We start from the raw sequence: 72089 nt of genomic DNA on the forward strand, positions 1-72089 counted from the left end.
TGGCAAAGACTCTCTGCTACATTCCTGAACCTTGCTTTGAACCAACTCTGTCTGAACAACCTGATCATGGCATCCCGCCCTAGGTGGGAATCTCCGTGGAAAATCCTAGCCATAGGAGCAAGCATACAGTCTGGTAACACAGGCCTTCCATCAAGGTAAACAATGACACCATCTTCAACCATTTTCTGACAATATATTTTTCACTACTCTTCCCTTTCTTTCGGTTCTGCTTCATTTTGCAAATCTCTCACTACCTCCCATGTTCTCACACCTTCAAGCAACATAAGTTGGCAGCTGTTTCCACATGCATCAATGTTCTTATTTACAGCCATTTTATATTTGGCACAATGTTGGGCCAATTGGTCAGCATATCTGTTACCAGCTGTCACTTTGTCTTTTCTGGATTGGTGAGCAGCACACTTGACCACAGCCACTTCTTTTGACAATTGAATTGCTTCCAGCAAATATTTTACATAATGACCATTTTTAATAGGAGTACCTGAAGAAGTCAGACACGCCCTTTGCATCCAGAGTTGGCCAAAGTCGTGCACAACCCTGTAACCATACTGGCTATCAGTGTAAATGGTTACTTTCCAATTTTTACCAAATTTGCAGGCTTTTGTTAATGCAACCAATTCGGCTACTTGTGCAGACTTGACTCCAGGTAAATAGGATCCTTCAACTGGACCCCCCCAATGTGCACACTGTGAAGGCAGCACTCAAAACTCCTTCCTCATGTCTCATGCATGAGCCATCTACAAATAGCGCATATTCAGAATTTATTAATGGCTCTTCTCTTATGTCTGGACGTGGTTTTGTACTGTATTTAGTCAGGTCGATACATTCATGTTCGACTTCTCCCTTTACTTCTGCAAAGTGTGCATCAGGTAGCAGTGTTGCTGGGTTCAGAATATTACACCTGGCAATGGTCATATTTCCTGCACTCACAATGATTCGCTCATACTTAGTCAGCCGAGTAGGAGTTAGGTACTGAGTCTTGGTCCTTGTTAACAAAATCACAACTGCGTGTGGAACATACACTGTCATGGATGTCCCATAATAATAGACTCACTTTGCTCAAGGTTCATGTAGGTTGCAGCTAAGGCTTTCAGGCATCCTGGCAATGCAGATGCCACTAGGTCTAATGTGGAAGAAAAATATGCCACAGGACGTCTCATTAGACCGTGAGTTTGGGTCAGAACTGAAAGTGCACAATTATCTTGTGTATCTCAGAATAGTGCAAAGTCTTTTGAATAGTCAGGCATCCCTAATGCTGGAGCTGTACACAGACATTTTCGTAATTTCAAGAAAGCAGTCATGCTTTCGTCATCCCATTCTACCAGGTCTTTTGCTCTTTTCTTTGTCATTTGTATCAATGGTTTTGCTAGGACTGCAAATCTCACAATCCATTGCCTGCAGTAACCTACAACTCCAAGAAACATTTTGATCTCTTTCTGAGTTTGAGGTAGATTCATGTTTCTGATTATTCTGATTATTTCTGAGGTAACCCTTCTGACACCTCTTTCTATCTGGTGCCCCAGATATTTGACTGATGTGGTGCAAAATTGCAACTTTTCTGATGACACTTTATGTACTCCTTCTCCTAAATGATTCAGTAAAGCAATGGTATCAACAACACAGTCATTTCGAGTTTTCAGACACCACCAATAGGTCTCTATATACTGAACCAGGACTGACTGTCCGGGCAGTACCCGAGATTCAAGGCACTTTTTTAATATCTGATTAACCTCTTCGATGCTGATGACGAGCTCAGCTCGTCATCAGCCACGGTTGTCGTGTGCTGATGACGAGCTGAGCTCGTCATGTAACATTGGTGTTTACATTTTTCAGCACAGCGGAAAAATAACCACAGCAGCCAAGGTGTTAAAGATCGATGGACTCTCTGTATACTCATGAGGAACACGGTTCCAGACGTACACATGACTGTCAAATTCAAAAGAAAAAGAAATTTGCTGTCTAGGTGTAATGGAATTGAGAAAAATGCGTAATATAAATCTATTACGGTGAACCATCCAGCTTCCCACGGTATCTGATACAGAATCATTGGAGGATTTGGCACAACTGGACAGCATGGGACAACAATCTTATTGATTTTTCGGAGGTCCTGCACGACCCTGTACTTTCCGCTCGTTTTTTTATGCCAATTGTGGGCGAATTACATGGACTGCTCCTGATTTCTTGAAAATGCCTGTTTCAACCGAACACTTTATTTCTGCTGCAACACCTGCTTTTATTTCTGGGCTCATTTTGTACTGTCTCTTCCTTCACTTATTTGGGCGTGATTTTTTATGACAGAGAAACTTGGGGCATCCAACACAAGTCAAAAACGAATGCAGTTGTAAGATCTGCTGCAGCCCTCCTGAGTTTTGTTAAAAGAATGGGGTCACGACCAATGGAGGCTATCCTTAAAGTGTACAAAGCCAAATGTTTGGCTATGGCCACCTATGGGTCTTCAATCTGGCGATACACAAAACCTGATACTATCCAGCAGGCGGAAAACAAATTTCTTAGATCGCTGCTTTCAGTTCCCCAACCCACTCCCACCTTTACCACACACTCATCAGAGTTAGGCATTGGGGTTGTCACAGATCAAATTAAATCTGCCCCTGTTATCTGTTGGCTAAAAACCTGGCTTAACCAGGAAATCTCTTTAAACCATCTGATCCTCAAAGACTGCTTAGCCCTGGATAGAGCTCATAGAATCCCTTGGCTGGCTTATTTAAAATCTATGCTATCATATGTGGGGCGCATAGAGCTTTTCTACTCTCCTGATCGTATCAAAAAAGAGGATGTTACGGTGATAAAATCTACATTGATAAACTTATTTATGGCAAAGCGGGAGGAGATAGAGATGAAAAAAACGCTTGTTAGAAGAAATTATGCCCTTATCACCGCTTCAGGCCCTGAACCCTACCTAGTTTTTGTAACCAGACCATTTCACCGTTTTCTTTTAACTATATTTCGTTTAAATTTGATACACTTTTTGTTGGGCTCCTATGCTACGTGGGACACTCCTGTTAATGCAAGTCCGTGTGATTGCGATCATTTCTCACCACAGGACACATTACATTTCACCATGTTTTGCGAACACTATGCACTAATCAGAAAAAAATACTTGTTACCAATTCTCCAGGAGCCTGGCTTCTTACAGGTCAGGCCAGCGCTCCTGTTTTTACAACTTTTGTCCAGTGCACACGTAACTTTCCATGTAGCAAGCTTTTTAGTGGCAGGAGTTCGTATAAACAAGAAGCGCAACAATGCACGGCACGGACAGACTATAACTGAACTATCTCAGTAAGTGCCGGTGCTTCATTTTTAAAGATCTTGTAATAAATCGTCACTGTGAAATTTTTAACGATGAAAGAAATAATCACAAATATTGTTTTACTGAACTTATGAAATATGCTCATTTTAAACATGAAATTTGTATCCACATTCTTTGTTTATTATAACTGTATGTATTTTATCGCTGTATTTTATTGCCTTTTTGATGATCTGTATCTTGTGTCTTTTTGTGATTTTTATTAATCGAATAAAAGTGATTGACTGACTGACTGACTTGTACTGTCGAATAGTTGGGTAAACTGCACCTTATTTTACTGTCACTTTTATCGGATTGACATTTGCCATTAATCCTACATCTTTTCTGGTAAAATCCCACACATTAGGATTTACAGTATGCTGTAATTCTTCTGGTAGGTCTTCTACAGTTAACTTTTTATCCTCTGTTTCTTGTTTCGCTAGCATTCATTTATAGATTCCGTCTTTATCTGGAGTTTAAATTTCAACACCATTGGGGTGCAAAAGATGGTGCAATTCATTTTGCACAGTAAATCTCTGCCTAACAAATTCACTGGGCTAGAATCGCAAACGACAAATTTGAGCATTACTTTAAAATTACCTATTCTATCTTCCATTGGTTTTGTGACTGGGGTACTAATTTGTTTATTAGAAACGCCCACTACTTGAATCGCTTCTCCCGAGAGGGGTAGGTTTGGAACGTCTGCTGTTCTCACAGTAGAACTGGTAGCACCAGTGTCCAATAGAAAGGTAACATCATTTCCTTCAACCTTTCCTTCAATGTATGGACCTGACTGATCTACCGGCAAGGAGGCTCTAAGTACGCACTCCTCGTCCTCCCCTCTCAGGCACCCTCAGTATGTCTCCTCCTCAAAAAATGTTTCGCTCAACAAAAACTGATGTCACTGCATCTCTTTTACCACTTCTCTCCCAATTTGTGGTATCCACACTTTGGTGTGCTTTGCTCCTAAAATTTGCCATAGGTACAAGGGGTAACTGGTTTTGTATTACCTGCGGCTGTTGCGTCACCTCATTCTGCGTCTGTGGATTCAAATCCCTAGTTTTTACAGTGTTATTTTGCACAGCCTTAAACTTGTTCTTCCAGTGCCCTCACCTGTGACAAGGGAACTTCTTTTTGGCTTCCTCTCTATTGAATTTAACCCTCGGCTTACCCCCATTACCATCTCCTTGTGTCTGGTTATTAATTATTTGACTTAACTGAAGTTCTTGTTGCCCCGCTAATTTTACTTGTGCTCACATTACTTTTTTTTTAAATTCTTTTAGTTTATTGTCAAGTTCATCTACACAATATTTTGCATATTTAAGTATTTCATCAATCGGCTTGGCCTGCCAATAAATTTTATGATCTTTAATCCATTGAATGAATGAATGAAAAGATTTTTATTGTTTCAGTTAATTAAAACCACAACAATACATTTTAAAGAAATCGACTAATGTGTTTAAAATTTCTTAATATATATGTACAATCTCTGTTAGTATATTCTATAACACTCTCCGTCTAAAACCGAGTTTGTTATTTAAAATCGAATGAAGTGTAATTAAAATGCAGTCTAGCTTAGTTCTGAAGTTCTTGACTTTTTCCTCTTTTATGTTCCGGAGAGCTCTCTCCCTGAGCTACCACAGTTGTGTTATCCTTTTGTTGACAGGGTGCCATGGTGTGTTTTAGCGCTTGGGAGTGGGCTGCAAGGAACTTTAGTAATAGGCAGTTCAATCGCGTGTCTGCTGGGTTCAAGGTTGCCATGATTGCAGATCTGCACGTTCTTATACCCCGCTCGTTCATAGACTTTTTCAAAAGAGATCTTCGAGCTTGAGCTAGGTTCGGGCAGATGCAGGCAAGATGAATAAAGTCCTCGTTGCTCCTCCCGCATAGTCTGCAGGTTTTTGGTCCATTGTGCACCCAGATTGGTTGGTCCATAATCGATGGAAGTTTCCCCAAACGGAGTCCCATTAATTTCTGTTTTCTGTGAGCTGGAAATGTGATTGTTAGGTGTGGGGCTGCCACAAGTGTTGTAATTTGATATGACCATCCATGCATGTTTTCTGGTACTAAACGTGGCTTTATCAAGTAAGAGAGAGTGGAATTTTGTCGACTTGTTTATAGCCTGTTTGAACGCCGGGTAAGGCAGGTTAAGTTCCCAAAGTTTTCTTGTTCCAGTCTCAGTTATGGAATTTTTAAGATACTGATTGTATGGGGATTTAGTGTCAGATCTAATTTCTTCCCAAAGTGCTTGGTGCAATTCCGAGGCTGACGTGTTCTGTTTCAGTGTGTACCAGTACTTAATACTTGCATACTTTCTTCCCACTGTTTCATTTACTATTCCAAATTCTAACCTCGTCTGAGCTGGTGAGGCTCCCTGTTGTATTTGAAAGGTAGATTTGAAGATGGCTGTCTGCATTTTGTTAAGCAGGTCCGCATCTTTCCCATGCATTCATACACTGCCGTATGACAGGGTTGGTAGAACTTTTGCTTTTATTGTTGCCAGTAGAGGTTTATATTTTGGCCCGTGAGCTTTTTGGCCAAAGATCTAAAAGCAAATGAGAGTGAATTTGATCTCTGAGTGATGTACGACATTTGCTGCTGATGGCTTTGTCGATTATCGAAGTAGAAGCCCAAGTACTTGAAGTTGGACAAGGCCTCTAGCTTTGTTCCCTCCAGGTAGGTGTATGTACTGGCTGACCGCCGCCTGGTGATAAGCATTGTTTTTGTTTAATCCATTGTGAAATTTCTGGTCTTAATCCTGACGCAAACCGATAGATGAAATTTGTCATGTCTTTCATATCAATATTATCTAAACCACTGTACTGTTTAAATACTTGTAACAGACGTTCATAATATGCATGCACATATTCATCTTTTTTCTGGGTGGCTCTATCTATTCTAGTCCAATCAGTTTCTTTTGCAGGTACTTTCCCTTTGAGAAACAGTACTACTTGATTATATTTCATCATTACATCTTCTGAGGGGGCTCCTGTCTTTGAGTCTCTAGGGTACTCATCACTTGGCCAACCAACAGCAACTTTACATTCTGTCCACAAATCTACAGGAACGACAATGTCAAACAACCTGTCTAAATCCTTTAATAAACATTTTGAAACCTTCACAATCTTTTGACTTGTCCGTACCATTCTACAGGTTTTTCTTGAAGTTTTGGGAAATCATTTGTAAATGACAAAATATCCTGTCGGGACCATGGGACATGTACATAACCTCCACCTGGCACTTCTCTCATGGGACACAGCCTTTCCACCTTTTCCGATTCTTTTAATACATATTCGGAAGCAATTTGTTTTGTTTGAGCCCCTTCTTTTTTCTTTGCCCATCTAGTTTTCCATTTTTCTATGTCACCCCATTTTTGCAATAATGTTATAAGCTCCCTAATTTGTACCTTTCTACCTGACACATTCATATTTGCAGCTCAATATGGTTTCTGTAACACTTTAGATTTTGCCAATGTCTATTCCAATATTAGAGGCCATATCCATTAATTTTTCAGGAAATACTCTTGTATTTCTAGTTATGCTCTCGCATATGAACAACAACTCGTCCTCACTCAGTGTATTTAATCTGTCCAATCCCACATTTCCAGCCATAATTTATTCTAATTCAACTCTTAATTTGAATATGTCCAATACCTTTGGCTGTGACTTTGGTTTCTCTATTTCTCGTGTCCATCTCTCTATTTCTTCTGGGGTTTCTACTGTGGAACTTCTTGTACCTGAGGATGTCTCCATATGTACTTCTCTAGAACTTATAGTAGTGGTTTTCCTGACCGAGTCACTCACTGGTACTCTTATTGGTAAATCCATCAGGGAAATCACTGACTCACATTCACTTGCTTGATCATCAATTATTAAGGGTTCTTTTCTAGGCTGTACTACAGGTGTGGTTAGTACGGTATTTTTAGGACTAGGTTGTTTATCTCCATACAGAGGAACAACTGGGCCGGAATTGTCAGGGCTTCAGGACTCGTATTCAATTGAGAATTTTTCTGAAATAACTAACTTGTTTGTTTATTTAATGCTTCTCGTTCTCTTTCCTGAAGTTCCTTTTCTATTAAAGTTTCATGTACCACTTGCGGAATCAGAGGTGGTTTCAGGAAAGGAGCATTTAGATTAACTGTGCTTGGCTTCTCATTATAAGGTGGTGGATTTTTCATTAATAAATCCTCCAAATAATCATCATCTGATTCATCACTAGTCATTAAATGTTTTATTTTCTCAGTCTTTTTACTTCCTGTAGGGCGGCATTTGACCTCGTACCCCGTAAAAAACTTTGGTCTGTCCTGTCCAACATGGGGGTACCACAACATCTCCTAAATATGATCATTCGCCTGCACACAAATAACTATGCACAGGTTAGATGTGGCCGAGATGGTGCTCTATCTCATAGATACCCCTTTGACAGGGGGTAAGACAGGGTTGTGTGTTAGCACCAACCCTGTTCTGTCTCTATGTCAACGGGGCAATCTCTCACCTAAACGGGGTAGTGGATGGTGATGTCCCCAGACTTGCCGGAAGCAGGGTGCCTGCGATTATGTTTGCTGACGACACCCTGCTTCTGTCTAAGACACCCATGGGGATTCAACGAATCCTTAAGGGTTTTGAGGAATTTTGGGGAATCCATGGCCTTGAGATTAATGCTCTCATGACCAAATATATGATTTTTAATCCCCCACATAAAACACGCCCTAATCATGCATTGGCGGAAATAGGTTGGAGAGGGTCCGAACCTTTGAATATCTAAGGGTGACTCTAAATGAGCATATGTCTTGGCGTCATCACCAAACAAAATCACATCTCAAACTGGCCCAAATGGTGGGAGGAGTTATCGCCCTAATACACAAAAACAGATCTTCCATCAAGGCAATTGGTCCCCTGCTAGAGATATACAGAGTGCAGGCTAGGGGAGCGGTCATGTATGGCAGTGAACTCTGTGCCATACGTGTAATCGCAAGCTAGTGGTAACGGAGAACAAATTTATTAGGCAGCTTTTATCAATCCCCCCTAGTACCCCCCTTTTGCCAATGAGGCTAGATTTGGGATTAAGGCCACTTGACGAAGATCTGGGAGTAAGGCCTCTAATCTTCTGGCGCAGAGTTTGGACTACTCCAGAGTTGGTAAGCTATAGGTCTGAGCTTCGGGAAATTGTGAACTATCCGATTGCAGGGAATATCCCCTGGTTCCGGCACATAAAAAGTGAGTTTATGCGTATGGGACTACTTGATCTGTGGCTTGACCCTGCGACCGCCTGCTCGACGGTCTCAAGGAAACAGTTACTCTCACTTTACCGAGAAAGTAAAATTGTGGCACAGAGACAGGGCATACAGTCAGGTACCCTGACCGACTCCTTCCTAAAGATCAAGGATACTTATAAGCTGGAGGGAATCCTAGATGTTATATTTCTATCTAATACTAGGAAACTGTACTTACAGTGGAGGTATGGAAGTTTACCAATCCGAGCCTTCACTAGTAAATGGTCTGACCCCCCCCTGAGTCACTGCCCCGGGTGCAACTATGATCAGGAAACCGAGTTGCACATATTGTTTTTCTGTCGAACCTACGGGCAGGCGAGAAGGAAGTGGATGGTTCCGCCCTGCAAAAACTTAGGCTTTACTCATTTCCTGCAGGCATACAGGGTTTTCAGATCGGACCTTTCTAGCATGATAGTGTTTGCGGTAGCCAAATACTTGGAAACATTCCGGCAGAAGAGAAGACGTTTGCTACCCAGGGCTGTAGATTAACTCTATAATTTTAACTATCTTTAAATGTAATTACCGTTTAACAATTTTACTGTTCCAATGGATTTATTACAGCTTCTTGCACCCAGGGCTGTAGACTATCTGTATATTTTAAACATCATCAACATGTATTTATCTTTTATTAATTTTATCGCCTCAACGGACTCATTATAGCCTCTTGCATGACGACATGTATTAAGGATTCAGGCTATTGTTTATATAACAAAACTTTCTTTAATTATTTGTCTGGGAAGCAATTGTTTGTTTTTATTTGTATTGCTGTTGTGTTTTATCTTTTATGGCAATCTAGCCGAAATAAAGATTTTTGATGATGATGATGACTTCCTGTAGGATCTTCTAAAGTAAGTACAGGATATAATCCTTCCCCTAACATGGACTGTCTCCATTGTTTCATTGGTTTGTCTCTTGTCTCTTTTGGAAATCGGGGATAAAACTTACTCTGGGTCTGTCTCGCTCAAAAGCCTCAGTTTCCCATTCCTCTAATGCCTCATATTGTGTTAAACTAGGTCTGGGATCTAATTCATTCATATGAGTTCTCAAATTGTACAGAACTCTGCCATTTATACGTACCATTTTCTGGAAATGCTAAAACACTATCATCTTTTGTGTACTCGATCCAATTTTCTAACCACACATAAGTGTGATAGCCCCTTTCAACTATCATGTGTGATGCGGGCGTATTTGGTGGTGGAATAATAATCCCTTATCTTTTTTTAATTGCTTTATCTTTCTTGAAAAAATTCTTAATTCTTTTAATGAATGACATTTTCCTTTTCTCTCCTTACATGATATAAGGTCTTCCTCTTATATACTGTTCTTGTGCAAACCCTAGATATTTTCTATTGGGTCTACCTCCTACAATCAGACTTATATGCCACATATAATTTGAACCAAAAAATCTTCAGGATGACTCTCAATTTGTTTGCAAAATTACTTCCAATACCAGCGCGTCTTTTATTTTTCAGTGGCCAATCAAAATTTTGAATTCAAAATAAATCCAACCAATAGTTTTGTGGCTTTTCTCATGAGACTAGTTCTCACGCTCCTGTACTCACCCCTCCTTTACAATTACTACTTCAGCTACACACCCGCTGTTTCAGCTAATACCAGCACGGCTCTGAGTGACGTCAGCGCAGCTCCGCAACTGACTCCCTCCTTTGCAAGGTAATACGAAACTTACTTCTTTTCATTTAAAAAAGCGAATTTTCATTAATCGACAACGTAGAAACATTCGCCACTGTGCCTGAGTGACTAATTCAAAGGAAAGATAATTTTCACAAACTGCGAGTAAATCCCTTCCGCTTACTCTTCATGCACTGCGAGTAGATCCCTTCTGTCTACCCTTCACTTAACACCTTGGCTGCTAGAGGTTTCCCCCCCCCCCCCCAGTGCTGAGCTATGAGTAATCCCATTTTACATGACAAGCTCAGCTCGTCATCAGCACAGCTCAACCGTGCCTCATGACGAGCTGAGCTCGTCATAAGCTGCCAAGGGGTTAAGCATTAAAGAACCTGTTACTCCCTCTGAATTACCCTTTCTAGGTGTATTTAAGGCCAAAGTTCCACCAGTGATCCCCTTTGCTGTCAATCAAGCTCAGAAGAACCTGCTACTCCTCCAGTGTGACCCTTTCTAGGTGATATCACACCAATGTTTTGCCAGCAAACTCCTTGCTATCAATTATGTATACAGAAAAGTCCCTAAAAAGTGCTTCCGGTTCTACCTAACCATACACTTACTTCCTACAGGCAAGTGACCTCACTGGAGTGTGGCTTCCATTTACCACCCGCTATTCTGCCCCCGGGGATTACAGACAAGACATAAAACAGGTACGAACAGTTCTGGTTGATACATACAATCAAAACAATCAATAAGCAATATGTTTCAAATGCGCAAATTGAAATTCAATAAACCAGCTCACTACAACTAACTACCTATCTTAACTAAACCCTAACCATCATGCTGTTACCAAAAGAAATACTGATAGAGTGTGCAGGTCACCTAACTCGGTTTTACCATACTCACCTGGGCCCATAAAACAACATATGATGAGTTTTAATCAGGTAACCTGTACACTTTTCTCTAATCAGTGATTTATATAAATACGTATGTAGGACCTATACCATTGATTTACCAATCCTTGTCACCTGTACCTAAAAAAGTCCTAAAGGATCAGGGAGTTAGCAAGAAAATAGGCAGAAAAAAATAACATTTGCACTCATATAATAACCACAAACTCTGGAATAGTTTAAACTCTTTATCTAAAATTCTTTAAATGTCATAACGCAAACATTTGACACCAGAAATCTTTCAATCAGGAAAATAACGATTAGAATGAAAATATGCAAAGATTTTATAAAGCAGTCTTTACGCATTTGACATTAGGGTGGGAAGAGAGAAGGAAACAGTACAATAGCATACCCACATAGAATATTTACCTAGAATGTATGAAGAACTAACCCTGGCCAGGGGTCAGTTAGAAGAAAGAACCCCAAAAAAGCATGTGCCAGCGAGACAACAGGTGCCGACCAGAAATCAGGACAGGTGCAGCCAAATTGGATCAGGACAGGACCACCACAGGCTAAGAGCAGCACCCACAGTTAAAGTTGCTACGCCAGCGCAACAACCCTCTCTGCAGCTAACAGCCTAGCCCCGATTGGGTTATCGAATCTTCCGTCAGAGTGCTCCACCAGCACCCTTGCTCGCGAACCCCGATTGGGTTATCGAATCTTCTGACAGAGTGCTCCGCCAGCACCTCTGCTCTTGGTCATCTATTGAGTGCGTTGGGTCAGTGACCGGTCCATTATTTGGACGAGTCGGACAAATTTGCTAACTAAACCCACTCTAGTTATACTATTTTCCAGGGGATTGAACCACCCCCCATTATTGCAAGTGTAAGGATCCCCAATTTCGATTGGACAAAAGACGGGGAGAGATCACCACACCATACTAAAATGAAACTTTTACTTCTGAATATTCTATTAACGTTCCCGCCCATCAAATTAAATTTTCCCTTGCATCTTTATTCTACCCAACAATGGATGTTCTTTATAGAAATACAATGGTAACAATATTTTCTTACGCTTGGGGTCAGCAAGTTGGATTCCCAGGCGCATCTTCCAGTGTGCTGTAAGCTTGGCATTGCTTCAATGTCAAATGACTTCAGCTCCTTCTGGAGTTTGACATGCGCAGTGTGGATTTTCAAGATGGAGTAATAACACCTCCCAGGCCCAAGATTATCGTTACATGAAAAAATAGAAAAGAAACAGTTTTAGAACATAGAATAAATGAATGTACTGTATACCACGTATCTCTACTCTATTCCCATTACTTTATTTTAACTATTGCATTAGAAATTAGGCAAAACGAACAGCTTAGCAAAAGCAGAAATGCAAGCTTCTTGCACGTTATTGACACAGAGCAGCCATCTTAATTCTAATGCTCAAAAGCGAAAGTTTCCCACCAAAGCTTAGAGTACCTCATGTCACGTGAGTGTGAAATACGCATGCGCAGAAGAAAATCCCACGTAGCAGCGGACATTTTAGTGCAAGCAAATTATTTTTAGTTGAAACACATAAGCAAGCTTCTTCTAGATACCTAACATGTCGTGAAATGCAATATTATTAAGACAAACATGTTAGTTAGTAAATTTTGAGTTCTTAGAGAGGGTTGAGTACAAGCAAGTCGTTTTATGTGCGCAACTTTGCTCCATCATTACCAAATCCGTAATGTAGGGAGCACTCAAGTTAGTGCTTTTCTGAGTTAAGGATTTGGTGGTTGGTGGTAAATATTGAAAACCTTAGAAAAAGCAAATTTTTTGCTTTTACAACAGTGCGATGTGGCAGACATACATGCCCTTAGGGCATGTATGTGTGCCACATGTGCACACATGCACGATTCAGGGGTGCAACAGGGTGTCAATGTGACACCCTGCCACCCTTGAATATGTGCCCCTTATTACCCATTCGATATTTACCGAATCAGTAATAGTGAATGGCTTCTCATTCATTCCTTTAGGCCTCATGGCCCATAGGAATGAATGGGAATTACCGAATCGGTAAATACCGATTCTTAATTACCGAATCCTACCGATTCGCTAAAATTTACTGAATAATTATCTACATCCCATTTACCTATTCTTAGATACCGAATCGGTAAAATTCAGTATTTAAGAATAGGTAAATAGAGCTTACCTACATATGGCCCATATAGACTGCATCATGCATAACATTTGTTGTAAATTGCAGGGGCAAGATGGATTTGCATACACTTTAAATGTAAAGCGCCAGCCTTAATGGGAATATTCTGGGTATAGAGGATGCGTTGCCAAACTTCTCATCCTGTAATGCTAAAAATGTAAGCTATAAAATGTATTAGCTACGTTTAAAAACAATATGCTGCTGAGCGAGTAAGGATTGCCTAGTGAAAACAGTCAATGTCCCGGAAAGTATTAAGCTCCTTGATGTAACACACCCACCGGTATATGACCTCTGACCTCAGCTGTGAGATCAGAGTAACTTCTGCTGTAATAATGATAGCACAGTCTCAAAGGCAATAAATCAAAAGTCATTGGGACAGAAACGTAGCTACTGAGTCCTGGTGTTAAATTGTATGTACAATGTGAACTTTCGACATGAATGTCAGTCCCCAAACACATGATTCAGACCTCATGGGACTACCAATCCCATAATGCTGCTCGATGGTAAAGTGCATTGACTGAAGTGCTCACTTGAAACAACCGATGAAAAATGGAAAACAAAAAGCATGTAAAACGGTCAAAGACAAGTGTCACAATTTCAAAATTGGTAGGCAGCATAAAAAAAGTTCAAATAAGCACAAAACTCGGGATTGAAGGGGACCGATGGTCAAACAGATTACGCCAGACAAATCTCACCGCATCGGCGTAGGTTTCCGCGGTGCCCAGTCACCTCATGGCACCAGTCTTCTGGGCAAGGCATTTCTTGCTTGAAAAACAGAGGCCCCGTGCTGGCAGTCGCGAAAACGACCCCAATGCGGGCACTCAGGCTCACTCCGTAGTCATCCTCGTTCCTCTTCCTGGTTACCAAACTGGGGGCTCCCCTCTAGCACTCCCGTACTCCACCTAAAAAATTGCAGTCAAAAGGGGAGAGCCAACAAAACGACTGGTGTTCCGTGTACAGTGAGATGAAAGCTTGTGCGGAATTGAAATGGACACAACATCCAGGTCCCCACAGACACATCCATGGAAGGAGGCATGGATGCGAGGCAGTCAGGATACAGCATCATTTTAATTGTTCAAGTCACCCTCAATCCCTGAGGTAACAGAGAGACTCATTTCGGCTTTCTGGATGCCTTTATCAATCAATGTTGGCGTGACTATACACACAGTATATATAGCCCTTCCCACCAAGTCTATTAGTGGACATAGAAAACATACTAACAGGTATGCATTTACCATGTACATTTAAAACCACATGTATATATATATATATAATGCTAAATAAATATTATTAATTATATTGCACGATATATATATATATATATATATATATATATATATATATATATATATATATATATATATATATATATATATATATATATATATATATATATATATATATATATATATATATATATATATATATCACGCTCCAAAGGTGCCCACAGGTAAGAAGCACTCAAACAGCAGTGCTGCGCTGAAGCCATTTATTAGGTATGGACAACACCAGCAAAGCAGTCCTTTTAACAGCTGTCCCGCCGTCAATGCCTGACGCGTTTCGAAGTGCTTGACTTCTTCCTCAGAGGCTCCGGCGGTAAAGAAGGGCGCAGTCTGGTCACGGCTCCTCCCTAATTATCCTCGTGTGCACGCCCTGATTGGGCTGCTTCATTAAGACTGTGCATGGGGTTGTGGGATTCGTAGTGCCAGAGTCTTTGATAGCGCTATAAACTGTTGGTTTGTTCCAGACCCTGGATGGGGCTGCTGCTTGTAGGCGTGTCCTAAATCCTGCATTGCTGTTCCATGTTCGAGAATCGGTTTGATCCAACCCCCGAGGCCCCACGTTCCTGGGGTGGAGCCGTCTCAGCGGCTGGGCTGCCGCTTAAATATCACGCTCCAAAGGTGCCCACAGGTAAGAAGCACTCAAACAGCAGTGCTGCGCTGAAGCCTTTTATTAGGTATGGACAACACCAGCAAAGCAGTCCTTTTAACAGCTGTCCCGCCGTCAATGCCTGACGCGTTTCGAAGTGCTTGACTTCTTCCTCAGAGGCTCCGGCGGTAAAGAAGGGCGCAGTCTGGTCACGGCTCCTCCCTAATTATCCTCGTGTGCACGCCCTGATTGGGCTGCTTCATTAAGACTGTGCATGGGGTTGTGGGATTCGTAGTGCCAGAGTCTTTGATAGCGCTATAAACTGTTGGTTTGTTCCAGTCCCTGGATGGGGCTGCTGCTTGTAGGCGTGTCCTCAATCCTGCATTGCTGTTCCATGTTCGAGAATCGGTTTGATCCAACCCCCGAGGCCCCACGTTCCTGGGGTGGTGCCGTCTCAGCGGCGGGGCTGCCGCTTAAATATCACGCTCCAAAGGTGCCCACAGGTAAGAAGCACTCAAACAGCAGTGCTGCACTGAAGCCTTTTATTAGGTATGGACAACACCAGCAAAGCAGTCCTTTTAACAGCTGTCCCGCCGTCAATGCCTGACGCGTTTCGAAGTGCTTGACTTCTTCCTCAGAGGCTCCGGCGGTAAAGAAGGGCGCAGGTTGGTCACGGCTCCTCCCTAATTATCCTCGTGTGCACGCCCTGATTGGGCTGCTTCATTAAGACTGTGCATGGGGTTGTGGGATTCGTAGTGCCAGAGTCTTTGATAGCGCTATAAACAGTTGGTTTGTTCCAGTCCCTGGATGGGGCTGCTGCTTGTAGGCGTGTCCTCAATCCTGCATTGCTGTTCCATGTTCGAGAATCGGTTTGATCCAACCCCCAAGGCCCCACGTTCCGGGGGTTGTGCCGTCTCAGCGGCTGGGCTGCCGCTTAAATATCACGCTCCAAAGGTGCCCACAGGTAAGAAGCACTCAAACAGCAGTGCTGCGCTGAAGCCTTTTATTAGGTATGGACAACACCAGCAAAGCAGTCCTTTTAACAGCTGTCCCGCCGTCAATGCCTGACGCGTTTCGAAGTGCTTGACTTCTTCCTCAGAGGCTCCGGCGGTAAAGAAGGGCGCAGTCTGGTCACGGCTCCTCCCTAATTATCCTGGTGTGCACGCCCTGATTGGGCTGCTTCATTAAGACTGTGCATGGGGTTGTGGGATTCGTAGTGCCAGAGTCTTTGATAGCGCTATAAACTGTTGGTTTGTTCCAGTCCCTGGATGGGGCTGCTGCTTGTAGGCGTGTCCTCAATCCTGCATTGCTGTTCCATGTTCGAGAATCGGTTTGATCCAACCCCCGAGGCCCCACGTTCCTGGGGTGGTGCCGTCTCAGCGGCTGGGCTGCCGCTTAAATATCACGCTCCAAAGGTGCCCACAGGTAAGAAGCACTCAAACAGCAGTGCTGCGCTGAAGCCTTTTATTAGGTATGGACAACACCAGCAAAGCAGTCCTTTTAACAGCTGTCGCGCCGTCAATGCCTGACGCGTTTCGAAGTGCTTGACTTCATCCTCAGAGGCTCCTGCGGTAAAGAAGGGCGCAGTCTGGTCACGGCTCCTCCCTAATTATCCTCGTGTGCACGCCCTGATTGGGCTGCTTCATTAAGACTGTGCATGGGGTTGTGGGATTCGTAGTGCCAGAGTCTTTGATAGCGCTATAAACTGTTGGTTTGTTCCAGCGCAGCACTGCTGTTTGAGTGCTTCTTACCTGTGGGCACCTTTGGAGCGTGATATTTAAGCGGCAGCCCAGCCGCTGAGACGGTACCACCCCAGGAACGTGGGGCCTCGGGGGTTGGATCAAACCGATTCTCTAACATGGAACAGCAATGCAGGATTGAGGACACGCCTACAAGCAGCAGCCCCATCCAGGGACTGGAACAAACCAACAGTTTATAGCGCTATCAAAGACTCTGGCACTACGAATCCCACAACCCCATGCACAGTCTTAATGAAGCAGCCCAATCAGGGCGTGCACACGAGGATAATTAGGGAGGAGCCGTGACCAGACTGCGCCCTTCTTTACCGCCGGAGCCTCTGAGGAAGAAGTCAAGCACTTCGAAACGCGTCAGGCATTGACGGCGGGACAGCTGTTAAAAGGACTGCTTTGCTGGTGTTGTCCATACCTAATAAAAGGCTTCAGCGCAGCACTGCTGTTTGAGTGCTTCTTACCTGTGGACACCTTTGGAGCGTGATATTTAAGCGGCAGCCCAGCCGCTGAGACGGCACCACCCCAGGAACGTGGGGCCTCGGGGGTTGGATCAAACCGATTCTCGAACATGGAACAGCAATGCAGGATTGAGGACACGCCTACAAGCAGCAGCCCTATCCAGGGACTGGAACAAACCAACAGTTTATAGCGCTATCAAAGACTCTGGCACTACGAATCCCACAACCCCATGCGCAGTCTTAATGAAGCAGCCCAATCAGGGCGTGCACACGAGGATAATTAGGGAGGAGCCGTGACCAGACTGCGCCCTTCTTTACCGCCGGAGCCTCTGAGGAAGAAGTCAAGCACTTCGAAACGCGTCAGGCATTGACGGCGGGACAGCTGTTAAAAGGACTGCTTTGCTGGTGTTGTCCATACCTAATAAAAGGCTTCAGCGCAGCACTGCTGTTTGAGTGCTTCTTACCTGTGGGCACCTTTGGAGCGTGATATATATATATATATATATATATATATATATATATATATATATATATATATATATATATATATATATATATATATAAATAAATGTGTGTCTATATAATGTTATAATCTTATACAGTATTAACTATTAATGAAGTTCATTTAATTTACATTATATTACATTTATATATTAAAACATCTGTACTACTTTAAACTCTGTATAATAACAAATTGATATTTTGGCCAATCTCAGTTCACTGGTGCAGCTCGCAGGCTGGGACAGTGTGAATACTTATCTCCTTGCCATTTCACGGACTACTGGAGCAGCAGAGGGATTGCCGAGGGCTGAGGGGCTGAGTCAGCTTCAGTGAACTGCAGGGTCGAGACTGCGAGGTCCAGTGGGCCTTGCGGTGACCTAATTGGCCGTAGCTGGGGACTCTTCCCGTATCCCTCCCACAATCTATTTTAGTTACGCCCATCGACGCGCTAGCGGGACGCGCGCGGGACCCAGAGCGGGGCGAAGACCGGGCAAAGGGCGGGCCGTCTGAGGCCATCCGAGGCCGGACGAGGCTGGGCTGGGGCACCCCTCTTTGGTTTGTGTCCCTGGAACTGCAATATTGACTTCCAAGGTCCATTTCTGTGGCGTGCTTGGCTTTGAGTATAGTTTTCTTTAGGTATTATGACCTCACAGTTTGTTAAAGGGGGAAAGGCTGGCCTGAAATCCATCACAGGTAGCCTTCAGGGGACACTGGACAATTATATTACGAGGGTTTCGGTAGCTCTGGATAACCAGATAGTTGAAAAGAGGTTATCATCCGAAATATTTACTAAACGGTCCTCCCTGGGCCCTATCCAGCATTGTTTAACGCCCGAGAACCGTATTACCCAACGCTTAAGTGACCTTGGTTCACCAGAGTCTAGTAATGAATTAGTTTCCCTTGTGAATATCTTAGAGGTAACCAACTCATCAGTTATTCATTTGGGTAGTACTGAACGGATGTATGACGTTACAACGCGTTATTTTATAACGCATACCGTAACATCGCAATTTTTACAACGCAGGAACCATTACAATGCATGCCATTACAACGCATGTCATTACATAGCAGATACTATTACAACGCATACCATTACAACGTAAGTATAGGTAAGTATATCTTTTTAAAAAAAATGTAATTAAGTAAATTAAATTAATTTAAGTTAATAAATATAATTTTAATATTTTTAAAAAAATAATTAATTTAATTTAATTTATTTATTGTAATTTAATTAATGTAATTTAATTAATTTATAAATAGTAAATATTATAATGTAATTTATTACATTAAATATCATTTAAATACTTTAAAAATAATAATTAATATAATGTAATGTAATATAATTCAAATTATTTATAAATTGTAAATAATATTTAATTGTATTAATTTAATTAATTTCAAAAAAGTAATTAATTTATATAAATTTAAGTAATGTAATTTAATTAATTTTTTTATTGTTAATATTGTAATTTATTTAATTTAATTTAATTATTTAATTTATTTAAAGTTGTAATACCCCTGTACCCCAAAATCCAAACACAGCCCTAAAACCTAAAAATACCCCTGTACCCCAAAAACCAAACCCAGCCCTAAAACCTAAAAATACCCCTGTACCCCAAAAACCAAACCTAGCCCTAAAACCTAAAAATACCCCTGTACCCCAAAAAACCGAACCCAGCCCTAAAACCTAAAAATACCCCTGTACCCCAAAAACCAAACCTAGCCCTAAAACCTAAAAATACCCCTGTACCCCAAAAACCAAACCTAGCCCTAAAACCTAAAAATACCCCTGTACCCCAAAAACCAAACCCAGCCCTAAAACCTAAAAATACCCCTGTACCCCAAAAACCAAACCCAGCCCTAAAACCTAAAAATACCCCTGTACCCCAAAAACCAAACCTAGCCCTAAAACCTAAAAATACCCCTGTACCCCAAAAACCAAACCCAGCCCTAAAACCTAAAAATACCCCTGAACCCCAAAAACCAAACCCAGCCCTAAAACCTAAAAATACCCCTGTACCCCATAACCCAAACCTAGCCCTGAACCCTAAAAATACCCAAAAACCCAAAACATATACCTCAGTACCCCAAAACATATACTCCTATACTCATACTTATTTTTTTTTAATTACTTAAATTAATATATTTAATTAATATTATAAAAATACATACATTAATATTTTTATTTATTTTTAATAATAATTAAATTAATTAAATAATGTAAAATAAAATAAAAATATATATATATACTTACCTATACTTACGATGTAATGGCATGCGTTGTAATAGTATCTGCTATTTAATGACATGCGTTGTAAAGGCATGCATTGTAATGGATCCTGCGTTGTAAAAGTTGCGATGTAATGGTAGTGCGTTGTAAAAGTTGCGTTGTAACAGGTGTTTCCCATACTGAACAGGTAGAGAATCATGTTAGTACATCATCCCCTATAGGTTCACCTGCTTGCCCCTTAAGTGACTCATCGATGCAAACAACTAGAGCTGTAGGTAAAAAGGAAAAGAAGAGGCGGTGGGTTGAAAGGAAAAAAAGCTAAAATTCCGAAACTAGCTATAAAGGGGGTTCAGTATCAGGGTTCGGGGAACCTAACAGACCTTAATATAATAGCCCAGACTGATCCCATGGCAAAACCCCCACCTGTCTTGCAGAGTAATGGGGTTCAGTTGGATCAAGTTGAACAGCTGATTCGCTCTCTAATACTCCCCTTGATTCAGAGACTTAAGTTAGTCTCAGCAAGTTTAGGTGAATTGGAAACAGTCACTAAGGCTAATTTCGACATGTTAAACTCCCTAGTCGAGACACAGAGTAAGCCCTTAGAGCATAATGTCACTTCCAAACTGATAGATATCAGGGCTGCCCAAGCAACCTCTCTTACACAGAAGGCAAAAAAGTTGGGTACCGACAATGTTGTGAGTCTGCAGGATGTAGGAGGTATAAATACGGGTATGACCAACAAGGGAAACCAAGGGGCTCGGAAACTATATCAGGAGGCCCGGACTGATTTACAAGGGGCCCCGATATTACATCAGGAGGCCCGAATTGAATCACACAGAGACGGGTTCCGGGCACTTATTGTCTGGAAAAATGGATCTAGGCACATGTAATCAAGTGACTCTAGATCTACCCTCACAAAGCGCTCCCCTTGTTTTGGTTATGGCCAATATACCATCCCTCCGTGCCGGCTTAACTGAGGATTATTGCCACTTAAAGAACAAGGTTACCCATTGGCTCTCAAATAATCTGGAATCTGGCCAGGAGATGGGACACAATATTCTTATAGCCCGCAGGGTAGCATGGCTGGGGAGATCAAGGAAGAACAGAGAAGGTGACTGTGTAGTTCTAAATTTTAATAATACAGTATCAGTGGCTAGGGTCCTCTGGGAGTATGAACAGAATTTCCATTCAAGGGGAAATGGTATTGAAATCTTGCCCCTCGGGTTCTTCTATAAACCTACAAGGGGGCACCTTGCACCTACATATAGAAATCCTGCAAGAAGGAATGCCACTAACCAAACCGCACTATAATGGGTCCTGGGGGGTGGCAAATATCCCATCAGAAGTCAACAGGTCCATGGGGTAGACTGTCCCAAAGGGGTCCAGGTGAAGTGGAGGTTACGAACAGATTTAATGTATTGTCCGGGATTAACGAATGTTATTGACTCAGATCTAACCAAGATGGCTGCACTTGTTCACATGACTCTAGGTCTCCTGACAACCCCTCTACTTATGTAGTTAGAAATGAGGGGAATAATATTAACACCCTGGAAGTAGTGGGTCGCATTATTGATCCGGTGACTCCAACGATAGGATCCTGTAAAGGATCATTATATCCTGACAGGATCAGTGTTGGGAGTCTATTGTCATGGAATATAGCGGGATTGAGCCATAAGCAGGATTCCCAAAATTGGATAGATTTTATTAATAGCTTTGATATATGTTTATTTCAAGAGACATGGGTGTGCAATCCTTTATTTCTACAAGGATATTTGAATTACTCTGTACCGGCAACTGAAGGTTCAAAGGGGCGCCCCATGAGTGGATTAACTATTTGGGTACGGCAAAATCTACCCAATAAGGTCAAAGTGGTAGAATTGGGCAGCAAGGACATCCAATTGATAAAACTAGATATGGGTCCGCAAGGGCATCTCCACATATATAATGTGTATGCTAGGGGTAGTAAGCGTGGGAAGTCCGAAGTCTTAGTGGCTTTTGCTTCACATTTGGAAATCCACTCTCTGGATAACAATATTGTTATTGATGGTGACCTAAATCACACATTTGAACCCCTGGCTTTCTCTGATGATTTTGTAGGGAGAGTAGAGAATATGCAATGGGGCGTCCCTAAAATCGATCTGGTCCCTGTGAAACGCTGGACTGAGGATACCATCTGTTTAGAAAAGGGCCTTAGGGCATTAAATGGGAGAACCAAGAGCGACGGGGGGGCCTGTACCTTTGATAATGGACGCAGTAGAAGCAGGATAGATTATGTCCTGTGTAGTCTGAAACTTTGGCAATCAGTATGTGATATGGAAGTAAAGGTGAGGATTGAAAGTGATCACAACCCATTGTGCGTAGAGCACAAATGGTGGTCACCTTTAATAGTGAGATTAAATGATGAATTGAATGTCCCTCTGTGTGTTCCAACAAATGACATGCGCAGGTTAAAATGGACCAGCGTACTAGCCAATCACTAGTCTATGGCCAGTATAAATATTGAGGTTGACAAGGCGATAGCCGCCCTGGAACACGTGAATTTAGTAATTCCAGGGTCAAAGGAAGTAACGGTTATTCACGATAATCTTTTTCTCACAATCAAGTCACATTTTCAGGAGACATGCAAGAAAAATAAAAAGGTAGTCCAGCAAAATGGTATAACCTTCAATGTAGGAAAGCCCGGCTATCCCTGGGTTTAGCCATCAAGAGAAGGGACCTGGTAGCAATCAGAAGCGCCAGAAAGTTCTATAAGGATATTATATCTTCAGCAAAGAAATTATGGGATGAGCTGCACTGCTCGGAGCTGAAAGAAGCTTGTAGGGCAACAGACTCCAGGCTTTTCTGGAACATTGTTTAATGGGGTAGAGGTGGCGCACCAGACTGCCCCAGTAACAATGTCCCGGAGGAGGCTTTGGTCAACCATTTAAAACCCCAATACGCTGAAACACTACCGGGCAGTGAGATGGTTGGGAGTACGGCTGTGTACTCTAATGGAAACTTTGCTAGCCTCAAAGAGGTAGAAGTGGCATTATGTGCCGTGGCCAGGAGCAGAGCGCCGGGCTTAGATGGGGTCCCCGCTGATCTTTTTATAATGACAAGGATCACTGGGAAAAATATATCTTCCTCCTAGTTAATGCTATTGCCCAAGGGGCTACGGTACCAACATCCTGGAAGGGTGCAATCATCATACCCATATATAAGAAAGGCGACCGGTCGTTGCCCGGGAACTACAGACCGATAAGCTTCATTGTTACCATCCAAAAGGTGGTGGGGAGGATGATCGTAAGCAGGCTTATGGATTGGGTTGATGAGAACAATGCCCTATCCCCATACCAAGCTGGATTCTGGAAGGCCACCAGTACAGTGGACCAGGTGTTCCGCTTTACCCTGCTGCGGTGGGGAACAGTGGTGCTAGGAGAGGGCAGCCTGTATGTTGCTTTTGTTGACTTGCGGGCTGCCTTCGACCTGGTCCCAAGGAGAACGCTATGGGTGGTCTTGAGGAACCTGGGTCTACCGGTAGACTTATTAACCATGATTATGAGGTTACATGAGGCTAATTTTGCCAAAATCCAGTGGGGCAGGAATGGAGAAGTTACTGCTGACTTCCCGGTAGAGCGGGGAGTCCGTCAAGGGTGTGCGATGGCTCCATTGCTTTTTTCACTATTTATTAATGGGATAGTTGCACGTATGCTGTCCGTTAGTTTAGATGCGCCCTCTTTGACGGGCATCAAAATCCAATTTTGATGTTCGCCGACGACACCCTAATTTTGTCAAAGACCCCAAGTGGCTTGCAACGTGCTCTTCATATCTTTGATGAATTTTGCGGGGAGCACGGTTTGGAAGTCAACGTGGCTAAGACTAAGTTAATGACTTTCAACTGTCATCGTAGTTTCAGACCTAAAATATCTATTAACAACTGTTTCTTAGAGGTTGTCAAAGCTTTTACCTACCTTGGCATTTACATAACCGATGATTTGAGATGGTCACAGCACATCGATATGGCGGCCCTAAGGCATAGACAAATATCTGGAGCTTTGGGGGTGGAGCATAGAAAATCGAGGTCCAAGCCAATGAAGCCAGTTTTGGAGGTTTATGAGGCCAAAGCCCTAGGGTATGCTTTGTATGGCGCAGAGTTGTGGGGCTTTGGGAAGTTCCACTCAATGCAAAAATCGGAAAACAAGTTCCTTAGGGCAGTTACTGGCCTCCCCAAAAGTACCCCATTGCTCCCTCTTAGACTTGACTTGGGGAGGAAGGCAGTAGGGGATTTGGCGAGGTTATGCCCTGTTCTATATTGGAGGTGGCTTTGGACGACTCCAGAGATCCATCATTATGTGGAGGGGTTTCTGGCAGTAATAAAAGCAGATGTCTTCCATAGAATAGGATGGTTAAAAGAACTTAGAATTACGCTTTGTGAGCTTGGTCTCCAAACCCTATGGGACAAGCCTCAAGGAGAAGTCTTTTCGAGTCAAAAAGCATTAAAAGGGCTATATTGGGATTATGTGGCCCTGCGAGATTGGAGAAAAACTGCTGCTGACTCTATGATGGGTCGTTTCTTGGAAGCCAAATTGTATCCTTCTGCTGCAAGACTACTGGGATAGCATAACAACCCCAGGGGATAGGAAACTCCTATTCCAAATTAGATCAGGTGCTCTCCCTCTTATTTCACTTACAGGGAGGTGGAGGAGTTCTTCCAACATAGATTGCCCTGTATGTGGAGCTTCAAAAGAAAGCATAGGTAATTTTTTATTTTCTTGTAGTGCTTATGTCATCCCAAGACGAGTTTGGTTAGCCCCAGCTTGTAAAAATCTAGGTACTACCAGTAAACTAGTGGCTCTGAAAATCATTTGCACCAGCACTTTCATGCCCTTAGTTATAGCAATTGCTAAATACCTGGGATGGGCATGGTCTATTAGACAGAGAATTGTTGCCAAGAGTTTGCCCCTACAAGCACCTTTTTTAGCAATCAGAGTTACAAAGTAATTTTTTGTATTTACATTGTATTAATTATGCCTTTTATCTTTGTTAATGAATGCCAACCAAAAGAGGTATCTATTTAATGTGGTTTTTAACATATAAATGTATGTATGTGCTTTTATGAGAAATTTACTCGAATAAAGTCTCTTGACTTGACTTGACCACTGACACTATTTTTGTCGACAATATTTTTTCCACGTTATTGTGTCAGTGAACTGAGATTGCCCATTCCCATATGTGCCAACATATGTCAGTCTAGAAAGTGGCCCAAGCAAACCAAAGTGGCTGATATTATTTTAAATATTTCTTCCTTCACTTTGTTGTTTATTGCAGTGGAGACCATGGGTGCAATGGTTATGAACAGAGGGGGTTCCCTTGCTCTCTGCGCCTTAGGACGCAAGATACCCCTCACTCAGGGCATAGGAGAACAAAACCAGTTTGTGGTTGCTTCTCGGCCCATTCGGATGGGACTGGGCAATTCGAGTGCACCTATTCCTATAGGCACAGAACCAAGACGCTTTTGCGTGTTGCTGATTTCTGCTGAGAGTGGCACAGTGGACGAAAAATGATGAATTAAAAGACGGCCTCAGATGTCGCCTGTGGCTGAGATTATTTCAAGCATTCCTTCCATCACTTTATTTGTTGCACTAAAAACCTCAAGTGCATATTAGGGAGGACCGCAGAGGCCACAACTGAGTTAATCCTTATTGAAGATCACACTTCCTTCTAATCCAAACTGGCCTCTTTAATTGGTGATTTGAAATGGCTTCATTTCCTTCCTGGAGGTAAAGAGACAAATTCTTTTCTAGCAAAAAGCCTGAACACATTCTTTTATTTTTTTTTACTTCCAGGATTGCTGATGACACTAAAGAGGAAAGTGTCGAAATCTTTTTTATGGTGTTTATGCAAACAGTTTTACTAAGCTTCTTCGTCTCCCCCAGGGCTCCCGCCCTCTCCTTCCCTCTCCCTCCTATTTCCCTGGTAATATCACCGCTCTTCTTTGCCTGTTGGCTATTACTGTGGACTACAGCGCATCTAAAACTCAAATAATCCCCTTAGTGTCGAGTTTTCCTGGCTGAGCGAATAAATCTGGCCGGCCGCATTATCTGGGCAGAGAAGGCTGTTGTAAGAAGAAAGGAAGATAAAAGGCTGGGCCTCTGCCAGCCAAGTCGGGGAAACGCAGGAGTATTTTTCTTTCTCTTCGCTCTGTATTCCATGGTGGCTTTATTTTCACTTTGTTGCATCATCAGTTTCTTATTCAGCTGCAATAACAACGAAAAAAAAGAAAACGAATATGAATATGAGAACAGAGAACAAAACCCCTGGATACAGATAAGTGTTAAACAATGGGGGCAGAAGGGGAAAAAAGAAAGGGAAGGCATGAGAAAAAGAGGAATGGGAACATGAGATCTAAAGGAGTAGAGGTTGAGAGAAAATTGTCTAAGTAAACACTTTGATAAAGAAAATTGGACTGTGAAAGAGAAATAGAAACGAGTTGTGAGGAATGGAAAGTGAGAGCGATATAGGCGAGAGTTATGGATAAAAAAATAACGAAGGACTCTGAACCAAGAAGAAATTGTGAAAGTGATATAATGAGGGCTACTAAAAAAACATTTAAAGTACCGTGAAATAAAAATACAACTGTACTGTGAAAATGAAATAGAGAAGAGCTTGGAAATGTGGCGGAGTGAATGTCAAGCAAGCAAAAGCCTTGATTTAAGACCGCACTTTATACCGCACTTTGGACCTCTAAGAATGCCAAAATAAACCAACACTCTGGGGAGTTAATGCCCTGGCCAATGGTTGAGATCTTAAAATCTTAGCGCGCTTGAAGGATATAGTGTTTATATAAAAATACACTAAGCTACAAGCATTGGCAAAGCCCATATGTCTATACTTTGTGCTGATTAAAAAGCACTGCTGGAGTAACATGGATCCAGTTTTGAGGCGATGGAAAGCTTGGAGATGGTGGGAGGCTAAACAAACAGCTCAGGCCAGTTCAAGAGGGATGGAAGCCACTCAAGGGGGCGGGAGAGCAAGGGAACATATATATGCACTCCCACTGAGTGTCGAAAGAAGAAAGTAGCTCCCTGAATGGAGCTGTGGAAGGAAACAAGTAGTCAAATCAAAGGATTGTAAATATTAGAAGCAGGGCTTTAAATGGGCAGGTTCAAAGTTTGTGCACTTCGATATTTCCACTTAAAGCACTGATTGGAAATATAAAGAAAGCCATTGACTAAAAAGCAAAGGAAGGAAATTGACATGAAAAGCAGCCAATAGAAAGGAATTGGATGACCCAAATCCCGCTGTAAGTATTGGTATTGTACACAAATGATTTTTGACAACAGATAAGCTGTATGTCGGTGAGACCTAAAAAGGGTTTCTGTGCTCAAGATACGGGGAGAAAGGGAACCTAACCCAACGGAGTAGACATGTATAACAGGATGGAAGGGTTGAGACCTTACTGTGTAATCAGTAGATGGACTATATTCATGGGGGCAGATTTACAAGTCCCTCGCGCCACCGGTGCTTCACTTTTTGTGTTGTACAGGTGGCGTATTTTACTGCTCCAGGTTTACAAGGACAGGAAAAACCACCCTGTGTGACTTTTCCTGTCCTTGTAAATATGTCCCTTTTGCACGCAGCACTTTGCGTGAAAGGGGTGTTCCATGGGTGTTGCTATGGTTGTTCCCTTGAGACACCCATGGAACCAGACACATCTCCAGATTTACGAGGAATCGTAAATCTGGAACTGCGTGTGAATGCTACGCCTCCCCAGGGGAGGCATAGGGAGGCGCAATGAGGAGAAATGTATTAATTTCTCCTTGTTTCATTTCCTCTTTCTATGTGTGCTGCATTGTGCAGCAAACATAGAAAGAGGAAATCACCTCTAATGATTGTTTATGTACAGGAAGGGTTCCCTTTCTGCACATAAGCAATCATTGAAACAATGACGTTTCTTTAACTTCTGTGTGTGCTAATGCAGCACACAAAGAAGTTAAAAAACGGCATTTCAGATTGTTTTTGTGCAGGAAGGGAACCCTTCCTGAACAAAAACAATCTCCCGACGACGCAGGCATCAGTTTGTGCGCCAGCACAGGGGGAAGCACAGAGATGCAACATATTGTTGTAAATACGTTGCATCCCTGTGCTTTGAAAAGTGACTCAGTGCGGCGCAGCCAAATGGCTTGCGTTCAGCACTGAGTCACTTTCTTGTTAATCTGCCCCTTAGTGTGTAGCACACATACAGGTATACTGTGTGTAAGTGATGTGGTGAAATGGTCAAAATGATTATGATGTGTTATTGGTATTACAAAACATGGAGCGGAAGAGGTCAAGTGCTTTTCACTTCATAATGCAGCCATAAGTAGTGTAAATGGTCTGGTCAGATAAATCTGTATATTGTATCTGTTAAGTCATGGTAGTAGTAAAAAAATATTTCACAGTGAAGTGCTCTGGGCCCGATTCACAAAGGACCTCCACACTCGCGGCAGAGGCCCAGCACTGGAAGCGTGGGCCCCACTAGGGTGACCAACTGGCGTGGGTGCAAATTCAGGACGTTGAGTGTAAAAATTCAGGACAAGGGCTTAAAATTCCGGACAAAAATTCATGATAGGTCAAAATTCACGACAACGCTTCGGGACAAAAGGTAAGTTTTACAGACACGTCAGAGGAGGTCACAATAGTATATACGTAAGTAAATAGACAACCACTTAAGTACAAGTCAAAATAAGTTAATATTAGGTTGAGACAATCGTGCACTTCACAGTTTTTCAGTATGCCCGCAGCTTGCTACCTTAGACGATTGAAAACTCGCATCTCGCTCCAGCAGGGACATTAGTCACCAGACAACGGTGAACAACTCCTGAATATAAGTGAGGCTGCTTTTAGTGTTGATTGAAGACTACTGGATATACAAAGAACTTTGCCGTGCCAGCCTCCAATAACAAAACCGCCCCCCTTTCCAGCCTCCCAATGAAATACCCGATGACCGGTCCGGCCAGTCTAGCCTTGCTACCACCCTCCAATGGTGCCCCTCACCTTCACATAGACCGCCTCTCATGTGTATTTAATTTCTTTTATAGTGTTACTCATCCCAAGTATGTAGGGCAAGGGGGTTGGAGTGCGCTACATCACACATACATTATATAGAGACAATGACTCATGTAAAGGTGAATGTCAATGTATAGGAAAGGTTCCTTGAGATAATAGGTGCTACAAGGTGTAATAATTCTGTTATCTATCATTCAGTCGTTCACCATTCATTCTGTCCTTCCGTCTGTGTGCCCATCTATATCCAAACATATTCAACCATCCATCAGTACACTCATCTGTCCATTCTTCCACCCCTCCATTCATTTACTCAGCAAGCCAGCCATTTACCCTTTCACCCATCCAGCCATCCTTTCACTTACTTATCCATCCACCCAGTCACTTATCCTTCCACGCATTCACCCTTTCAGTCATTAATCCTATCTTTCTCTTTCCATTCCCTTTCACTTATCCATCCATCCATCCACCCATTCACCCTTCTACTCATCCATTCATGAATCCATCCATTGACCCTATTACTCATCCATGCTTTCACTCATCCATCCATCCGTTCTCTCATCCAATCACCCTTTCACTTCTTCACTCTTCTATCCATCCTTTTGTCCATCTACATCCACCCTTTCCTTCATCTATTCACCCTTTCACTTATGAACTTATCAATTCATTCATCCGTTCGCTCATCGATCTACCCATTCACTCGCCCATCATCTACCCTTTCACTCATGCATCGATCCTTTCACTCACTCATCCACCTTTTTACCCATCCATCTACCCTTCCACCCATACATCCATCTATTTACCTTGTCTCTCATCCATTCTACTGCTCACTCACTCATCCATCCTTTCTTTCATTATCTATCCATTCATCCTTTCATTCACCCCTTCATCCTTTCACTAATCCATCCAGCCATTCACACATTCCTACACTTATTTACTCACCCACCTTTTCACATTATGAGCTGAGCCTTTGACTGCAGAGTTGTAGACAGAAGAGGCCCATCAAGAACTTTACCTCAATGTAGTTCCTAAAGCAAGGGGTAGGGAAGGGTTCACTATGCCCCTGCACATAGGCAATCTGAAAGCTTAGAAGTCATGAGTCATGCATGATGCACAGTGCCAGGACGTGAGGTGACTGTGACATGGTGTTGTTTCCTAGGCTTTAAGTGGGGTGAAAAAAATGGGGGGTTCTCTTCAAAGAAGGTGTTCGATGTAATTAAAGGAGTGTCTTAAAACCCCTAGGCTAAAAATCTTTGCTTAGCACAGTGTTCCACCCGACTGGTATTATGTTCCAAATTTCCAAATTCCAAATTTATTTATTATGTTTTGGCTCTCAAAGAGGGCCACATAAACATATACAAGCAAAGCAACACAATCACCAAAAGTACAAAAATTATAAAAACATAATATTCGAACCGTAATAGCTACACTGCAAGCCAACAGTCCGACAAGGCCGGGCAAACACAGTTTTCCAGAGAAATTAATAAATAGCTAAAAATCCTTTAAAAAAGTTAAAAACATAAGCACAGAACATTTCATTTGGTGGGCAATAAAGTGCATGAAGAAAATCTTGTAAAGTGACAATGCTGAGGCGGAGACAGATTACTTTAAGCCATCGATTGCGCAAGTTACGTAACATAGGACAAATCAAAAGTACATGCATACAGTCCTGGTTATTCAATTTACATAAATTGCACAAAGGCGAAGTGCCATGCCATTTGGACAACAACACGTTAAGAGGGATTAAGTCATAACGTAATAAAAACCAAAACCTACGTATCCCATGTGGTAAGTTCCATAGGGCATAAGGTTGAGGCTGTTTCAACCTATAGGAGGAGATGAGCGGCTCCACATTCCTTTTATCTCCAACTGTTTTTTTGTCGGATAGAAAGCTATACTCCCACGAAGCCTCCTTAAGGACCTGTTTTAACTGCGTGGGAGAGTAGGAGAAAAGAGCGCTTTCATCCAGTTTAAGGATTTTCACAGCCCCTCTGAAATTACTAACGAGTTTAGAGAACTCCTTAAAATTGCCCAAAAGTTCATTTTTGAGTAAAACTCGCAGGGTTCCCTCTCTCGCTCTGGCCAAACTGGCTACCCACCTTATTAGGGCGCACAGCCCCTGAACCCAGGCACTCCTGAGTCCAAAATCCAGCCTGCAGGCGGCCAGTGGACAGGCATTGTTAAGAGTTGAGAGGGATCTTAGGAGTTTTCCCTCAGTCTTGTGGCAAAAGTCCCAATATTTTATCTCTATTATTTCTATACCGTACAAGATGGTTGCGGGGATTTTAGCTCTAAATACTTCTAGAAGGCTAGAAAAATGTCTTTTCCCCGTTGCCAGGTATAGGGACTTTAACCCATTGCCATGGGCAAGAGCTTTGCGAGAGCAGTGCTCTATATGGAGATTCTCGCTCATATTGGCCGAGAATATTTTCCCTAAAAAGGTATAACAAGTTACGACCTCCAATCTATGCCCTCCAATAGCCCAACCAAAATTTGCCGAGCGGCATTTCTTCCTACCAGCAATACACATCACTTTACTTTTGTTAATATTGATCTTCATATGATGCTCCCCGGCAAAGTCCTGAAGGGCCTGAAGCCGGTTTGCCAGACCCGTGGGAGTTAAGTCGAGCAACAACACATCGTCGGCATACATCAGACAGGATATTGGCGCCCCTCCTATCAACGGTGCGATCCCCTCACTGTGAGACACAGTAGCAGGGAGGTCAGTTGTATATAGGGAAAACAAAAGGGGTGCCAATAAGCAGCCTTGTTAAGGCCATTCTGAGATGGTATTTTGGCCGAAAGCCCCCTTTCGCCCCCCATTAAGACCCTGCACCAGGTCTCAGTGTGCAGAGCCCGCACCAATTCCAACAGGGGGTAGGGACACCCAGCGTCGCCAATTTTCTCCACAGCGTTCCACGATCTACTTTATCGAACGCTGTGGAGAAATCAATGAAGGCGGCGTATACGACACCCCCTCTCACCTGGACATATTTATCAGTAATCACCTGAAGGGCAGTCAGGTTATCCAGAGTGCCATGCTCCCTTCGGAAACCAGTCTGTTCCAACGGCAAAATGTTGCGCTCCTCGACCCAATCAGAAAGAGAACTGAGGAGACATTTCGCAAAGACCTTTCCGATGGAGTCGAGGAGCGCAATCAAGCGATAATTACTGGGGCTGTCCCTTGCCCCCTTTTTAAAGATAGGGACCAGAATGCTTCCTCTCCAAGAAGCAGGAACACATTTGGAAAGATGGCATGCCCTAAACAGGGGGTACAAGATTTTGCTCCAGCTTAAGGGGTCTTGTTTTAGGACCGTCATCGGAAGCTCATCCGGTCCCATGGCCCCAGAAGATCGCATATTTTTTATAGCCGTCTCAATTTCTTTCTCAGAGGGAAAGAAAACCAGGTCATCAGGGGCAGCATACATGAAGTTATCCACACCTGTGGTCCCGTTCCCTGCATATAGTTCTCGGATATGAGAGAACCATAGATCTTCTGGTATAGATATGGGAGTAGGGGAGTGGCATGTACCACATCCTTTCCCGATTATTGCCCAAAAATCTTTAATGTTGCCATGTGCAGCAGATTCCCTTAATTTAATCCATACTTCATCCTCCCTGTCCCTTTTAATTTTTAGCTTAAGTCTGCTTCTCTTTCTTTTTAACCTAGCGATATCTTTCCCACGTTCCAGTACCCTTTCAACATACTGTTCACGGATTAGTTTATTTAATTCCCTATTCAGATTACGCAGTGTCAGAGGAACTACCTCTCCTTTTTTCCTAGGGGGGACAGTTTTTTTAGCATTCAATAAAATCTTTAACATAAATTCCTCAAAACAAACTATTTCATTTCCGTTCCACTCTTCTATTTCCCTAAGGGTATCGGTCAGTAGATCCTGCACCCCATTGATGGCAGCATTATTCCAGAAGCATCTTCCCGATGTAGAGTGGAAGGTAGCCTCCTTGCCATTTAGCGACCAGGACGCCGTATTCAGAGAGTTTAAAGAAACTGATAGTAACAATATACTATGGTCGCTCAGAGTCGTGGGTATGATCTTTAAGTCAAGAATCTGGGGAAACAGGCCATAGCTGGCGATAGCATAGTCCAAAATTGAGGACCCAAAGGGGGATTTGTGGGTATAATTTGCGGGGACGTCAGATGGAAGTCTTCCATTTAAGATAATACCATCCCCGATCGCTAGTTCTTTTAGCAAGATCTTCCCCCTTTTATTTGTCCTTAAGTTTTCCGGGAAAAGCGTCTGGGGGATGCAATGTACTTCCTCCTTAACTTTATCCCTGAAGAGTTTTAGACTAGCGTTTGAGATTTTACAATTCAAATCACCTTTGTAATAAAACGTTTCTGCATCACTGGTGTTAAACCCTGAGAAGTACTTGAATTTCTCAAAGAATGTTTTAGAACTGCTTTTAGGTGGTGTAGCACAATGTTCCCATTGATTATACTTAAAAACATTTCTAGGCTGTGCAGATTTATGCAAATAATGATCGCCATAATGTGTATAACAGAACAACTGTTCATAACTAGACGAACCTTGTAAATACTCATGTTCTGTGAATCTAGCTGACATTACTAAATCAGACATCATGTCATTAATACTATCAAAGTCCCAATCATCAGAGAATGTACTAGGTTTTACAAAGTCACTTAAGGAAACCTTCAGTTGATGAGGATACTTCAGGATCTCGACCGGACCATAGATCTCATAGTCAGTTTTCTCCCATACTACCCCACCGGGTATTGGAATGGCTGTGACATTTACTGTTGACAGTTCTCTTTTCTTCACGTGGGATGATCTGTGTGGTTTTAGGACTAGGTTGATGTTCTGACTTGCTGTGTCCATTGTACTATATTTTCCCTCAATGAATTTTCCCAAACAAAGTACCATGATGAGCCAAAGCAGGAGGAAAAATACACCTAGACCGAACCAGAACTCTAACCCTGGGGAAATAAGGTAGATTTCCTTCAGTTGATGAAAAAGTTCCATTGCTTTTCCTTTAAAAGTAATTTTTGTTTCTGGCATCACTTCGGGGTTACTTTGATCCTCGGAAAAGTTGTCGAAGTCGATGAAATAACCAGAGGCAGTTCTGTCAATTGTTTGGATTGTTCTTTCAATCTGTCTTTCGGTAGCACTTTCTGATGCCACATTATTGTAGACTGGTGTTTCTTGACGAACTGTTTCAATCTGTGTCTCAAGAGGCACAAGTTCCATGGCATTATTGCATAGTCCTTCTCTGTGCACTGCAGGCTGATAGAATGTGATTAGTCTTTCAGTTTGAACCTCTTGGATTGTTGCAAGTTTGGGTATTCTGTTGTTTCTCGGGAGTCCACTGGGCCTACTGTTGATTATAGGCCACATGCTTGTGGTTTTACCAGGTCGATTGATACAACTCTGTTCTCCTTTTTACCAGCAAGGGGCGGTAGTACAACTGATCTTGTTCCGGTGACTGCCAAGGCAGGTACTGCTTTTCTGTAAGAAGGGCCAAATTCCTTCTTCACCGCTATTTTTTCTCTGACTAAATCCCCAATCTTTCGAATCCAGATAGGCCTTGCTGGGGCTGTTGCTTGTGGTGCCTCGTCAGTGGTATCTGGCTGTTGTTTTAACTTTGTGTTGCTTAAGGATTTTCTTGTTTCATTCAAGTCCTGTAAAACAGCCAAACGATCTTTGATATCAAAGTCTGTTGTTTTCTTATCTTGTACCACTGATACTTGACTATCTAAGTCCTGAACTCTCATTCTAATTCCGAACAATAGTTCGTATGGGCTGAAACCTTTTAGAGAATTTCTTGGCAAGTTATTAAGACTCGTTTGGACACTTATTAGATGTTTGACCCACCCAGCACCCGAACCTAATACCTTCGCTGTTATAGATCGCTTTATGTCTCGGTTTTTTCTTTCAACCACACTATTCCCTTCGGGGTGTGACGGACAAGAATACTGCAACCCAATTCCCATGCTGGCCATGGCCTCCTTATAAGCTCGAGAGCTAAAAGCAGGACCCTGGTCAGAATGGAACATGGCAATTGCGTATGTGCCGATAAAGACTTGCAGATCTTTTATAACCGTTCTGGCGTCAGCCGATGGCTGGAGGCCACATTTTTTAAGTGTGTTTAGCCTTAATGATTAATAGGACGCAGGATGGGATGTAGACAGCGTTACGCTGTTTCTGATTGGTAGCCGGTAGCATAGTTCACTACTGCGATCCCTGTTGCAGTTTTCACAGTTGTTTGCATATATTTGGTGTTGCACACTCATTCCTGGCCACCAGTATACCGATTGTAATTCAGTCAGGGATTCCTTGATCTTTCTGTGTCTAGGACCCGACCCATGTGTGCGTCTTCTATTAAAAATATTCTCCTGTTCATGTTTGGAATTACCCTATCCCCCACTCCAGGGATTCGAGCAAAAGGAACGGAGTTTGCATCGATTATGTATGCATAATTGAGTGGATAGTTCACGGGTAGTGCTGCACAGTCGCCTTTTACAGTCGTTTTTACTGCCAGCATGGTTTCCCCGTCTATGTATTTTTCTGCACGCTTTTCTGTGGCTATGGAAGCCGGTTTAGTTGCTTCCGCTGTGGCTGTATTAGCCAATGAATTCCCTGCAACGTGAACGCCATCACGTTGAAGACTCTGTGCGTGTATCACGTGAGTCTTTTGTAGTTCTTTCTGTAAAAGAGCTACCTGTTTCCAGAGCAATTATTATTGTAAGAGTTGACGCAAAAATGAGAATCGCACACGATTAGTGTCGGGAATTCACGTTCTGTATTTTCAAGCGCCATCTTTAAAGATCTGATTTCAGCTCTCTGAGCCGAACAGTTTCTTACTGATTCAGTTTTTGTTATTTTCGGTCTGAATTTACCGCAGAGCCAACGACCTTTAACAATAGCACACGCTGCATCGTAGGATTTGCTCTCTACGTTGAAATGCTGTACAAATCTATCTATATAGATTATACAGGCGTACTGTGGGAGAGGCAGAAGTTCGATTGGCAGAGGATATTCTTCTTCATATTCTAAATCATTCAGTTCTTCGAATTGCGGGGCGAAATAGTATTTCACATCTTCCGCTCCTAGAGAATCTACACACTGTATCCATTTCGGATCCAGTGACACTGTAGGCAGGTTTACTGGGCTGAATAGCGCCTCGAAGGCGGATTCCGCTGTGAGGATATTAATCCTTTTACCATGTGCTAATTCTCGTTCATTTGCTAATGAAATTTGCACTGCTTTCACAGTTCTTTCTGTGTGACTGAATGTTTTTTCTACTTGTGTGTACAAGTGAGATTTAATTGAAATTGATACCTTTTCTCCCTCATTAGAGGTCAGGTACGTGAATCCGCATCCTCCTGGGATGACTCGGATTACAAGATCGCGTGTGTTGTCACGTGTGTCTAATTTTGTTTTTGCTAACATGTCTGTTTGCAGTGATCTCAAAATTTCTGTGTGTTTTTGAGTCCAGGTGATTTGTTTAAAATCAGGTTTTATTAGTTCGTAGAGAGGTTTAACCCTCTCTGCGTAATTTAGAATGTATGTTCTTCCGAAATTCAGAAAACCTAGTATGGATTGTAAATTCTTCAGCGTTTTTGGAGCTTGGAGTACAGCGCACTTCTCTAAGAAGTTGTCAGCTAGGCTTTTTCCTTCACTTGATAATTCGTATCCTAAAAATAATACTGTCAGATGGGCAATTCGAGACTTTTTAAAGTTGAATTTGTAACCCTCTGCTGCGAACCCAAGAATAATGGTGTTCACTCTTTTCAAGTGAGTATCCAAGTCGTCGTCTGTGAGATAGATATCATCTACGTAAGATAATGCCTCATCATCATATATTTGTAGTAACTCTGTTACTCTAGCTGAGAATAGTCCTGGGCTGTTCTTGAACCCCTGTGGGAGTCGACAGAATTTTTTCTGAGACCCCATTACGGAGAAAGCGGTCAAATACCTGCTTTCTGGTGCAATGTTTTGACAAAAGAAACCATTAGATATGTCTAATGTCGTTTTATATTTTTTCCTCACTATGTTGTTCATTAGTGCAGCACTATGCGAGTTTTGTACTGCAAATGTTTTGCAACATGCATTAAGGTGTCTGTAGTCTAAAACTAGACGATATGAATTGTCTGGCTTGGAGGCAGGAAACAAAGGATTGTTCATTTGAGAGGTGCATGTTTCAATCACCCCCTGGTATTCAAGTTGATCTAAGATCTCCCTGACTTGTTTTTTAGCTTCTTGCTTAATGGGATACTGCCGTTGGGCAGTTGGTTCACTTTTTAACTGGATTTTGTGAGAAGGTGAGTCCTAATCCCATCCTACATGATTTTTATATAATGCCGGTGCCTGGGCTACTGCCCATTTCCTTGCATAAGTATATTTTTTGTGAATCGGAATGTGATTCGAGAAGGCAGGCATAATCATTTCTTCGCCACAAGGCCACTCCCTCACAAACTCTGGGGGCCAATCATTTTCAGCTAACAGAATATCATAGCCTTTGGAGAGTTTATCCCAAAATAGACCCCTTATTTTCCTAGTCTTATCACCCTCTATACACAATGTTATTTCGTATATTTTATGGGGATCGCTAAGTCTGCACTGTCTAACATTGTCTGTGCCCACTCCCCGTTTTTCAACTGTGTCCTCAGTATTCTCGGCATGGTTGATTACTCTAATACTGACTACCTTCTTTTTTGGAAATTGAGATTTTTTACTCTGAGCATGTTCCTTGTCTTTGGACTTGGTGTGCTCTCCTGGGTCTGACCGTCCTCTTCTTTCCGATTTCTGCGGAAAAGAGCGAGAGGGACGTGTATCAATACTTTGATATCTATCAGGCTTTTTCAAATTATCCCTATTTCTAAGGTTGTATCTTTTCTCAGAGGGCTCCCTCTGGGGAGACTGGTGTTCTTGAGTCGGAGTTCTTTCTCTCCGTTGAGGAAACCTTCCTCTGGACTGGAAAACTTTTTCCTTGGGAGTGGATTGTTTATTTCCATCCCAGCTCTTTTTAGGAGTGTTTGAATTATTTTTAATAAATAATTTTTCAGGATTTTCGAGCAGTTGGGGCTTTACTGGTTTCCCACCCAAGCTGTCTCTACCCAATTCTTCATAGCATTTCTCTATGATTCTGGCAAGCTCAACTGGCTGATCTGTTATATCTGTTTCCTTCAACTTCTGGTGGATCGCCACAGATGCTGCTTCTCCCTTTATATTGGCTAATAATATAGCCGAGACCTGCTTGAAGTCTTTCAGTAATTTCATACCAAGAGTTAAAGCAGGTTCTGGACCGTATTCATTTTGAATCTGTCTTAGTACATCTGGTATTACCGCCATAGATGGAACACCATGTGTTTTTGTGTAAATGGAAGCAAAGACTGTACCCCAAGTGTCACAGTCCTCCACGTGTGGTGCGATTCCCATAGGAAGGCAGATTGTCAAGATTCTGTGCTTCTCAATAGGGGTAGTATCTGGAAATACTGCCTCTATTTGAGTGATTTTTTGTGCTAACCAGAAAGGAATTTGTTCCCGTTTTACGGGTGTTTTACCAAGACATGACTGTATGTTCTGTGGTGTAATTTTATTAGTGTTCCCCTGATGAGGAGTCAGCTGTGGTACATTAACAGCTGGTTGGACTGTTGCAGTCCGTATTACATATTGGACTAGTTGCCTATGTATTTTAATTAATGTTTTTAGCTGTACTAACAGCTCTTCTCTAGACATTTTTGCAATGTCCGGATGTGGTGTGTAGCTGGCTAGAACCGGCCACGTTGCTCCTGGTCTACCTAGTGGACCGAGCCTGGTAATATGATCATTATGTTTTAGGGCGCCATTAAACCAGAGCAGGTGCTCTTGGAATTTTAGTGGGATTTCAGTCTTCTCGAAAGGAGCGTACTCTTCCGGTGGTTTCTCTATTTTGTAATAGGGAAAGTCTTTTGTTCTAGCGTTTGCCGCTGGAAAGTTTATCCATGAATAGAATACCTCTGTCTGCCGATATTCGTGTGCCTCTATCACGAAAATTACTGTACCACCTTGTGGTGTCAGTCCGTTTTCTATAAGTTTTAAAGTTATAGATTTTCTTAAATGTGCCGGGATGATTATCGCACCCGGTTCAGTAGTCCCGTCGGGACCCTGCTGAGTCGCATCTACTGCGGCCCCAGTGGTTCCGTTTTCTCCTGGCATTGTATAAATGCAAGGTTTGCAGGTTGCAAGGTTTGCAGAGCAGGTCTCCAAGGAGACAAAGATTAGGTGCACAATATTATGGAACACTGTATCCTTCAACGTTGAATAAACCAGAGCTTTACATAGGAATCTCTTCCTACTGAGTTCGGGCGGATTTTAACCTTTCACCCACTCCAGACGTCTATTGGAGTATTTACGGGAGAAAGGGGTCTGTGTGAAAAATGCACGACTGAGTGACTCTAACGTCTTGCGTTAGTTTATCGCCTTACCAAACGTTTGGGCGCCATGTAGTGTAGTTCCTATTTTCCCAATAGGCCCTGCGCATTGGAATAACATAAACAGTAGTATCGACGTAGAAGTGCGGATCTTCCAGGCCTCCACTGACTATGCTAAACTTAATTGGGTTTGTTACCAACTAGCTCAGAGGTCACTGGAAACTTTCTTGACTGAATAGGAAGTGATCAGCTTCCCTGGCACAGCCAAGAAGGGATTCAGTTTTCCAACAACCGTGCATCATGACAACTTTGCTCCTCAGATCAGAGTCAGTCTCTAGGGTCGTGTGAAACAATAGACAGTTATTTTACTCAGTCAGTGGTTGTGCAGTTTACTTTCACAATATGTAGAGAATAGAGAGACGGGCGTTTTCAATAAAGGGTAACATTTATTGAACAGTCTTTCTTCTCGTACAAGAGAAATTAATTGCCACAATTGCAAGACTTGTTATTATAAAAAGTACGTACAGTAAGATGAGTATTGCGAAATAATAATACTGTAAAAGCATTGATATGGTTTCTTAGCCATACAATGGTTTAAAATGAATAAAACATATATACATTCATATATACATTAGGCTAAAATACTCAACTGGTGCTTCTAACTACGCCTACCCCAGTGTACCTGACCTAAGCCTAATACTTGGGAGGGGAGTAAGTAAGTAGCTTTAAGTTAAGTTGGTTTTGCCAAGGTTTGCTTCAAGAATTCTCTCTAAGGGTTTAGTCAACACCATACCTCTGGAATAGAATGATGGAGGTCTGGTATCTCCTTCAGGGGGTCGATATCCCAGTCACTCGCTTGGAGTGACTGGCTTGGAAACGCCGGAGTTGGATTTCTCTGCAGGAGAAAAGACAGCGTCTCTCTCAGCGCGTTGAGGAGGAGGAGGGGCAGCGTCCGCGGGCAGCTTGCATCTGCTGGGCTCTTGCAGGGGACGGCTGTTCAGCTCCTGTGTTCACCACACCATCGTTCGCTAGTTAGCAGCGATAGCAGTAGCGATAGCAGCTATGGTATCATCAGCATACCAGCAACTTCAGCAGCAGCGAGACAGCGTTTGCTTAAGGCAACGTTGGTAATATTTATACCTGAAAGGTCCCTTGTTTGACGTAAGTTTTTGGACATAAGACGTCAATAAAGATGTCACTAGGAAGTGATTGTCTATCAGTGCTCATTAGAGTTCTATTACTAATCAAAACATAGCAAGCGGGGATTTCCCAGGTCGCTGAGTTTTTATCTTGTTGAAGAACTCGGAGTGTTAATCTAGAATCTTAGATAGTAACTTCTGCTATGTCATTGCACTAATTGGTTGCAAAGGAAGTGGCAGAGAAAGCGATTCTGAAATGTGGCTCTGTTCGTGTGAGGCCAGAGACGAGTTTCTGAATATTGCACTTGAACGGTTATGCCAATATAGGGAATAAATGGATTTATAGCCGAATAGGGGCATAAGGTCACAGTATCGATCAGGGTCCTAGATTAGAACGCTACAGCATCAAACGTTTAACATCCATCAACAAACATGTTAGTTTGCTTTCTCCTGGTGCCTTCACAACACGAGTAGGAAAAAAACGTGTGTTACTTTATTTTCATCGCAAAGGAAATGATCGACTGAAAGTCTGTTGGCAGGTGAAAAACAAGTATTTGCAATGCAACAGGTTTAATTGCATTGCAAACGGTTACGTTTAAAACTGAGCACGGCACCGCTTCAAGGACACCCCGCTCGGTTTCTTTCTTTTTCTTTTCTACTTTAACACTGAGCGTGGTGTCCTTGAAGCGGGCACTGCGCTCAGTGTTAAAGTTAAAAAAGATATAAAGAAACCGAGCGCAGTGTCCTTGAAGCGGCACCATGCACAGTTTTAAAGTTAAGAGAAACCAACAAAACGAACCGAGTGAGGTGTCCCTGAAGTGGACGCCGTGCTCAACATAAATGTAAAATGTAAATAAATAAAGTGAGTGCAGTGTCCCTAGCGGGCGTTGCGCTCTTTAAAGTAATAAAAACCATACAATTTAGAGCGCATAGGGCTGCAGCCGCCATTGTCCGCATCAGTTTCCATTTTCCAAATAGTGCGTGCTTACCAACTAATTGAAGGAGACAGTATAATGCCGCAAGTAGATGATCCTGTCCTGATGGGCGGCCCCAAAAGGAGACAGGGCAGTAACAAGGAGGGACTAAGAAGCCTCATTATCAATCGGAAGCCAGCATTTACCATGGAAGATGACGCCAGCCAATCAAATATATGGGTGGGGCTTCCACACCACTTCTAAAAAATACCCTAATACAGCATGCCTCGCAAAGCGATCAGCGCATGCGCTGCAATTCAGGGCGAGACCTAAAAAGAGAGAAACATTGAAAAATATCAACAATCAAATGAAACCAAGGCCAATGCTAGAAACTTTACTGTGCTTTAGCAACGGTCCTTGATCCCAGAGATACCTGTGTCTGACCCTTTCCTTTTTCCCAACTGTGAACAAGTGGGTTCCTTTCCAACTGAGGTCCCCCCAGCGCCCCTTGGCTTGGGACACATATTACCCTATGAATTCCAAATAACATGAAAAATCCCCCGGCAGCCATTTGAAAGTAAGGAAAAGGGTAGTGACGAAGAGGCACTGTCAAAGCAGAGGCGGTGATAGCCTCCATGAAGAGTTCCATAAATAGTTCAATTTCACAGTCACCCTTTCCTGTGTTCCTCCCACGTGTAACCAGTTAGGTCTTACCTGCAACTATGGTGAGAGGTAGGCCACAGTATCCAGTCCAACTGCAGCTCCCTGCTGGACTAAGGTTTCATGTCTTTAGGTGTTTTAAGGGGATCGTATTTATCTCTGCATCTACCGGCAGTGGTGGAAGAAACTTTGCTTCCCTTCTCCTCCACGTTCAGAGAACGACTCCTGCTCCCCCGTGCTGGCCACAACATCCGGGTCTCTGGCTGACACAGCGGCCTCAGTCTGACGTGTCCATCTCTGCAGTGTCCAGCAGGTCCAGAAATGATTCAAGTTCATCTGGCACTTTAAATTCACTGTGAGTACCATTGATTGTAATCAGCATTGTTGCAGCCTCCAGGATGGCATACCTAATGTCCAATTTATGAAGGTGCGGTTACAATGACAGACATTTTTTCCTTCTAAGTGTTGTGTGCTGCAAGAAATAGGCAATGATATATATATATATATATATATACATATATATATATATATATATATATATATATATATATATATATATATATATATATATATATATATATATATATATATATATATATATATATATATATATATATATATATATCTTTGAGTCCTTGTAAATGAATGGCCCATTATTACATTTTGCCACTGTTATAAAATTTGGAGCTTGCCAGTGGCAAAGCAGACAGGCAATGACGGGCTGCAATGTAGTACCAGGTCTGGCTGTCTGTAAGCGGATCCTGAGGGTCCTCTAAAATTTTAAAGGAGGAGAAAACATCAGGCCAGTAAGTTCCAGAAAAAAGGACACCCGAAAGCTTTCTAAGTTCTCCACTTCTAAGCCCTCCGGTATCCCCAGGAAGCATAAATTGTTGTTGCAGCTGCAATCCCCCATGTCCACTAGCTTCTTCTGAAGATTCCACAGTGCCTTTCCCATATTTGGCTCCTTTTCCAGTTTCGACAGACAGGGCAGTCACTTTCTGGTCTAGCTGGGTTTGAAAACGCAGTCAGAACTGACCTTATTGTTTAGAATTTAGCAGACGTCGACCTTGTGTATTCTGGAACCGAATAAATTGTAGTATTTATCACCATCAGTTCTCTCATTATGATCTCTAGTGTGATTTCAGCCATGCCTTTGTGGTGTGGAATCTGTTTTCCACCCATTGCTTCAGAGAACAGTAACTGGTGGATTGCGTTGCCCTTGGACATCCATGGAAAGAACAACAAGAAGAGAGGTAGGTAGAATAAGGAACCACTCTTAATCCCCGGTCAAGTTTTTGCAAACAAAAAAAGAGTGTTCAATGGTACATAGAGAACCACACTTGGAGCAAAGAGAAGGGAAATGTCACTGGCCTCGCTTTGGTCAGTTAGAAAAGCCCTCACTCACCGACCTGGTCGATGACATGCTTCATCATCGGACCCCACTGAAGAGGCCGAGTGCCTCTTCAGTGTGCTGCGACGCCAGATCTACTGAGGAGCAGGTTTTTTTTGTGAGTTCAGGCGTGATGTGAAACTAATTAGTGGTAGTGTGAGATAAAAAATGTCTTAAGTGTATCAAAAATTATTTATTATATGATCACTAGGACATTAATAAAATCTAGTGTTGGAAGATGAACCCAAATTGATTGTTAGGTTAATTCCAATAGATGTTTATATCAGTCAACATGTTTCTGCCTTTGAAACGGTGTAATTTTACCAGGCATTCGTCAGGACAACAAAATGGACTAAACCCTGGCGGTATGAGCACCCTAAGGCTCACCCTAACCATGGGACGTGAAAGTTAAAGGTGAAAAAGTTAAAACTGCAAAAGGAAAGAGCTTGCTCCTTCCCGGTAACTCCTGGTTTAGGAGGCTTATCACTGTAAGGTTACTGCACTTGTAAATTACATATGATTGGCACCATGGGTCACGGGAGGGGGTTGGTACCGTATTTGGCACACCACCCTAGACGCCAGGCACCCTCTCGGAACTTGCTGCTCCCTCGACCAGACCCCGACCCCAGACATCGGGGTCCGGTCGAGGGAGTAGCAGGTTCCGAGAGGGTGCCAAATACGCTACCACCCCCCTCCCGTGACCCATGGTGCCGATCATATGTAATTTACAAGTGCAGTAACCTTACAGTTGGTAAGCCTATTAAACCAGGAGTTACCGGGAAGGAGCAAGCTCTTTCCTTTTGCACTTTTGCACTTTTTACTTTTTCACCTTTAACTTTCACGTCCCATGGTTAGGGTGAGCCTTAGGGTGCTCATACCGCCAGGGTTTAGTCCATTTTGTTGTCCTGACGAATGCCTGGTAAAATTACACAGTTTCAAAGGCAGAAACATGTTGACTGATGTAAACATTTATTGGAATTAACCTAACAATTAATTTGGGTTCATCTTCCAACACTGGATTTTATTAATGTCCTAGTGATCATATAATAAATAATTTTTTGATGCACTTAAGACATTTTTTATCTCATACTACCACTAATTAGTTTCACATCACGCCTGAACTCACAAAAAAAACCGTTCCGCAGTAGATCTGGCGTCGCAGCACACTGAAGAGGCACTCGGCCTCTTCAGTGGGGCCCGACGATGAAGCATGTCATCGACCAGGTCGGTGAGTGAGGGCTTTTCTAACTGACCAAAGCGAGGCCAGTGACATTTCCCTTCTCTTTGCTCCAAGTGTGGTTCTCTACATCCATGGAAAGTGCAAGATTTTCCAAGTATTCCGAGACCACCTGTAGTGTAGTTCCTATATTCCAAATAGGCTCTGCGCATTGGAATAATATATCCTATAGATGTAACGTAGGACTTAAGTCGACTAGGTCTCTATCGAAATACATTAGACTTAATTGTGAGTTTCAGCTAGCTCAGAGGTCACTAGAAACTTTCTCGAATAAACAAGAAGGGATTAGTTTCTGACAACTGCATAAACATGACAACTTTGTTTCCCCAAGATAAAATGTATCTTCAGAGGCGTGGAAACAATAGATGGATCGTGCATGCTTCGTTTCATCAGAGGTGCAGAGAAATAGAGAAAGGGCGTTTTCAATAGGATCTTTTATTGAACAGTCTTCTTTCTCATGCAGAAGAAATGAACTGCTACAATCGTAATACTGGCTGTAAAGTATAATGCGCACAGCAAGAAGAGTATTATAAAATAATACTGTAAAAGCATGGTATTGTATGGTTTCTAAGCCATAAAATACATACATAAATAAATAAATACTAAAAAGAACTCAACTGGTGCTTCTAAAATACACCTACCCCGATGTACCTAACCTAAGTCTAGTACAAGGGAAGAAGTAAGTGAGGTGTAGCATTTAGTATTCATTGCCAAGAATCTATCCAAGATTTCTCTTAGGGTCTAATCAGCTCTGTACCTTGGTTTAGAATGAAGGAGGTCTGGTATCTCTCTGTCTCAGGACTCGATTTCCCAACACCCCGCAAGGGGAGCCTGGAAACACTGGAGCTGGATTTCTCGGCAAGAGAAAAGACAGCGTCTCTCTCAGTGCGTCAGGTGGAGGGTCGGCTTCCTTCGGCACTTGCTATAGCGAGTTTTGTTGGGCAAGTAGATAGTTGAGCTGCTCCAAACCACCGTATGTTTGCTAGGGCAAGTGTGGGCATATTTATACCTTGAAGGTGCAGAGTTTGATATAAAGTTGGACATAATAACGTCATCAAAGAATCGCAGTTCTTTGAAAACTCCATGAGTATTTGGACAAATCAATATTCAAGCAAGGGGAAGTCCATAACTGCTGAAGCCGAGTTTTCCAAGAGATCGTTGTGGCTTTTCGGAACTATTGGAAGTATCCATGCCTGTATTTGGACTGCATGGGCTATGTCTGAATAGAGTTATGATTTCTATGGCTATATAAGGACAAGGTGATTTATACCTATATAAGGGCATGAATTGGGAAAATTACACTAGGGTCCTAAAATGCTTTACAACACCCACTCCACTTTATTATGTTTGACATTACTACATTTAAGCACTAAAACATATCTAAAGCATGTGTTTACAATGCCACCCAAAAATACATAAAATGCATTTGAAATGGTTGCACACCAAAATGAGTATTTGTACTGTACGCATTTGAGAGCAATGATTTAATTTTAAGCATATAGTATGATATTGTCAATGCTAACTGAATGAATCATGAAAATTACATTTATGAAAAGGCTCTTAAATACAGAAGAAACAAAGGTCGAGACCATCCCATAGCAGAATATATAAACTGGTTTGGTTTGTGGATAAGGTCAATGTTATTTCTAGGAAGTATTCCAAGAATTCTTGTTCTCTAAGAATAGTTCTACTTTAAGCAGATTACTTTATGTCAAAGTTCAATTTTGGAAAAAAGTCAAATCAAATCGTAGAAAAATAGAGTTCCAAAGTTAGAAGTTTTTTTCTTTGTTTTGAAAAATGAAGGTCGAATTCAAAGTTGATAGAACGCTGTGTGCTAATTTCAAAAGTTATTCTCGGTGTCAGGAGAAAACATTAAATCTTCTAAGCTGGCAAAGAAATCGTCTACCACAGTAGGTGAAAGTTGAACCACTTCATTAGGTAGATCATTCGTACACAGATGAGAAGCATCGCCATCAGCGTCAGCCACATTAGCAATGTTCGCAGTAGATGGTACCTGTGTGCCTGTTGGTCCACGTATCTCACCCTCCGCTGAAATTGCTGGTGAGACCTCAATGAATGCCGTCATCAGGATTGGTAGCCGTTGGGGACAACACAATGCATGAGCTGTTACCGAACCAAGCAAAGCACCAACATCCGTTGGCAGTGCTGATGGAAGTGTCAGATAAATATCCAACATGCATTCCTCTCCACAGAGCAGGCATCGTAGAACAGGTAAGATGCAATCTTGTCAGATTGGTCTGAATGACAGGAACCACGTGGTATTCAGATCTCTCAAACGAGCCAAGCCAAGAATCTGTATTATGCGCTCATGATACTGCATTGCCAGAAGTGTGTTCTCCATGGTAATCTGGGTATCGCAGGCCGCCGAACACAAAGTGCACGAAGTTTGGAAAAATGCCTAGGACTGCTTCAAAGGGTGCTAACAGTCCAGAAAAAATCGCCTTAAATACATGTACAATACCACTGGTATCAGACATGTTTAAGATAAGACCTAACATTTCTGTGAAATGTATGGGGCAGTTTGAGGATAATAGGGCATGTATCTCCGCAGAGGACCTTGCAACTTGCAGATCATACGTCTCACTGGACGAGGTCATTGGCACAGTTTTTTGTAAAAGAATGGTTTTCCTTCTGCTTAAAGTATCAATTCGTCTAGAAGAGATGTTCAGTGAAGGCCATAGTGGAGGCTCCCCCTTTGTCTTAGTTTTAGGAAACAATATGTGCATACAACAAGTGACCCTGGCTGACACACTAATGAGATAGGCTATTCCTGGCATCATTCCAAAACAGCTGTGATCATTCAACATTATGTAGCTCCCATTGGAAAGCTGCCTAAAAATTGGATCTATCACTGCTGCCGGAGAACCTTGCAGGTGGCAGGATAAGTTGGTTGAAGAACCATCGCAAGCTCCATGCAAATTAATACCCTGACATAAAAGTGTACCGCTCAGTGTGCTTTTGCAATTTTTGCCACTAAGAAATACCTCCTTTTCCCCACTTCAACATTTGTGTGTGTATGGTAAATCCAAGGTCGACTTTATGTGTTCTTTACCCAACCTTTCATACAGGCCTGCTGGTATGTGTTTCAAGCAAAACTGCAACTGGAAAATCGTCACTGGCATTTTGATGGGGCCATGTATTATCCATTCTACGGCGGTTTTCTCAGAAACGGTTAATGGTAATCTCTCCAGTTTTTCTATGCTCAGCACCGTATAGTCTGCTCCCCTTTGTGCCAAAGAGATTTGTTTATCTGTAAGGTTAAATCCAGTAAACAATGACGTGGTGTTGATTAGACGCCAAGGCACATAGCCTGAATGAAGGTTTTGTAACGTCCAGCCTAGCAGCATTATAGAACGCAATTGAGACTGTCCATGTTGTAACATGAGCAAGTCCTGTTCCATTATGTCTATGGCAGAGGATACAATGCTGTCCAAAGAATAAATTCTGGATGACAGAGTTGTTAACCCATTGTCAACTACAGAGAGAGCTTTCTCTAAATGAATACAATCAATTTCTCGTATTCATTCTGTAGTTTCCATTTGCGTGATTTTCCATGCTTCATTATAAGCAGCATATATACCGGCGTATATGAAACGTTCATGACGTGATTTACGAGGTCCTTGTAAGATGTCTCTCAAATCAACGCCATCTTTAAGTAAAGTTAAGTGCTGTTTTATATCTGGTAGTGTGGATTTCTGTAGCCACTCAAGGCACAGTTTTCCTACACTACATGCTGTTATTATCCCTGGATGTTGTCTGTGGACATATCTTTGATCTGGCCTAGTTACTGTAAACCCTTGTGTCTTGTTCAGGAATCTATCTTGACAGTTATTCATGTCTGTGGGCCAGATTAACCATTTTTTCCAATCAGGATAGGTTCTGTTTTGTTGTGAAATATATTTCACGTCTACCTCCTCATCTGTAGTTCCATTACTATCAGGTGTGGGTTTAGGTATGGACAGTTTGTTTAAGTCTTTTATCTTAGCCAGGCCAAGACATATGTCTGTTGAACAGTGTCATTCAAGAAAATTATTTGTTCTGGGATGATGCAGGTGCTGAATAAGGCTTCTAAACATTGCACCTGCCAGTCTTTTGTGCCCCAGACAGTTTTTGTCTCAATGTTGTCTTTCCAAAAGTCAAAACCTAATGTGAACAATTGAGCATAAAAGGTCACAGAATACATTTGCTTAGTATTAGTCAACATACTTTTCATTCCTGTCTTATTAACATTTTTAAAGTAAAATGTTTCTGGATTTGTGTCATTAAAACCTGAGAAGTATGGACATTTTTCATTGAAGGTTTTTGAGCTACCCTTTGGTGGTATTGGACAATGTTTCCATTTATTATAAGTAAACACCCTTCTAGGGTTTGCATATTTGTGCAAATAATGATGACCATAATGATTAAAGCAATACATTTGTTAACAATCTGATGAACCTTCTAAGTATTCATGTTTTGTAATTTTTACTGACATTTCTAAGTCTGTCATCATGTTATTAAAAGTCTCAAACTCTCAATCATAAGGAAATGTGCTGGGTGAAACAATGTCACTCAAGGAAACCTTAAATTGGTGTGGAATCTTCAACAGCTCTACAGGGCCATAAATGTCATAATCAGTTCTGTCCCATGCTATACCACCAGGTAGAGGAACGGCTGTGATGTTCACTGATGACAGGTCTCTTTGTTCACGATGAGATGATTTGTGTGGCTTCAGGAGCAAGTTGATGTTCTTACTTGCTGTATCCATTTTACTATATTTTCCATCTATCAGCTTTCCCAAACTTAAAACAAGAATAAGCCAAAGTAGGAGAAAAAGTACACCTAACACAATCCAAAACTCAACCCATGGTGAAACCAGATATGTATTTGCAAGCTGTTGAAAAAGTTCAGCTACTTGTTCCTTGAAAGTTTTATTTGCTGGCGTCGTTTCAGGTTCACTGAGATCCTCAGAAAACGTATCAAAGTTGATGAAATAGCCAGAGGCAGTTCTGTCAATTGTTTGGTATTGCATCAGGATAACTTGAAATCACTGGAGCTGCTTGATCCCATGTCATATTAGTATAGTCAGATGCTATATCATTGTAGACAGGAGTGTTTTGACCAACTGTTATTTGGGTCTCAAGAGGCACAAGTTCCATGGCTTTGTCACATAGTCCTTCTTTTCGCACTGCAGATTCTTCAAAGGTGATGAGGCTCTCAGTTTGAACCTCTTGGATAGTAGCAAGATTTGGTCATCTGCTACATCTTTGGAGTCCACTGGGCCTACTACTTATTATCGGCCACATGATGTGGTTTTACCAGATCGATGGACACGACCCGGTTCTCCTTTCTTCCAGCAAGGGGCGGCAGTAACACTGTTCTTGATCCGTGAATTGCTAGCATAGGTACTGGTTTTCTGTAAGAAGGCCCACATTCCTTCTTATCCGCGATCTTTTCTCTGACTAGATCTCCAATCTTTGGAATCCCGACAGGTATTGCTGGGACAGGTGGTTTTTCTTCAGTGGTCGTTGGCTTCTGTAATGTGTTACTTAGACTTCTTCGTGTTTCATTTAAGTCCTGCAAAACAGCCAAATGGTCTTTGATATCAAAGGGTTTTTGTTCTACCACTGAAGTATGACGATCGAGGTGTTCGCCAATCATTCTAGTGCCAAAAAGGATTTCAAATGGAGCGATTCCACCCTGAGAATTTCTTGGCAGATTATTTAAACTACATTGGACACTTATTAGATGTTTGACCCACCGTCACCCGAGCCTAATACCCTCGCTGTTATAGATTGCTTTATGTCCCGTTTTTTTCTGTCCACTACCAAATTTCCCTCAGGATGGAATGGACTTGAGTACCACAATGCAATGCCCAGATTGCCCATGGCCTCCTTGTAAGCTCGAGAGCTAAACTCGGCACCCTGGTCAGAATGTAGCGTGCTGATTGAGTATGTGCCAATAAAGACTCGCAAATCTTTTATAACAGTTCGGGCTTCAGCCGTGGGCTGAGGCCACATCCAAATTAATCTTGTCCTAATAGTTGTTTGGACCACATTCCCCCATAGTGACGTCTGCTTCTAGAAAGCCTAGTGCTGTTTAACAATGGTGTCTGTACTGTGCTGGCTATACTGTAGTCACGTATCTGGCGGCATTATATGCTGTGATCTCTGTAGCAGACATCGCAATTAATTGCAAATTCGTAAATGTGGGCAATAATCCCTGGCCACCAGCACGCCTCTTTTTATTCTAGTAGAGATTTTGAGATCCCTTGATGTATCCGACCCTCTCCCATATGTGCTTCTTGTATCAAAGCTCCTCTACGTCTCCTGTTTAGAATCACCCTATCCACCACTCTGGGGATTCGAGCAAAAGGAACGCAGTTTGCATCAATTATGTCTGAATATTCGAGTGAATAGTTTAGAGGTAATGCTGAACCGCTGTCAATGCTTGTGGCATTGACAGCTAGCATTGTTTCGCAGTCTATTTTTGTTTTTGAATGAGTGATTGCAGCTACGGAAGCCGTTTGCACAGCAGCCTTCGCGGCTTCATCAGCCAATGAATTCCCTGCAACGTGAACGCCATCACGCTGATGACGCAGTGTATGAATCACGTGAGTCTTTTGTAGATCTTTCTGTAATAGAACTACTTGTTCCGAAAGCAACTTCTGCTTGATTGTGCCACCTTTTGCATCTTTGAAACCGTTTTGAACCCAGTTCTGCAAGTATTCATTGTAAGATTGGACGCAGTAATATGAATCGCACACTATAGTGTGGGGAATTTGCGATCAGTATTTTCAAGCGCCATCTTGAAAACCTGTAGTTCAGCTCGCTGAGCTGCATAATCTCCTAAGGTTGAGTTTTTGTTACCATAGGTCGGAATTTACCATCGTGCCAGCGACCTTTAACGAACGCACACGCAGCACTATCAGCTTGTTTACCCCCAATTGCGGTGTGTGCTGATCCGTCTGTATAAATTATACATCCATAATTTTCTAGAGGCAGAATCTCAGTGGGCAGAGGACATTCTTGTTCGTATTGTTGAAATTCTTGAGTTTTCAAGTAAGGGTCAAAAACGTATTCAACATCTGTTGCAGCAAGAGAATTAACCCACTGTATCCACCTCAGATGTAAAGCTTTTGCATTCGGAATGCTCGCTTTTGTCACTGCCTCTAAGGCGTAACGACCATTATGCGTTTTCTCTGTGCAAGGGCTCTCTCTTTTGCCACTGCAGTTCGAACCGCTGTCAGAATTTTTTATTTTGAAGTGAATTTCATTTCAGCTTGTGTGTACAAGTAAGCAATTGGTACTTTTTCATCTTCATTAAAGGTTAAGTACGTAAATACGCATCTTCCTGGGATTATACTGATTACAATGTTGCGTACGTTTACGTGTATCTGTAAATGTGCTGTTTCTAACATGTCTGTTTGCATTGAACGCAAAATATCTGTATGTTTCTGAGTCCAATTAGTTGTTTTGAAATCAGGTTTGATTAATTCGTAGATAGGTTTAACCCTTTCCGCGTAATTTAGAATGTATGTTCGTCCGAAATTTAGGAAACCTAGAATTGACTGTAAGTTTTTCAGCATTTTTGGAGGTTGGAGCAGCGCACACTTTTCTAAAAAGTTGGCTGCCAGGATTTTGCCTTCACTTGATAACTCGTATCCTCAGCGGGAACTTGGAGTACAACTTAATCCTAATGCATCACCTCAAGTGCAGATACAGGAGGTTGGAAACATGTCTGCCATGTTTGCAGAACTATTTCCAGATGTTTTTAAAGATAGTCTAGGGTGCTTGCAAGGATACAAATATCATATAAGGTTGAAAGAGGGTGCAGTTTCAGTTGTGGCTAAAGTAAGGAGGATCCCAATAGGTGAACAGGTTGCTGTACAAAAAGAAATAGAGAAACTGGTTGTTAATAAAATAATAGAACCTGTTGAAGCCACAGAATGATTGGTTCCTGTTGTTATAGCTAAGAATACATCACGCAAAATTCGCTTATGCATTGATTTACGTTCCCTAAATAGAGAAGTGGTAGTGGATAAATTTCCGTTGCCAAATATAGATGAAATGGTTGGAACATTAGAAGGTGCGAGGTATTTTACAACACTGGATTTGGCTTACGCTTACCACCAGGTGGAATTGGATGAAGCTTCGCAGGAATTAACAGCATTTGTTACTCCTATGGGCACATTCAAATTTAGGTGAATGCCTTTTGGTCTCATTTCAGCAGCTTCAGTATTCCAACGCATTATGTCTAAAATTCTGAAAGGTCTGAGTGGTGTGAAATGTTACCAAGATGATTTGTTAATTTACGGTGATAACATTCAGGAAAACAATAAACGCGTTTGTGCAGTTTTGGAACGTTTGAATGTGGCAGGTCTGTCATTTAAAAAAGAAAAATTTAAATTTGGAGTGGAAGAGGTCAATTACTTAGGACATCGAATAACATGTGAAGGAGTTTTTCCAAAAAAGGAGCTTGTTGAATCAATAGATAGAATCGCTGAGCCTGTTAATAAAGAAGAACTTCTTTCTTTTTTGGGCATGGTAGAATTTTATGGGAAATTTATAACAAATTTCGCTGACAAGACTTGCAACTTAAGAAAGTTAACAGCAAAAAATGTGGTATTTGAATGGACAAGTGTGTGTAAGAGTGAATTTGAGAGTATAAAAGTTGAGTAGAAGAAAGCTCCGTCTCTTCATGCATTAATTCCTGGATTTCCAACATACATGTTTACAGATGCAAGTGATAAGGGACTTGGCGCTGTTCGAGTTCAAAGACGAAATGGGAAGGAATTTTTAATTGGTTGTTCATCAAGGTGTCTTAGAGGTTCAGAGATAAACTATTCGGTTATGAAGAAAGAATCATTAGCAATTTTTTGGGCACTAAGAAAATTCAAAAATTTGATTTGGGGTGCTAAGATCTGTGTTTTATCTGATCATAAACCTTTAAAAGAGGTATTTTTGAAGAAAGGTCTAGATGCTATTTCATCCAGGATTCGGAAATGGATTATTACTTTACAAGAATTTTACTTCGAAGTACAGTATATTCCTGGTGTGGCAAATAAATCTGCTGATTGCTTGTCAAGATTGGTAGATGGAAATTCTATAAATGATGAGGATTTATATGAAAATAAAGAAGTGATTAATGTTTGTGAAATTACTGAGGGTGTTGTGGAAGAAGGTGAGTGGAGAAGTGAATTGGAGAAAGACGAAGAGTTAATCAAAGTTATGGATTTATTGAAAGAGAATAAAAGATTGACAAAATCCTGGTCTCTTGTTTGTGAAGAACTTTTAATAACAGATGGTATGTTGACACGTGGTACAAAAGTGGTACCACCTCTTGGCGTTAGAAAAAGACTGCTTTCACATGCACATTGTGGACACTTAGGAATTGTAAAAACATAGGAAATGATGCGCATGCCATTTTGGTGGCCAGGAATGGACTTAGAAATAGAAAGAATGGTTAGGGAATGTGTTGAATGTTGTGACAGCGATAGGATTCCTAAAACTAAGCAGATGCCCATGGTTTGCAGAGAGTTGCCACGTTATCCTTGGGATAAAGTTGCTATAGATATTTTGGGTCAACTTAATGGTGTTCAAGATACTCCTTATTTAATAGTACTTATAGATCTTTACTCTAGATGGATAGAGGTTTGTGCTGTGTTACTTCAGATTCTGTTATTAAGTTTTTAGAGGATATATTCAAGAAAGAAAGTTATCCTAATAGTATTTTATCTAACAATGGTCCTCAATTTTGTTTCACTTTGTTTCAGAGTTTTATTTAAAAAAAAAAGGAATTTGTCATAAAAGGTGTTCCTTATACCATCACACGACTAATGGAGCAGTAGAGAGAGTTAATTAAACTCTTAAAGAATGTATACAGCTTGCCAGGGTTAATGGGTTGAATTGGAAGGTTGCTCTTCAAGACAGAATTAATACATATTGTTGTTCTCCACATTCCACTACTGGAAAATCACAGTTTGAACTGTTTAAAGGTAGAGTTCCTAATACTTTGTGGTGTCCAGGATGGATGAAATGGAACAAAGGATTCGTTGATAATGGCATAGGAGAATGGAGAGAAAGAGAGTTGAATAAACAGTTGAGTAAAAAACAATATTTTGATGAAAAAAAATGTGTGCAATTTCAAGAAGTGAAAATAGGTGATATAGTTAAGATAAAAACACCTGTTGGTTGTAAAGCTTGGTCTAAGTATACCAATGTAAGACCTGTTACTAAAGTATTTAAGAATGCTATTAAAACATTAGATGGGAGAATATGCAACAAAAGTCGTGTAGTGGTAGTTAAAACTAATGATTTATGTCAAGATGATTCTGATGATAATAACAACTTGTTTAACTCGGTAAAGTTTTCCACAGATTGCTCCACATCTTTATTTGATGGTAAAAAGAGGAGTCAAAGATCTCACAGGGCTCCTGCTTACATGAAAGATTATGTCTGATTTTGTGTTTATTTTAGCTTCATTGTTTATTACTGTATTTGCTTGAGTTTGCTTAGTTTTAATTTGTATTTTAGCATCCTTATAAAATAATTCTCTTCTTTCTTCATTTTATTTTGTCTTGTTAAAGAAGGGAAATATGTGATGATCTGTATATTATGTTATGTGCCTGTAACTTTAATAGTTTGGAGTTTATGTGTATGAGTATTCTTAGAATGTATAATTGCCAGGATTGTCAGTTAAGCTGGGACCGTTTGTGGCTGAGGTGAATAAAACCTACATGCTCAATTATACATTGAAAAATCATCTTTATTTATATGTGGTAAACACCGCAGTTAGACTCCAAGAACTCCGCCAATTGTTTCTGAACTTCTTTCTCAAGTACCTTGGCAGGTGCTGGAAGAAGAGTAATGGGCCTAAAATTCTTAAGTTCAGTTGGATCCACACCTTCTTTCTTAAGAATTGGCTCGACAAATGTTGTTTTCCACGAGGCTGGATAGATTTAAGGGAGGAATTCCAGACTGAATTTAATAGGGGATTGAGCCAAGAGGCTAGTAGTTTGAAAAACCTGCCTGGACAGGGATCGACCGGAGAGCCAGATTTGATTTTGCTCAATTCCGCTAGAGATGCCGCTATAGTAAAAGGACGAAAATCAGACCACATGCCAGAGTGATGGGAATTACGGGATGGCATTGCTGGCATAACTGATATCCCTGTCGAGGGAAAAGATGAGTTAATTGTCTGGATTTTTTCCTGAAAGAAGCTAGATAGACCTTCGCATTAGGTAGCTGAAGGAACAACAGCACTCTTCAAAGCTTGTGGCTTCATGAAGCCCTGGACAATTTTAAAAACGTATTTCATAATATTATCAGAGATTTTAATTTGATTGGCAACGTATTCCCTAAAAATGTTGCGTTTTAGCCTATGGTATTTTTTTTTTAGCTGTTCTATAGATTCATTTGGCCTCTAAGCTATACTTTTTCCACCAAGCACGCTCGAACTGCTTACATAAGCTTTTCTCCTGACAAAGCTCAGTCATGAACCCAGGGGCTGAGGGTTTCAATCATGCTGAACAACATCCACACCCTTCAGTTGTGTAATGAATGCTAAAGTTATTCATTGAAACAAAATTAATTAAAACCTTTGTCTATTATTGATTTTCCAAAGTACGTACCAGTGGTAAGACGAAAACCATTAAAATAACCTGCTGCTAGTTCACTCACAGTATACACTCAATCAATCAATCAGGAGTCGTTGAAGCGCAGCTACTCACCTGCAAGGGTCTCAGGGCGATGGGAGGTGGTTCCGTTGAGAGCTGGGGTCATCCAAAGAGCCAGGTCTTGAGGTCCTTCCTGAACTGGAGCAGTGTAGGTGTTTGGTGGAGGTGGAGGGGAGGTCATTGCAGGCCTTGGCTGTGAGGTAGAAGAAAGACTTTCCTCCTGTTCTGGTCTTGTAGATGCGTGGGATGGTGGCCAAAGAGAGAGGTCAGCTGATCGGAGGAGTTTCTTGGGTGAGTGGAAGGAGAGGCGGTTGTTTAGGTATGCTGGTTTGATGTTGTGGAGGTCCTTGTATGCGTGAGTGAGGAGCTTGAAAGTTATTATTCTTTCCAAGGGGAGCCAGTGGAGATCTCATAGGTATTGGGTGATGGAGTTGCGGCAGGGAATGTCTAGGATCTGTTGGGCTGCAGTGTTCTGGACGGTCTGGAATTTGAGAAGCAGTTTCTTGTTCATTCTGGCATAGAGACATTGCCATAATCCAGCCTGTTGCTGATGAAGGCATGCCTGACAGTTTTTCTGGATTCAGGTGGGCTCCTTCTGAACGTTTTCTGGAGTATGCTGAGGGTATTGAAGCAGGCTGAGGATACGGCATTGATCAGGGGATTATTATGCCAAGGTTTTGAGCGTGGTCCGTCGGGTTGGGGGGATTTCTGAGGGCTGGGCCACCAGGTGTCACCCCATGTGGAGGGGGTGGAACCAAGGATGAGGACTTCTGTTTCCTCAGAGTTGAGTTTCAGGCAGCTCTTCTTCACACAGGTGGTGACGGCTTTCATCACTTCTTGGAAGTTGTGCCTGGTCATGTCCGTATCTTTGGTGAGGGAGAGGATGAGCTGGGTGTCATCGGCAAAGGAGACAATGTTGAGTCCATGGTTTCTGATGATGGTTGCGAGGCGGGTCATGTAGATGTTGAAAAGGGTGTGGCTAAGGGAGGATCCCAGGTGCACTCCACATCTGGTCTCCATTGATTCCAAGAAGTAGGGCAAGAGTCTGACTTGCTGAGTTCTGCCTCTGAGAAATGAGCTTATTCATTTTAGGGCCTTAACATGGATGCGGCGTCGTGGAGTCTGGTGGCTATTGTGCAGTTGGAGACGGTGTTGAATGCAGCCAAGAGGGCCAGGAGTATTAGGGCTGCCATTTGTCCCTGGTCGAGGAAGGAGTGGATGTCGTCAATGGCGGCGAGTAGGTGGCGTCGGTGCTGTGGTTGCTGTGGAATCCAGATTTGGAGATGTCCAGGACTTTGTTGACTTTGATGAAGTTTGCTAGCTGGTTGACGGCCTTTTCAATGACTTTGGCCATGAATGGAAGCAGGGGAATGTGCCTGACATTTTTGGAGTCTGTCCAGTTTGCCGAGGGTTTCTTCAGGAGGAGGTTTACTTCACCATTTTTCTGTCATCGGGGAATGTGGCAGTTTCAAGGAAGCAGTTGATCATTTGGCATAGTTCGGGTGCATTGGCCCTGGTGGCTCTATGGAAGATGTCGGTTGGGCAGGAGTCTGAGGGTGCCCAGGAGTAGATGCTGTTCAGGTGTCTTTTGTCGTGAATGGGGTCCGCGTTGGCATCATCCATTGTTTGGTGTCACTGGAAGTGGGAGTTGGGGTGGGGCAAAGGTCTTGGTTGTTGAAGTTGTTGTAGATCCTCTTAATCTTGAGGTTAAAAGAGGTGCTGAGTCTGTTGCAGAGGTCTTGGGAAGGTGGTACGTCTGTTGTTTCATTGCAGGGTTTGATGAATTCCTTGATGGTGGAGAAGAATTTTTGGGAGTTTTGGGCATTGGTGGAGATCCTGTCTTGGGGGAAATTCTTCTTTATGGTTTGATGAGTTGGTGGTATGCTGTGGTTGCTGTTCTATTGGTGGTGGGTGTTTCTGGGGTTTTGTTGTTCCTCCATATCTTTTCTAGTCGCCGGCAGGAGCGTATGAATTCTTGGATTGCAGGGGTGAACCAGCTTTATTTCTTGAGGTGTTCTCCTGTGGTTTTCTTGGAGGGGGTGAGAGTGTTGGCGCAGTTCGTGATCCATCAGTGGAGGTTGCATGCTGCAGTGTTAGTGTCTGGCATCTTCGGTGGTGTGGTGCTGGTGAGGGTGGTGGTGGTGGTGTCGAGCTGGTCTTCTGTGGTTTTGCGCCAGCCTCTGATGGAGAGGTGGTGGGCATGCTTGTGTACGGGGGGTTTTCTGAAGGAGAAATGGACACAGTGTTGATTTGTCCAGAGGAGTTTGGTAGTATGGCTGATGGAGACTCTGTTTTCTTCTGCAAAGATGGGGTCAAGTGAATATCCTACAGTGTGAATGGGGGAGGTGACGAGTTGCTTCAGTCCCATGTTGGTGAGGTACTATAGAAGGGCGGTAATGTTGGAGTCATTGTGGTTGTCCAGGTGGAAGTGTAGATCTCTGAGTAGAATGAGGTCTGTGGAGGTGAGTGTGTGTGCTGCGATGAGATCTGCGATGGTGTCCGTAAAAGGAGAGCAGCCCAGGCAGCCTGCAGATGAGGGTTCCGCAGAGAGTTGTTTTAGGGTTGGTCCGAGTTATTTTAGGGTTGTAGATGCTCCACGAGGGTCGTAGTGTCATCAGGACCAGTGGTTGTCCTTCTGAGGGTGTTTTTGTGGTGTCTCCTCCTGGGTGGGTAGGGAGGGCTTTCCGCATGATCTTGTATGCATCTGGAATGGCGGTGGCAATGTCGGGCGCGGAGTTGGCATTGGTCCAGGTTTTTGTGAGGAAGGTGGCATCTGGCACGTGGGTGTTGAGAAAGTCCCAGATTTCTATAGCATGCTTGTCTAGGGAGCACAGGTTGAGGAGGATGCAGTTGAGTGGTTTGTGAGCGGTGGTGTCCTGTAGGCTAGGGCATGCTGCTGGGGTCCAGAGGTGGGTGAAGGTGCAGCGGCAGTGTGGACAGGAGATAGGGCCTCGGGGGTTGTTCGGTATCGACAGCTGGCAGTTGTTGCTGCGTCTGTGCTTGAGTGTGTGGAAGGTGCTGGAGTCATAGTAGAGGCGGGTCGGAGGACCAGGGACCATGGCGCTGAATGCGGTTGGGTCACAGGCAGGCATGCCTTTGGCACAGCAGCAGCCATTAAGTATGGCTCAGGGAGGGCAGTCAACTGGGAGGCAGGAAGGACAACACTGGACGGGAAGAGGCCACAGGGGCAGCAGCGGTGGGTGAGCGGGAGTGGTGTGAGAAAGAATATAGAAAAAGGGTCAAACAGGCAAAAAAAGGAAAAAGAGGGAAAAGAGAGCAGAGAGGAAACAGGCCATAGAACAAGCAGATATAAAAATTGGGCACTGAAAAAACCAAGAGAGGCGGAACAGCTGAACGGCAGAGTGCTCCTTTACTGCACCACCAGGGATGAGGCACAGGCAGGATCCTGCGGGTGGAGGAGGGCCTCGAATACCTACCTGGCATGGAGGCTCCGGGCTCAGGGGACAGTACTTCAATGGTGGAGCTGTGGGGGAGAGAGCAGTCATACTGAACACTTCTAACACAAAATATATCACTTAAATTGTGGAGCTGATATGAGACCCTAATGCACATATTAATTATCTCTTTTCAATTCTGTGGGTGACTGACTCGCAATCCACACTTATTCCACTGCTGTGAACAGAAGTAGATGGCACAACATTTAGCAAGTAAGTGCAAATTATAAGGAAAGGTCTATAGTCTTTCATATGTTACAGCACATCATTTCGATGTTCTTAAGGTACTTAAAAGGAATAAAGTAAAAACTTACCTGATTTAAATGACTAATCAGTAGAGGAAGAAAAGTCATCCCTTTTTGCAGTTTCCGTTGTGTCAGTTGGTCCTGGCGTAAAAGATTGTACTCAGTGTAGGTATCAGGAAAATTAACTGTCTGTTCAGTTTTGTCCTCACTCGTCCCTACTCAATTTCCAAACTCTGTTGACAATTTGATGGGATCATGGGATAAACAAAACTTCACACACAGATCTGCCAGACATAGGAAACCTTCTTAAGGCCTGCTTCTATCAGAATATTTCAATAGTATCTCAGGACCTAGCAAGGGATGAGCTTCAGGCCCCCACTAGCACTATGAGATCTGCCGAAACACTGCGGATGTTGTCCACTGCACATGGGGACTTGAGTTGCTGAAAGCAGTGGGAGCTCTGTGGGCCAAATTCCATGGGGAAATGAGGAATTTCTCGGGAATTAAATGTGGAATTTCAGATTTCCCACCAATTTGCAGGGTCCTGTTCAAAATCCCGTTGACTCCCAAAGCCCACTGAGAATTACCATCATCTATAATCTTTTGACATCATTTAGACCTTATGGGAATGTCACAGACATTCAAGGTTGGGCAGTTCACTGTCCTGCACCTGTGACAAAAAGCAAAGGTTCCACAGTTTTGGGCTGGCATATCGATCACTCTGACACTCTGGCATTGTCAGATGGACAGGCTTGAAAGAGTCAGTATGCTGGACAGTTTTTTTGGTCCGACACCAAAAACTCTAGTCCACACATTTGCCCTTTCAAGCTGGCCCATCTGGCAGGGCCAGAGTACCCAAAAGGCCAGTCCAAAATGAGTGTCTATGACCTTATCTAGCTAAGTGATTCCTATTTGGAAAGACTCAGTAAAAGGTCAGAAAAGGTTTTTCCAGGTAAAACAAATCACATTTGGGTTTAAATACTCTGGGCATTATGTATGGCAACACAGTGCATTCCTGTCCTTTTTTGCATGCACTGGCGCCATTTCAGCAGCCTAGCACCAACGTAGGCACTCTTGGATGCCTCCATTGCAGGCAGGAGTTTTTTGTGCAGGAAGGAGCACCTTCCTGCACAAAAACAATCCATGGAGGCATTTTCCTCTTTCTATGTGTGCTGCAAAATGAAGCACACATGGAAAGATGAAAAAGCAAGAAACAAAACACCTTTTTCCTTGTAATGCCTCATCCCGGGAGGTGTACGGATCTGGCACTTCCCTAGGTCTATATTATTTTGAAATCTGGGGCAACACCAAATGTCATGGTTGTTGCATGGGAAAACCCACTGCAACACCCATGGAACGCCTCCCGGGAGCAGACTAAGACGATGCAGCGATTTTTGCTGCGTCACCTTTACTTATGATTTATGAGGTCACGCAAAGCCACGCAGGATGGCTTTGCGTGGCTTCATAAATCTTTATGAGAGCCCTGCGTCACACATATACCACTTTATGAGGTGCAAAAGTGACGCAAAGCTCTTTAGTATATCATACAGTACAAACTAAGATTGATCCAGGGTTTTTTTTTTACAAACTTCCAACAATTTAGATGATACCATTAGAAGTCTGATCACAGGTATTGCTGCCTGGTAGTTCAGTTTAAACTCAAAATAAATGTTTTTGCCTAAAAAAAACGTATTTTTTTAACACTACACAGTCTTTATACATTGATAACTTAGTGATGTTGGGCATGAGACACAGCAAGCTGAGGCCAATATTGCCGACCCACTGTGTGAGTCATCCTACAATTTTCTGATTAATATTTGGGTGAAGAGTCAATAGCAGTATTGTATGTATTGGTATTTATAGAAGTGCTTTAAAAAGGTAGGTACCAACAGGGACTCAGTACTAGAAACTCGTTAATTCAAAAGGGAGAGCACTTGACCTTCTTGGTGGGGGTGTAATACTTTATTAGGAGAGTACCTGCACTTCTCAGTAGCAAATTGGAACTCTAGGATAGTGAGTACATACATATTTATATTTCCATTTTCATCACCGGCACAAACCTAGATATGGAGCAACATAGCTCCATACATTACATGAGAAGTTGGGAGACTATTTCTTTCATCAAATGGGAATTAAAGAAATACATTTTACACACAGGATAATTAGGGGCATGGTTTAGACTTTGGCAGATGGTTTATTCTGTCACAAACATGGTGGAACCTGCGCTGTATTACATATTTATTGTATTGGCATTTATCAAAAGTAAATAACATATCAACAACAGTCATGCTGAATTGATGAGTGCTCACATGTTGCATCCGTCTGAACCATATAAATTGTGCATGTGGTAACCCAAACATTATCACATTAAAGGTAGGACCAAGAGCAGACCCTAAAGCATGTTAATGACATTAGAAACCCATTAGGGTAGTAAACTAACATAGAGAGCAGAAGTAGCTGACAATCAATTGGAGGATGCCCAGGATGGCTGAGGGCCTCATGCCAACAGTGCGATTCCCAGGGCCCCAGAACTGGCGGAACCAGTAATGACTGGTCCACCCCACCAGCACCTCCCCCCTCATTCCCAACCCATCATTCAGTGAGTTGGAGTCTCTTTGGTGGTTGAAAGTGGTGTTGGGTTCTCATATGTCTTTGGGAGTGGATCTGATCAGCATAGGTTCCCAAAAGTTGTTTAATTGCTCCTGGCAGTAGGACACGTCGCTCAGCCATGCCTTGATGGTGGGTGCTGGCTTTCTGCCCCAGTACATGGCCACTCTGCATCTAGCCAACAGGCGCAGCATTGCCTTTAGTTGGTGATACATAGTGGGTGTGTCTGTGAAGTATCTATGTCAATCAACCAAGGGGATGTAGTTATCAGGGGCATCAGTGGCCTTGTGTACGATAGTGTAGACCTACCTCCAAATTTCTGCCACTTTCAGGCAAACCCATGCTAGATGGAGAAATGTGGCCTGTGCTGAGTGGCAACGCTGACATTGGGAGTCACGGATCACCTCTATTTTGAAGCGTTATGGCGGCTTGCAAAATAATTGTGTAGAAATTTAAAGTGTATGAGTCGCAGCCAATAGTCTGGTGATAGCTTCTCTAATTGGCTGCAGTAAAAGGACCATTGCGCATCTAACAGGGGAGAGTTGAAGTCTGCGTTCCCTGGCTCTCGAGCCTTTGGGTAGGTGATTGGTGAAGAGCTTTGCATGTGATTACATAGGCAGGTGCATTGTTTGCATAGTGATGGGCAGGTGAGCATGTCTTTCAGTGCCGGAGAGTCAGTGGGGGGACGGGGAAAGTATCATGTAATGTGAGCCCTGTAGCATGTAGTTGATAATATAATAATGTGTTCAATAAAGCAGGGGCCATGAGTGATGCTCCATAAAATGGTGAGATAAACTGATTGTCAGGTACAAGCCTGAACACACTCTGATAGCCCTCTTACTCGCACGCACAATGGCCCCTTTGTCTAATAGTGGTGGTAACATGGAATAGTTAGCAAGTAGCATGGAAGTGGCGTATTAAGGCGATAATCCAGACCACTTTCTAAAACCCTCCCATGCCCAACGCACACATTATACTGTGTTGATCACTGCCCTGGGCACCTTGTATAGCAGAAACAATACCGTCAACAACGGCCAAGGGAAAGCATGATCCCTCTCAATGGCCAGACATGGCTGAAACGGTGTAGGGTGCAGTCAGTGGTTGAGAAACTGAGCTTGGGCATACATGGCATACAGCATCATGTTAGGTGCCCCCAGACCGCCTTGCAAGTGTGGCAACATGAGGAGCTCATAGGAGGCTTGTTGTTGTTTACCCGCCCATATAAGTGACACCAAGTTTGATCTCAGCTGCTTGAAGAATTGCGCCATGAGTGGGAGGGGAATGTTTATAAAAAGGCAGAAGAATTTGGGGAGTATGGTCATTTTCGCTATTGCTATGTGGCCCACTATAATTAACTTGCTAGAGCTCCTCCAGATATCTGGCAAAATCCAAATATTTGATCAGGTTCGGTGTACATTGCAGAGGGTACTCAGTGTTGACAGGTTGTGTAGTATCTGTAAGTGTGTATAGAGGGGGGAGTTAAACCTAATCCATACCTGGCAAGGACATTTGAGGAACAAGGCACAGGAGGAGCCCTGCGGACCCACGACACGCTAGACAGCATCACCTTCAGCGACCGCCACCACCAGGCACGCCACCGCCGCTCCGTGACTCCAAATCCCGGCAGCCTTAGCGGCGGCGGCGCGTTCCCTGACGCGCGATCAAGGCGCCAGGAGGGGCGGTAAAAGCAGCAAGCCCTCAGCTCCGCGGGACGCGAGCGGGACGCCCTGGGCTAAGCCCGGGCAAAGGGCGGGCCGTCTGAGGCCGTCCGAGTACGACGGAGGACGGGACGGGCCACCCCATTTACCTCCACGTCATCCCAAAAATCGCTAACAGGAGTAGGTAAGGTTACTGGCCCAATTGACAATTTCATTTCTAGGGCCAATGAGGCAATTGATCACGGAATATCACTTTTGGAGCGTAGAGTCTCCTTGGAGCTGGCACAAGCTAAACGCTCTTCATTGGGACTACTTGCCTCAGCCAATACCCCAAATAGGGACAATCCTACAGACGGCACTCCTGTAGTTAGAGCTAGAGCAGAGATTCATACCATGCCCAATACAGTGGACTTATCAGCAAAACAGCTATTATCAGATTCACTACTGAGTCTGGAAAAATCCCCAAACTTAGATGTTACTGACAATTTTAACACACAACTAGATCTTGTTACCAACTCGATCCCAGCTGTGAGTTCTGCTGAGAACTTGGCCACATTCCCCACAATGGAGTCTCAGTCACCCCCTATTCCGACAACAGATGCCACATGTGCTCCCGCTACTGACCCGATTTTGATTATAGACTCTTATTTGATGGCCGCTAATCCGACCCCCCCCCCAGACTCGGCCACTATACATACATTGGAGGATCCAATTCCAAGTCCAAGAGCACTGAGAGGCTTAAGGGAGGGAGCTATACAGAAACAGTTTAGAGGCTCAAATACATCTATACCCAAGGGAAACCCTCTACCTCAGAGAAAGCAGGGGAAAAGCCCATTCAACATCTCAAAAAAGGGCAATAACAAAGCTAACACAGGGCTGGATCATAAAGGGGACTCGTCCATCATGGAGTCACTATGCAAAGACTGTTCCTCAAATAATCAACTGATAACAAAGGTTGGGGAACTTATAAGTGCCCACTTGGCAACCATAGATGCTAGACTAGGGAATATAGAAAAACAATTAAATGAATTAAGCACCGTAGTCAAAACTCCCCCCATAAAAGCAACATCCACTTTAGAGACAGCCAAACCACGCACGCATCAACCCCTGGGCCAACCTGCGAAAAAACCCGCTGTAGCTCCCAACATCATATCCAAACCAATTTCGCCCTCTAAGGATGCTGTGAAAAGACCGACCCCTCCCACTACAAACACAAACTTGCAAGGGAAACAAACAAACCCATCACAACCGAAGGGCGGGAATACTACCAACTATAAGGACGGGAATAAAGGAAATCAAGAGAGATTTGCCGCCAACCTGCCCCCTGGCTCAAGCCCTTACGTAGTTGTGATGACGGGAGTCCCTGAGATAACAGATAACACTGACGAACCTACTTGGTCCTTATTAAATAAAGTCAATTACTGGCTAAACAACAACAGACCCCTACCCCCATACTGCAGGAGTAAAATTCTAACAGTCAGGAGAGTACCGTGGGTGGGCCACGAGAGAAAGAAAACACAGGGTGACTGTGTGATTATTAACTTCGAGGACCCACGCACGGTAGATTACATCTGTTCCTGGAGAAGTGAGGGGTATAGTGAAGGCATCGAGACAAGGCATCTCTCCTTTTTCTATCCATCTAGGAATCATGATAGGTTTGACTACCACGACCAGGGCTCCGATCGTGGTTGGTGCCGGGTGGGGCAGAGGAACATGGGGAACAACTGGGGAGGGTGGGGGAGAGACAACTATAGATATCTTCAGAGAAATATAATAAGCAGGGATGCTCATTGGGGAATTCCAGTTTTTAATAGATTTAGCAGCCTAGAGATGGTCGATTGACTTCCACCACCGACCTGGCTGCAAAATACTGAACTGGATGGAGTTAAACAGGGTAGTCACAGTGAGACTACAAATATTAAAGAGGTGTGTGCCGAGGAGGTCCCCAGCATACACCCAGCTCAAATTAGTCTAAGGACGACACCGATAAGGGAAGAGCAAGTAGGTGGTAATATTAATGAGCCCGTAGTACCCGAATCCCAAGATCTAAGTAGCCCCCAAAATGTTCCCGACACACATACAACCTACGGGAAACAATACCCGAATAAACGACCCAACAATGAGCTAAGGATCATTAGTTGGAATGTTGCAGGACTCCAACAGCGGGTGTTGGATTTGGAATGGCTAAAATTTATATCCGATAAAGATATAATAATGTTACAAGAGACATGGGCTACCTCTGCAGTAGCCATAGAAGGCTTCGAATGTCATCGCATTAACGCACAGAAACCAGTTTTTGGACGCCCTATGGGAGGTCTCTTGATTGGGTTCAGGATAACTTTAGGGGGGTCCATTAAATTAATACCCACTAAAAGTCCAAACATTCAAATAATCGAGTTTACACGCAGGTTCCCTCTATATTTGATTAATTTCTATAACAATGATTTTCATTCGATTCCTAATAAGAACTATATAGAATTATTTGGGAACCTAGCAAAAATAGTTGAACCCCTCAACAACTGTGCGAACAATAGGATTATTTTAGCTGGGGATTTTAATGCAAAGCTGCCCAACGCTAAAGAAGGTGTCATTCAAACAAACAGGGCCACTAATCGGGGAAAGGAACTAGAAAGTTTTATAAATGCGCACACCCTAATGGATATTATGGACATAAGTAAAACTAATGTATCCACATACATTCCAACCTTCAGAGGCAGAGACTTCTCGAGCACAGTGGACTATATTTTTATGTCCGTAGAATTAATAGATAGAGTCATTCTGGCTAGAGTCCTAGAAACTGCCTTCGGCGACCATAATGCACTGGAAGTCACCATTAGACTAGGACTTTCCCAAGCCCCTGTTCGCACCCTCGGAGCTAGGGATATTACGCCCTCAACTAACAACTTAAGGCTGAAGTGGAGGGGGGTGGATAGTGGATGCATCATGAATACAATTATAAATAACCACCAACCAATAGTTGATTCGTGCTCACTTACTGATGGAAATCATCAAAGGATAGTTAAAGATTTTGTCAATCTTTGCAATGTTATAAAGACCCTTCTAACTGTCCCCAACAAAAAACCTAATTATGAGCCTAGGTGGTTCGATAGTCGTTGCTCAGCAGCAAATAAGGCTCTTCGTAGGGCTTTAAACTCTAAACCCAGATGTCAAATAGAAGTACGGACCGCTAGACAAACTTATAAAACAACTATAGGGATAAGGTAGGCTGCCATAGTGGAAGAGCACTGGAAGGAATTAACTGTTTCTGCTGCTGTGGGAAATAGCGCTACCTTTTGGCCTGCAGTAAGGAAGATGCGGGACATGGGTAAGCAGTTATCCCCAATAAGCTGTACCATCTCAAGCCAGCAATGGGAATAACATTTCTCCACAATATATGCCAATCCGGATGCTTCTACAGAAGATTATAGCCCCGGCAAATTAAAACCACTAGACATAACCCAGGGGGATGTCATCGTGGCTATTAATCAAAGCCTTGGGAACAAGGCGCCTGGGCCGGATGGCTTCCCAATCGACCTAATTAAACACAAGCCGGAATTCTGGGGACCCATCCTGGCTAATGTTTTTAATTGTTTGCCGCTGGTCCCTATTCCTGACACCTGGTCAACAAGCATAATAGTCCCTATTTATAAAAAGGGCGAAAAATCTGACCCCGCAAATTACAGGCCCATTTCGCTCTTGGACAATACCCTGAAAATCCTGGGCCGGGTGTTGTATAACAGAGTGAATGACTGGGCTGAGGAAGCGGGGGTGTTGGACAGATGCCAAATGGGCTTCAGAAGTAAGGTCGGGACAATCGAACAATGTTTGAATTTAAATCTCATAATTGGTAAATACAATACAGCTAGGGTCTCGCCTATTTATTTAGCATTTATGGACCTATCGTCCGCATTCGACTTGGTAAACAGGTCAAAACTATGGGCGACTCTCCTGTCCTATGGCCTTGACGAACCCTTGGTGCATTTCCTGGCCTATCTACATGCAGACACAAAAGCACAGGTACGGATTGGTATGGAGGGTGAGATCTCAGGGGCAATCAAGGTTGAAAGAGGTGTGAGACAGGGGTGCGTTTTAGCACCCCTGCTGTTCATCATTTACATAAACGGACTGAGCGACTCTCTGAAAAAGGCGACCACTGATGCCCCGAGAATCCAAGGGAGATTGCTACCTGCACTTTTGTACGTCGATGATGCGGTGATTATGGGTCTAACACCAAATGCCCTACGTGCCTTGGTTAAGAACTTTGTACATTACATGGGGAATCTGGATCTTAAAGTGAATTTTAAAAAATCTTTTATTATGTCCTGCGGGCCGGGGGCCAAACAACTCAATTCTATTTCTATAGGACAGGACAAGCTGTACTCTACAAAAACATTTCCTTACCTAGGTATGGTCTTTGCTGCGAACGGCCTGTGGAGTGGGCATCTTGCCCACGCCACAAGCAAGTTCTCAAAGGCCATAAACTCAATCCTTTCCCTCCCACGGCCAAAGAGGACCGAAGCAACAAAAGCAATTTTAAAGATATACAGATTGCAGTGTGCCCCGGTAGCAACCTATGGCGCTGAGATTTGGGGGATAGTAAAAACCCCCAGCCTGCAGACAGAAGAGAACCGGCTGTGCAGGAAACTACTGGGAGCTCCAATTTCCTCATCTGGGTACATCTGCCACGCTGAACTAAACTTGCCCTACATAAATGATTTCATCGCTACAAGGCATGCCCTGTTCTGGCTGGCTATCTGGGTCAACGACCATGCCACCCTAACACAGGAAATCCTGAAGGAGTGCTTAGACTGCGACAAAGGAATGAGCATTCCGTGGCTTCGGGCGACACAGGAAAGTCTGAACAGCTTAGGCAAAATCCACCTCTTTAACGATCCCTCCCAGATTAAGAATACGGATAAAAAGGAAGTACAATCCGGTCACAAACCCTGGCAGTTCATCACAAAACACCATAAGGTATGGCAGATATGCATTACTTGCTCTACAACCCGACACGCCTGCCGTCTGCAAACACACCATGCCTGCCCAGTCAATTATAAAATGCACGAGGTGCCGCTTTGTACCCTTCCCTCAAATTCCAGACAATAACTCGGGCCCTACCATTAAAGCTGCATTATTGAATTGTAGATCCCTACGGAAGCATGCTTTAGAAATATACCATTTACTCGAGGACCAAAATCTTAATATCCTTTTCCTAACTGAAACCTGGCTAGATGATCACTCTGACCCGGATATTATACAGGCCATGCCCAATGGCTATTCCCTATCTAGATTGGACAGGAAGGATGGCAGAGGAGGCGGCATCGCCATAGCCACGAAAGCTCCTCTAGTCTGTTCCCTAGTACACACTCAGGTTGATCACAGCGAAGCCGGCACCTTCACAATTAACACTGGCCCCAATCATTCGATTTCTGGCATTTTGATATACCGACCACCAGGTAGACTATATGAGTTTACATCGACCCTAATGGAGGCGGTCACTCATCTAGCACTGAGGAAATCCAGACTGTTAGTGCTAGGAGATCTCAATGCTCATTTCGAAGATCACTTAGATAAAAACGCTGATGATATCCGAACTGAATTGCAATCTGTTCAGCTCGATCTAAAAAATAAAGAACCTTCTCACAATTAGGACACTTACTAGACCCCGTTTTTGGAAACTGGCAGGGAGTGCATACTTCTGATCCTATACCCATACCTTGGTCGGACCATTATATTATTCCCATCACAGTCCAACTTGATAGAACGGAGACTGTTCGTCATCAATCCCTGCGATACAAACGCAGGAAATGGAAGAACTTCTCTCTTGATTCGTTTAAGCAAATTGTTCATGACGAAGGTCCTCCCAAAGGGGTCGACTGTGAGGCAGCTAATGACAATTTAAATAATATCGTCACCAAGGCCCTGGATATCACAGCCCCCAGTCGCACCCTGTCCAATGCCAGGAGGCCTAAGAAAACTGCTCCTTGGTTTAGCCAAGAACTACAGGCCATGAAAACGGCTTGTAAGAAAACTGAGAGAGCTTGGCGCCAGAACCTCTCTGCAGATATTAAAAAACAATATAAAACAGCACAGAGAGAATACTACAAATCAGTTCGTCTGGCCAAAGCAGAGCATTATCACACCCGTATTATGGAAGCAGGCAATTCCTCCAAGGAACTGTTTCTGATATACAAAGAGATATCCATAGTGAACGTGACTTCCCCCGCTCACAATGACTCTGTGGAAGCGTGCAATAATATTGCTCAGTATTTTGCAGGCAAAATTAATAAAATCTATACTAGTTTCTCTAAACAGACAGATTCGGCCAAGGACTTTATTGAAAATGATAAATTGGTAAATACACCTGTATGTCTAAACTCTTTTGTAGTTCCCTCTTATGAAATCCTGTTTAAAATGTGCAACAAAATCAAATCAGGATCTCCTAGGGACCCGGCACCCCCGAAAATTTTAGCTGAAGCCTTTCCTGTATTAGAACCTCACTTCAGGCACTTATTACAAACCTCCTTTAATACCTCCTGCCTTCCGGAGGAATGGAAACAGGCAATAGTATTACCCATTAAGAAAAAACCAAACATCAGCATGGACATAATGGGCAACCTACGACCCATATCTTTGCTACCTTATGTGGCCAAGTTAGCAGAGAAAATTGCGAACAGTCAACTTATGGAACATCTTGAGACCTATAATGTTTTCCATAAATCTCAGTCGGGTTTCAGAACTGGCTTCTCTACGGAGACAGCTCTCCTGAGGGCCACTGAAACCTTACGTGAGGGAGCAGATAAGGGAATGACAATGGCCCTCATCATGCTTGATCTCAGTGCCGCTTTTGACACTGTAGCACACTCCATCCTGCTACAGTGTCTAAACAAAGCGGGAGTTACCAACAAGGCACTGGGATGGCTGAAATCTTTCTTGATTAACAGGAGCTTCCAAGTTCAAAGAGGGACTTTTCTCTCCGACAGGGTGATGCTGGAACAGGGGGTTCCTCAGGGCTCTGCCCTGAGTCCCACCCTGTTCAATCTCTACATGGCCCCTCTGGCAAAGGTGGTGCAGTCGTTCGGCGTGGAGCTCGTCTCCTACGCCGACGACACCAACTCCTCATATCTCTGACCCAAGCCCCTTCTAAGGAGGCTGACAACTTTAATGCCTGTATGTCCAAACTGGCTATGTGGATGAATGAACACTGTTTGAAACTTAATGGGACAAAAACAGAGGTCCTCATTATTGGAGGCAATGAGGTCAAATGGACGACAGAATGGTGGCCCAGTTGTCTGGGTCCTCTGCCATCGCCTGCACGAGAGGCGAAGAACTTAGGTGTATGGGTGGACAATAAACTGTCCTTTGACAGCCACGTAAAGAAGACTGTTGGCAAATGTTTTGGGGTGATGAAAACCCTCAACCGCACCCTCGACCTGTTACCCATTAACTCCAGGCGCACCATGACGCAGGCACTAATAACGTCCCGTATTGATTACGGAAACGTGCTACTCATGGGGACATCAGTGAAAAACATAAAAAAGTTACAGGTTCTACAAAATTCGGCAGCTCGCCTGGTGCTAAGGC

The sequence above is a fragment of the Lissotriton vulgaris genome, chromosome 11, assembly GCF_964263255.1.
Source record: "Lissotriton vulgaris chromosome 11, aLisVul1.2, whole genome shotgun sequence".
Classification (NCBI taxonomy): Eukaryota; Metazoa; Chordata; class Amphibia; order Caudata; family Salamandridae; genus Lissotriton; species Lissotriton vulgaris.